Source organism: Panthera leo, chromosome E1, assembly GCF_018350215.1.
Source record: "Panthera leo isolate Ple1 chromosome E1, P.leo_Ple1_pat1.1, whole genome shotgun sequence".
In the NCBI taxonomy this organism is placed as follows: domain Eukaryota; kingdom Metazoa; phylum Chordata; class Mammalia; order Carnivora; family Felidae; genus Panthera; species Panthera leo.
The window spans coordinates 23319216-23389988 of NC_056692.1; the positions used below are offsets into that span (position 1 = coordinate 23319216).

Sequence of the window (70773 nt, forward strand, 5' to 3'; positions counted from 1 at the left end):
CCCTGCAGTGCAGAAAGTTCTCTAGGCTATGGACAGTGCTAATAGTAAGACCCTCCCCTGCTTCAGAGCAGGATAGAACAGTATTTATGTTTTACTCTAGAGAAGATTTCGTTTTGATGCCTTCTAGGGACTGCCAAATCAATGGGAGAGCCTTGGAGAGTGGAGTGGTAGGAGGTAGAGGACCAGGCTCTCTCTGCTATAAGCAAAGGAGGGTAGCCATGGAAAGTAGGGGGAAGATGGTGTGCCCAAGAGCAGAAAAGGAAAATCACTTATGCTATGAAGTCACAGGAGAGTTGAATCCACTGGAACTACGTTTGCCATCCTGTGAAATTTCCAACATGGTGCTCCAAAGGCCTTCATCCAGTAATGAGCCAATTGAATTTTAAATGACCTTACACCAGGGCCTGCACTTCCTATAGCAAATCTTGTGATTTAACCTGCAGGTGCATTTTTTCAGTAGAAGAACTTAGTATGATCTCTTTAAATACAGTGACTATTAAAAAAAAATAAGCTAGGAATGAATGATATCAAAGAGATCAGCTGCCTCACTTGTTTGCATGTTTTCATGACCTATATCTCTGCTTCTTTCTCAACGTGTGGGAGCCGGTCATCCTCTGGGAACTCACGATTACTAACTCATTTAACCCTCACACAAAAACCCAGTAGGGCGTATTATCATTTTTCACATAAGGAATCTGAGGGTCAGAGTGATGATGCACTATGCCGAAGTCACACCGCTGGTTAAGCAGATCTGAGACCCAAACTGAGGTCTGTTTGATTTCAACATCTACCCTCTATTTCTCTGCCGTGGATCCTTCACTTCTGCTGTTTCAACTTCCCATCTCCCAAAGCAGTAAAAACTGGAGACTTCCCTCTTTTAACCCTGCTCAAAAGTCCTGAGCCCCAATCCCAGCCCCTCATTTACTCCAAGAGCTGCAAGCCACCTCCTTTAAAGTCTTATGGTTTATTTTCCCACCTTTAAAAGGAGGCTAACTATATCAGTTCATCACCATTGTATCCCGTGTGAAGCATAAGTACAAAGTATTTCAACTGTACTCTTGTTTCCCCTATTTGGGGGAAGTTTCACCAAAGGGTTTTAAGAGATAACTCATTGAATTAGCATTTATGACCCACATCCTGAAGAACTATCTGAGATCATTACACTTTTCCTTTTAAATATCCATATGAAGAGGTAGGTGTTGGATCTGCTCACAGAGCTATAGTTGCTGTTACTTACTGAGCACCCATATTACACCAGGTATCGTATCCAAGGTAGGAATGAGCAAGAGGATTACAGGAAGTTGCTGGACATGAAGAGTCAGGTTGACTGAAAGGCATACCTGGACACTCATAGGAAGTTTCCCTCTGAAAGTGAAACTTCCCCTACGCTCACATCATTGGCCTGGGGTAGAGGGGAAAGAATGGGTTTGCTACCACCTGAATTTTGAGAGATAAGGAAACTTGAGTCAGACAGGGCACATGGTAGTTAGAACTACAAATCAAAGCTTTGTTGTTAAAAGGGAAGTGATTGCTGGTTTTTTAATGGGTTTTCCCAGCCGAACACAGAAACTGATCTTCAATTACACTTGACTGCTTCTATCATGATAGCAAGTGAGACACAGAGAAAAAGAGATTGTTCTCCAGGGACATTTACTCTGAACACTTCATTATCCTGGCTGAGGGGATCTCGGTAGGCAGAGAATGTTCTCCCATTGGGCCGAATTGGGAGGGGCAAGGACCTGCCATATGTCACAACAAACTAAAAGACAATAGGGTGAAATGAAGGACCCTCATTTCCATGAACTTATTAACCCTTTCTCAAGGGAAGAGCCTGAGACAGTGTAAACTTCCTGGAAGGCTCCATACACTCCATGCACACAATCACCCCCTTCCTTCTGGCTCCAGGCACATGTCCCAGGCATCCCCAGCAGAACCCGTGTTTAAGAGGCAGCCTCACTCTTAGCAGTCAAACTTGGATCAGTTGCCCCTGGAGCTTCAGCTCTAGCACACCTAAGAGATTTGATTCAGAATGAAGCAGATGAGAGCCGCTGATCCTTCCTCCCCCTTGCTGAAATTCCACATTTCCCAGAACTAGTCCCAACTTCCTCCTGCCTTTTAAAGGTGGGAATGGTAGGAGATTTTGATTAGAAGCCCCTTTGCAAATTCCCTGCTGATTCTGAATTTTTCTCCCTAATCTCCCAGTCCCTCCAACCCCAGTGCTGGATCTGCCCGATTCTGAGAACACTAAGTCCCCAAAGGGGTTAGATTTTCCTACTGGGAACTGGCTTCCTCCCCTTTCCAGGCTGAAAAGTGTGAACACCAATTATTAGACCAACGGGTTCACAGGTGGTCTCATTCAATGTATGCACCACCCCTCCCCCTGCACTGTCCGCTGCAGTATTTCTCGGATGAGGAACTGAGGCTTAGAGAGGGTCAGGGGGTGTCCTCTGCCTATGGGTCTGTGAACGGTGGATCCTAAAAAGCCCCTTGCCCTGTTCTTCTGCAGGTCAGAACCAGCCTGCACGTCCAGGTGCGCCCCAGGCCTCCTTCCTTTCCCTCCTCGGCGCCCTGGGGAGATGCAGGTGAAACTCTCGTAAAGCTGAACGGTTCCGGTTTCATTCCTGACCCGGACCCAGGTGGAAAAAAACTTCATTCCCTCAGCGGCTTGGTGGGCGTCTGCTCCCACCAGTGCTGTGGTGACCTCGCGGCCGCAGAGCGCCATCCTGGGAACTGCTGTGTCCTGGAGCTGCGAATAAACCAGCAGGCAGTGGCCCCGGGGACACCCGGCTCCCACCGTCTGCGCAGCTAGCTGCTGGCCACGCGTTGCTTTCACGGCTAGGAAGAAGGCCCAGCGATTCTAGTTTTGCCCGGAAAGCGGAGGCGCTTTGATATTCCGAGTTTAAACAGGAGAGCATGGCCCAGGCGGCCAGCTCCCGCGAGGCTTGGGCAGCCTAGGTGCAGCCTGGCTGCTTGCGGGGCTCACCTTTGGCTACTCCCCTGACCATAAATTAGTGGGCGCCTCCTCCCAAGGGTTCTCCGGGCCTCCTTCCCGCTCGCCTACGCTCTCCGGGCCAGCAGTTCTGCAGATCCAAACCTCCAGACCGTGTGGTAAGGGCCTGGGGTCTGCAGAACGGTAGGAGGGGTAGAGCTAAATGGGGTCGCAGCGATCCGCACTCACCCCGCCCGACACCCCCACTTCCCCCGGGTCTCCGCGTCCATTCCCAAGGAGTCAGTTTCTCCTCCCCAGGCTGTCTCTCCCTGCCGGCCACCTGCGTCTGTTGGGATGCCTCCGAAAGTCTCTACTCTTTGCATCCTCTTCCATCTCCTTCCAAGAGCACCCTAACTTCTTCCAGCTCTCATCTGAACCCCCAAAGGGCAGTTTCTTCTCTCCAGACTAAAACTGGACCCGCAGCGGGTGGAAAAGCCCCAAAGCCTCCCACACTAGGCTGCAAGCTACTTGCTTACCAAGTCCAAAGGTCAGCTAAAGTTTGGCTGATAAACAGAACCAGTACAAGAAGGTCTTCAGCCCCCCAGCGTGAGTACAATGGACCCTGGCAAGCCCTGCTCCCGGCCCGGGTCTCCAGCTCTCCACGTCTGCTCCTCATGCGCTCCCTCTCTCGCTTTTCCCCCCTCCCCACGACCATTTGCATCTTGCCGAAAGCCGGGCCCTCCCCACTAATTTGCATATCTTATATGGCCTAATGGTGGCGATCATGGCAAGTTAGAAGTTTTCTGACTCCTCTCGGAGGAGACTCCGGGACCCCGGGGAGTAACAGGTGTCTGAAGGGTGGGGGGGCTCCTGGACTTGGGGTTCGCTTGTGAAACTCCCCTCCACCCTCCTCTCTCGCGCCCACCCGCTCACCCCCTTCTTTTTCTGTCCTTGGAAAATGGTGTCCAAGCTCACGTCGCTCCAGCAAGAACTCCTGAGCGCCCTGCTGAGCTCCGGGGTCACCAAGGAGGTGCTGGTCCAGGCCTTAGAGGAGTTGCTGCCATCCCCGAGTTTCGGGGTGAAGCTGGAGACGCTGCCCCTGTCCCCCGGGAGTGGGGCCGACCCGGACACCAAGCCTGTCTTCCATACTCTCACGAACGGCCACGCCAAGGGCCGCCTGTCTGGGGACGAGGGTTCCGAGGACGGGGACGACTATGACACCCCTCCCATCCTCAAGGAGCTGCAGGCGCTCAACACCGAGGAGGCGGCCGAGCAACGGGCGGAGGTGGACCGGATGCTCAGGTAGGCGCGGACCGAGGTGGAGCCCCTAGAGCCCGGGCCTTGTGCCTGAGCTCCGCTGCTTCAGACCCCTCTCGCCAAGTCCGTTTCCCACCAAGGAAGTCCCCCGGGGGGCGCTCCGCTTCTCTCCCGACACCTGGACCCCTCCCAGTACCTCAGTCGGAGGGCCCTGAATCCCGAGCTCCCTCTCCCCCTGCCCAGGCCAGCGCCCCGGACCGCGGGGTCCTCCCGGCCTGGGAGAACCGCAGCGACGGAACCTTTTGCGGGAGGATTGCGCGCGCTACTGAAGGTGCGGGTGGGTGCAGTGAGACGGTGGCCACTTCCCAGGAGCAGAGACTCGGGCCGCACAAATCCCGGGCCGAGCATTTCTCCCGGGCCAGCCTCCTACCCGGTCCCGGGAAACGCAGGCCGGCCTCGGGCGCAGCGTACTGCTGTTCTTTGCAGAGGGCCTGGGGGCACCCGGGGCCGGCACTCGGGGGGCCAGTGCTCTGGAGGGCACTCCCATCTGCAGCGCCCATGCAAGGCCCCAGGATTATCCGGAATCCTCAAAGCCGGTTCAGATTTGCAAAAGGAAATGTTTGCGTGTCGCAGGGCCCGGCCTGACCCGCACGGGGCAAAAGAAGCACGTATCTAAGCAAGCGCGGGGGGCGCGGGGGGGGGGGGGGCAAATGCGGCTAAGACCACATTCGCAGAGGATTTGGTCGCCTACTGAGAAAGAAGGGCGTTTCCAGATCTCGCCCCCGACATCCCGGCGTCCTGGGGAATTCAGGCAGGCTGGCGGGTCCGGGATCCTTTGCAGGGCCTCTCCGACCGGCCGAGGGCTTTGACAGCTGGTTACTAATTATCCAAGGAGCCCAGCGGTACCCTTAGACCGCACGTCTCTCTCGGCCGCTTGGCTTGAGGACCGAGCCCCTCGCGTGGCCTCGGACACTTGAGCGCCGCGGTTTCAAGGCAGGGGCCAGGACCAAAGTTGCGCTCTGATTCAGGCAGCCTCGGTCGCACGGCCGCAGCAGCAGTTTGGAGTGGGATGTGACCTTGCATTTGAATTTGCGATCTGAGGGCCCAGCGGCTTAGTCTCTAGCAAAGACAATGGGGGGATTTCTAGTGCCCCCCCAAAGTATTTGGCCATTCGTAGGTTTGGGGTTCCTGCCTCGCAGTTTCCGCGAGCGGCGGAGGTTTCTCCCGCGCCGGGGTTCGGGCGCAGGAAGGCGAGGGGTCGGAAGAGAAGCAGCTGGGGCGACCGGGGCTAACCGAGCTCCCGCCGTCTGCCACGGGGAGCCAGCGGGGCCCAGGCCCATCCACCTGGCTGCAAGCGGCCGCTTGTAGCGGGGCTCGGAGAAGATTTGGGCAGCGCGAGGCGACCCAGGGCCCCCTCCGCACCCAGCCCCGCGCTGGGCTGGACGCAGCAGAGATGTAACATAAACGGCAGCACGTGGAGTTAGGGTGTTATTAATTTATTTCTATAAATCATCAACAGAAAGATACACAAAGAGTCGTGATTAGGTTGAAAAGAGAGGCGGGTTATTCATTGGTGAAGTTGTAAAGGCGGCTTAGAGGGGGAAGGAAATCCAAACGCCGACGCGGGTCGGCTAGCCGCTGCCCTCGCGCACGCCGGGCGCTGCGGGGCGCTCCCAGCCAAGCCCCCCGGCGCCGGACCTCGACTGCCCCGGCCGCCCCGGGTCGCGCGCACCTGCAGGCCCTGCCCGGGCCTCGGCCCTGTGCCCTCCGCCCAGCTCCTGGCTCCAGCGAGGCGGGGAGGAAGGCGAGGGGCCGAGCCCCTCACCCCGGTATAGACGCTGGACAGACCCAAGGTTCCCCCCCCCCCCCACCCCCGCTTTCCCCGGCGGGCGCCGCCTTCCCTCCCCCCACCTTCGGGAGTGCTCAGACTTTATTAAAGTAATTTTTCAAGAAATTGCTAGCGGTTCCCAGGTCATTGCACGGTCGGCTTCTGAGCACTCCCTTTTTTGCCCACCCTGTTCTAAAGCCGAGAGAACAGAACTAAATTCACTCTTTGGACTGCCTGGACGCTCTTTATACTTCCTAGAAGGGAAAGGCGACAGGGGAAGGTCCGGGACTGAGCGTCGCCCAGCCCCGGGACCCGGGCTCCGGGCTCGGAGCCTCCAGCGCCGGCCTCTGCCCTGGGGCGCCTGCAGCGTTTGCAAAGTGGGCTGCTCCCTGAGGAAGCCAGAGCTGAGGCTTCTTAAGGAACGCGGGGCGAGCCGTGCCGGGGTCCAGGGCTTTCCTGCTCGTGGGCAGCAAAGTCACTGTTGGAAAAGGAGCGTGCTGGGCCCACTCGGGGCGCTGGGGTCGGGCGTTTGACACCTGCGCCCCGAGCACGGTGGCGGCTCGTGCTTCTCCGAGTCCGTGTATTTTTGGGGGTCGGATCCCCACCCCCCCCCCCCCCCCCCCCCGCCCCATGTAAGCTGTATTTCCAATGAACAAACGTAAGCGGCTCTCAGGGCGCTTCCCGGTGAACCCAGGTGAATTCTGTGGTCAGACCTGGAAAGGTAGAAATAACTGCGCCATCTTACCCCTGACTCCTGTCCTCAGATGCGGGCTCAAAGGTTTGCTGCTTTGCAGGGTTTCCCTGGGCTTTTTTTTTTTTTTTTTTTTTTAACCTTCCAATTGTTAGGCTAATATTTCTTTCCACAGAACCCTTCGCTCTAAAGAACATTACACTATTTTGCTAGGTTTCTGAGACACACGAAATGAACACAGGTGAAGAAATTTGAACAAAACGGAAATAGTCAAAGAATCTGTTAAAGCGATATTAACTTTGAAAATCCAAACACTCTAACTTTTGAAGCAATTGTATTTGTTGGAAATGTTTTTCCGCCCTAAAAACCTCTGTGGAAATACTCGTCAGAAGTAAGCTTTAAAATGATCGTGGGTGTTTATACGGGTATGTGCATTCCACGGACCTGTTAACACTACTTTTAGTCAAGGTGAATTTTACATGTGTGAAACTGGAACGTGTTTTCACATTTTTTGTTTTTGTTGTTAGTTTATTATGTTTTGTTACTTGGATGTAGCTTTATAGATACTCGGGAAATGTACTAACATATATAATTAATCTTAAAAGTTTGTCTTTCCCAAAAACATCTCCACCAAAGCCTGTGATTTCACGAATTTAATACCAGACTTGTTAAAATAGCCACAATTATTCAAATGCTTACAAAATATGTTTAAATTACTAGGTTTTTAAATTCATCAAGCAAAAACTAATTTTATTTGACCTACGATAGGCACCATTTAGAAATGAATTGGCTATTTCATTTACAACACTATCCGTTTTGTCCTCTGCTTTACACGTTCTTTATTGTTTGGTATGAAACTAATTTTTTCCCTTCGTTTTTTGTTTTTGTTTTTTTTTTTTTTCATGTTCTATGAGGCTACTAGGCACATCAGCATACAGTAAAGGGGTGCTGGGTCTGTTTTAAAAGTTAAATATACAGCTGTATTAAACAAACAGTACATGTGATGTATTGCATTAATACTTTTGTTCTATACTTTGCCTCATTTTCTTAATTTCTTGTTTTAAATTATATCTCTCACTTTTAAGTTAATAAGCAATAAAACATACTAGCGAAGTTGAAAACACTTTAAGTGCAGTTCAAAGGCCCTAGTACATTGCTATAAAGAAGCTTATGCGTGCCTGTGTTTATGAGAAATGAAAAGCATACACAAGTTCTATCCCAAGCTTGAAATTTATGAAAGCCATTGCCTTCCAGAAACCCTTACCCTATATCAGGGAGGAACTTCAAGAATACAGGAGACCACGGCATTTGGAATGCTTAATATCTGATTCAGAAATTGAAAATATCCCCACTCTGTTTCATCTGAGAGGTGGGGCTCTGGTGACTTGTTTTTTGTTTTTGTTTTTGTTTTTTTTTATGTTTATTTATTCTTGTAAGAGAGAGAGACAGAACAAGAGCAGGGGAGGGGCAGAGAGAGAGGCAGACACAGAATTGGAAGCAGGCTCCAGGCTCTGAGCTGTCAGGACAGAGCCCGACATGGGGCTCGAACTCATGAGCCGTGAGATCATGACCTGAACTGAAGTCAGATGCTTAACTGACTGAGCCACCTAGATGCCCCTGTTTTTTTTTTTTTTTAAGTTGCCTCACCTCACTGGAACAATTCTTCACTCCAGGAGGAACATCATTGTAGTTCTTAAAACTTTTCTGAAACTCTGAAAACTGTTTAGCATTTGGCCAAGAAGTTCTCCTTGCTTCTCAGGAGATGGGCACGCGTTTCACTCCAATCGCATAAGCTAAGACACCGAGACACCCATTCGGAATGGAAATAAGGTAGAAGAGGTCTAGCATCAGAACTGATGCTGGCCCCCATCATTGCAGGATCAGCCAGCCCCGCCCTGAGCTAATGGCATCTCCACTTTCCAGAAGTGGAAAATTCTTGCCTTCAGGTCCCTCACTTTCCAGGAAAATGGAGGAAAGCAAAACAAAATGGGAACTTTTCTTTCTGCTTAATGAGAGAGAGCGTTGATGGTGCTGTCCCATCCCTGAAGACAGGAAGTCCTCCTCACCTTTACCCTCCTGATCTCATGTGAAAGGGACGGAGTGTACTGTATGGAAGATTTCATCTCCCTTTTTTCTAGGTTCTGTTTTGGCCTCCCCTCTCTCCCAAGGATGGAGAAGTGGGTGAAGATCAAAGTTTTGCAGAGAGTTTAGGTAAAACTCCTAAAAAGAGAATCTTTCTCCCCAGACATCTTCCACCAGAATCCTAACCATCTGCTTATCTGTCTAGTGAGGACCCCTGGAGGGCTGCCAAAATGATCAAGGGCTACATGCAGCAACACAACATCCCCCAGAGGGAAGTGGTCGATGTCACAGGTCTGAACCAGTCACACCTCTCTCAGCATCTCAACAAGGGCACCCCCATGAAGACCCAGAAGCGAGCAGCCCTCTACACCTGGTACGTCCGAAAGCAACGGGAGATCCTCCGACGTAAGTGCTTTAATCCCCCCTCGACCTCAACCTGTGGTGACCTTTGCCCTGATTCTGACCCCCGTGGGATGCCTCGTTTCCCCTTCATTGAGAAGGCCTACATAGCACTTGGCAAATATAAGGAAGCTGGCAGGTGGATTTGGTTTCCATAGTTATTGTACAATGGATTGGCTTCAATCATTTTCTTTTCCCATGGTCCTTACTACCCAGCCAGCTACTTTGACAAGTGCTTAGTGTATGTGGTATACCTTGAATTTTCTGGTCCCTGCTTCCAACACCCTTCTCTTTGAAGCCAAGTAAGTCACAGTGGAATATTGTCCCCCAAGTCAGCCAAGCAGCTCCCCCTTGATATATAACCACAGATCCGAGTTTCCAAGGAAGACATTTTGTAGCGATCAATAATATTGATCACTGTTCCTGTTCTCTTCCCTCCCCTCTGAAGAGAGCATACAAAATTGAAGATATTTTTATATATAGAGGTATTCAGAACTCGACCCTGATATTTGGGAGGGTGGGGGGAGGGTGCGCGCGCATCCCGAAGCAACTCAAGGTGATTACTCACATTTACCAAAATCCATAAAGCTTTGAGACTTGAGCCAGTGACACTGCCTGATGAAGAAGGTTCTCTGGCTAAATCAGGACACAGCACAAGTGTCTGCATTTGGAACTCTGACCGATCAATACTTGTCATTTCCATCCCCATCCCCAAATCTCCTTTCTGTCCCAACATCCCTTCCTCCTAGTAATACCAAGAGATTTTTGTTTTGAAGTGTCGGGAAGTTGGAACAGCATTTGAATGATATTCTCTGTTTATTTTAGGACAGCATACTTCCATTATCTTTTAATTATTTCCATCAGCCCCTTTCCTAGTAAAGTTTTGTATGAGCTTCTGCCCTTCCCGTTATACTATCCTCTGGGCCGTGGGCTTCTCTGTCTTTAAGATATCAGTTTCCACTGCCTTCTGGGTTGGAATTTCTCCCTTCTCACTGGATGGCCACTTTTTAAAATCATTCTTGTTTTCTGTCCTACACTGCTCTGAAGTGATTGTTTCAGTATTTATGGTCTCAATGTCTGTGGGCTGGAAAGGCCTTCATGGCAGAAGGAAAGGTTTTAGACCTCCATCTCCTATTGTGGCTGCTTGTCTGAAGCATTAAATGGATAGATTAGAAGAAGCAAAGCGGCATAGGAGAAGAGGCCCACTCTGGGTTGACTCACCATCCATGGTGACTAGGTCTTTAAGAATTTGTGTGTCTGACATGAAGCAACTCTCTGTAATTCCTGAAAAGGCCTAGAACATTCTCAGGAGACACAGTCTCCGAAGGCCAGGGAACCATTGGGCCTGCCCTCACTCCAATCCAAACCCCATGTGGTGTCTCCAGTTTGAGCTGCCTCTCTGTGTTCAATGAGAGTCCCCCCAGAAAGGAGAGGGAGACAGGAAAGGCCAGCTAGAAGCTTTGAAAAACACACAAGTCCTAGAAAGTTTCACCACATGCTTGAGAAGAAACATTTTACAAAAACATACGACAGGCTCTGCCAGGGATTTTTTGAGTTATTGTTATTACTGGTTTAAAGCCACGTGAGACCTAAACCTTAAGAAACATTCCTTCATTCTGTAAATACTGTATGAACATCTATTAGGTGCCAAACACTGTGTGGGGCTGTGAGATACAAAGGCCCTTTTCTCCAGGGACTTACAGCCCAGTGGGGGAGATGATATGTTTGAGTGGATCATGACAGCAGCTTTCTAAGAGCTGTTATAAAGGTGTACACAAGGGGCAGCAGAGGAACTGCTAAATTGCCTAGAGACCTCACAGAGGGCTTCCTAGAGGAGGTGATGTTGGAACTAATTCTTGAAGGATGAATATAAGACACGTAAACATGGGATAAAAATTAGGAAATGAGATGAATAAAAGAGAGACACAAGTGAATGGGGTGTCTGGAAGGAGAAAGAAATGGGAGAATTTAAAGATGATACATGGGTGCCTGGGTGGCTCAGTCAGTTACACGTCCAGCTCTTGATTTTTGGCTTAGGTCATGATCTCACGGTCATGAGATCAAGCCTTGAGTCAGGCTCTGTGCTGACCGTGCGGAGCCTGTTTGGAATTCTCTCTCCCTCTCTCTCTGTCCCTCCCCCGTTCTCAAATAAATAACCTGAAAAAGATTACATAAATTTTCTTGAGAAACTAAAACTAATAAGTGATAATATTCATGGGCCCATCTGCACATAGAGAACCTGCTTGTCCAAGCTGGCTCTGAGTCTGTAAAGAGGCTGTTGAAACCAGCTTCTCCAAGGTAATTTTTATGGGCAGTGAACATTTTCTGTCTCTCCGCTCCCCTCCCCCCACCCTGCATTAATCTAGAAGGAAGTGGAGGAGAGGTGGTAGAGACCAGAGTTTGCTTCTTCAAAAATTGAGAAGCTAGGGCCCTGAGGTGGGGAGAGCCTGGATGGTTCTGGGCCCCCACAGGCAACGTATCAAGGCTGATCCCGGCACACACATAGTTCTGAACACAGTGCCAGTGGCTGCCCCCTCAGAGGACAGCCCCGCGCTTCTGGGCGGCTGGGTGAGCCTCACACCTGCCACAGACAACAGTGGAGTCCATTGTATTACCTCCACCCAAGTCAGACTGGAAGGTTTGGGGCATGTATTGGTTGGGTTTTGTTTTTAGCAAGAGATGATGCATAGGCTGCCGATAAGGAACTTCGTGTCTTTAGGCTGGGTTATGTCCTGACTGATGCCCCACATTCATGCGACTTCGGGCAGGTCCTGTAACCAGTCTGAACCTCTGTTTCTTCAGTTACAAAGTGGAGATAATGATACTTCTTGCATGTAGAGGTTGTGAGAACTAGACGAAGGGATATACTTAGAGGACCTTGTACGATACCCCTCCAGGGGAGTGGTTCAATAGATATTCATGGTTATCACATCTCTTCATAGCACGTGAAGAGCCTCATGTTGATCCTGGGTCCTTGGGATTATCCATACTGGCTTTTGGCTCTTACTTATGGTGACTCCACAGGGTCACAGTGAGGAGAGAAGACCCTGAGTGGGGAACTTCTTTCTCTCCCTCTTATTGTCCCTGAGGTAAATGCACTAGTTGGCTGCCATGAAGCCAAATGACATAAGAGGTATGAAAGCACTTGGAGAGACATGGCATCCATAGGAATTCGGGTCCCCATCACCATCCTGACTAGAGGTAGATGTTCTGAGAGACTGTTGAGTGCCCCTTAGGTGTTCACCCAGTCCCATTCCACAGGCAGGGAAGCTGAGGGCAGGGGGGAATTAGGTGACTTGGCTGGGACCCGCCAGTATCCAACCGAGGCAGTGGCTTCCTGCCAGTAGATTTGGCAGAACTTTCTCTCAGGTATCTAAAGCAAGTGTTGGGAACCAGTGAAAACACCACTTTAAGTAGCCTGAGAATCATCCAAAGTGGGTGGGGCCCAAATCAAAGGCCCCAGTGACATGTTCGGTCCATCCACCAAGGAGTCTGCTTGTACCTTGGCCAATCGGCAACCGGTTCAAACAAAGCCCAACACCACCTATCGCTGAGTCCTGAGTCCAGGCTGGTTAGAGGCCCACTGCTTCTGAAGATGGAACCAAATGGAAATGGATCCTTAGATTGGTAGTAAGTTCCCTATTGCCGGAGGGAATAGACTGGAAAAACACATGGTAGGGCGTTGTCAAGGGGATTCAAGCATTAAATAGTAGTCCCGACTTTGAACCTTGGAGAATTTTGGAACGAGTTGCCTCTGAGACCTGCAGGAGGGACTCTAGGAACGAAGAAAGAAAAACATCAAGGTCCAGAACATGGGGACCAGGAGTTAGGAAATGAATCTGTTATGTGTCCTTGCTCAGCAGGGCGGTTGGCCTCTATGCTTATTCATCTGTAAAATGGAACTAATGACCCTGAACCCTGCTTCATGCAGATATGAGGAGGACAACAACAAAGTTCGCCCACAAGTAAATATCAAACCTCATTTAAACCATATAGGCTAGGGTGTCATCACTGGGTGAGCTGCCACCTTTCATTCATTCATTCAACCAAAAATGTATCGACGGTACCTGGACCCTGGGAATTGGGTGGACAGGGAGCATCATTTCACCTATATTTATCTTTCTCCAACTCATTAAATGCCATTACTAGAAAGATCCTTTGTCTGTAGACTTGTGCATTTGCCATCTTTTAAATGTGTAGGCAAGTCTGTGAGACATTTCCCTCTGGGGCTATTTCCCTCATAAATGGACCCCTGGACACACACATACACACCATCACCTTTGAAATGATCTGAAATCAGAGAGCTGCTTCTCTTTCTAATATAAAACTCCAGTTCTATTTATTTCAAAGTACCAGTCAACAGGTTTGGGTCCTGGGTTTTTCTAAGAACATAGCATCATAATGTGGACCCCTAGGATCTATGAGGAGAGAGGAGAGGTGGGGAAAGCTGTTTTTAGTCTCTGAATATTTTGTCTAAGTGCAAATTGTACCTTTGAGCCCTTTCCCTCTAGACCTGAGACTTGGTTGAGCTCATCCTCTTGGACACCAAAACACAAGATGTCAGGATTCAGAGGGTTGCTTCATTGTCTGAGAGCCAGTGATCCAATGAAAACACATTACCCCTAAAAACAATGGTTGGTCATATTTGAGCTCCTTTAAAGAAAGGAAAGGGGTGCCTTTGTGGGGCAGAGTGAGGTGGGCAGAGAGGAGCCTATCATGGGCTTCCCCTCTGTACCCCACACCCCACATGAAATAACGGCAGATGGCAAAGCTTTGGGAAGAAGAATAAAAGTGTTTTTGTCTGTCCGTCCGTCCGTCCGCCCGTCTGTCCGTCCGTCTGTCTGTCTGCCAAGTGAAGGCTACAGACCCTATCAAATCTACTCCTCTCTCTTTGCAGAATTCAACCAGACAGTCCAGAGTTCTGGAAATATGACAGACAAAAGCAGTCAGGATCAGCTGCTGTTTCTCTTTCCAGAGTTCAGTCAACAGAGCCAGGGGCCTGGGCAGTCCGATGACGCCTGCTCTGAGCCCCCCAACAAGAAGATGCGTCGCAACCGGTTCAAATGGGGGCCCGCATCCCAGCAAATCTTGTACCAGGCCTACGACCGGCAAAAGAACCCCAGCAAGGAAGAGAGGGAAGCATTAGTGGAGGAGTGCAACAGGTAACACGACCAGAAACTCGCTCGAGCAGGCAGGCAAGCACACGGACCTGAGATCCATCCCCTCAGTCCCAGGATATTGAAATACTGATTATCCAGCTAAGTGTGGCTAAATTGGGGTTTCCCAATGTGCATTCCACGGAACCCCAATTTCAAGTCAAATAAGACTTGAATAAGTCAAATAAGTCTCAAATAATTTGAGAAACATCAATCGGATGCATACTTCCTCTTGGGGAGTCATGGCATAAAGTAACATATTAAAGATTCCAAGAAGGCCTGGAGTCAAGAGACTTACTTGGCTTTGTTGAATTGATTGTTAGCTGTGGAATCTTTTTTTTTTTTTTCTGGGGGATATTTACACCATGAGCTATTATTGCAGGGAAGATACTCTGGAGAATCCTGGTCTAAAGTATGCCAGTGAAATGAGAATCATATGTCTGACCTCCATGCAGACTAGGGAAAAACCATTGGTCTAAAAGGAAACTTGGCAGAAAAGACCTGGTCAGATCTGTCCAATCCACTCTGCCTACACTGAATAGAGTTCTTTTGGTATCTTAACAACTACATGTAATTTTAAAGAAAACTATTAGAAATCCTTGGGATACCTTATTTATTTCCTTATTTATTCATTCATTCATTCCTGCCATCCTCCCTGACTCCAACATTGATTTTTTTTTAAGTTTATTTATTTATTTTGAGAGAGAGAGAGAGAGAGAGAGCACTCGCATAAGTGCGGGAGGGGCAGAGAGAGAGAATCCCAAGCAGGCTCCATGCTGTCAGCATGGAGCCCAATATAGGGCTGGAACTCATGAACCATGAGATTCAGACCTGAGCTGAAATCCAGAGTTGGACACTTAACTGATTGAGCTACCCCGGTGTCCCTCCAACACTGACTTTCTTAAAAGTCTGGTCTTTGCTCTGGCCAACACCTGTGGTCTCTCTGTTTCTGGGCTGGGCTGGCTCTAGCAATAACATATGGCTGGGGAGGTCAGGCCAGGAAGGGGGAGGCAAAGCAATCAGCTTGGACATGTCACAGCCTATACTCTGTCCCCCTGCTAATGAGAAGCCCCCTAGCATCCAATGGTGTCTAAAAGTCTCTGACACGTGGAATTGGGGTTTCATGGGCAATGATAAAGCTGGAGACCAGCCACCTGGGCATGTTCTTCTTGTACCTCACCCAGCCTGCCTTTTGGGGAGGATTCCTGTGGCACAAATGAGGAATTTGGTTTCCCTGGCACCCTTTGGGGGTATCCAAACCCCAAATGACCAGAAGTCCCTTTGAAGGGAACCAGAGCTAGTGAAGGATGTCACCTTTTGTAGGTCGGGAAGGGTAGCAACATAAGATGTCAAGAGGCCCAGTCTGGACCTTCTCCCTGAATTACCTGCCTCTCGACTACTCTCTTCTTGTAAGGAGCCACACCAGAGGCCTATGCCCCTCACTGACAGGGCCACAGAGCTTGTGCTGCACCTGTGTTTGGCCCTATTCCCAGCATGTCATCAGAGAACTACTACACAGGCTGGACTTTTCTCAGGACAGGCTTTTCCCCAGGATCTAGCTCTATCCTTGGCCTCTTCGTACTCCTAACCGAGACCACTGGGATTGTGTGTCTGGGGCCAAACACCGGCAAGCCTCCCCCTGGCTGTCCTTGCTCACCATCTCCCCCACTCTCCATCCTCAGGGCAGAATGTTTGCAGCGAGGCGTCTCCCCCTCCAAAGCCCACGGCCTGGGCTCCAACCTGGTCACTGAGGTCCGTGTCTACAACTGGTTTGCAAACCGCAGGAAGGAGGAGGCGTTCCGGCAGAAGCTGGCCATGGATGCCTACAGCTCCAACCAGACGCACAACCTGACCCCCCTGCTCTCCCACGGCTCTCCCCACCACCAGCCCAGCACCTCTCCTCCAAATAAGCTGTCAGGTAAGCCCAGCCCAGGCCTCACTGCCTCGGCAGCCCAACCATCCTGCTTCCCGCCATGGGTCTCATCTGGGTCAAGACTTTTCAGAGGAGGAAATGCTCTGGGATGGTGCTCAGGCTGGCCTCCCATTGCCAGAGTGTTCTTGTGAAAACAGTGTTTGGCTGTGGTCAGGTTTCCTCTGAGTCCTTGCTCAGCCTCCAAGAGTCCCTCTCCCCAGTCTTCTCTGGTCCCCTTTCTTCTCCCTGTGTGGCTGCTGACTCAGCAAGTCAGTGCGGCTGTCAGATTAGACGGAGAGGCTGCCTTATTGGCATGCCAGGTCCACACTGCAGGCAAAGGGGTCACCTCCTCCACCCCTGTCCATATCCTACCCCAGGGCTCTGTCCAGCTCCAGCAGGAGGAGCCCAGGGGCCTCTGGGGAAGGGCCACTCTGTTGACAGTCTCTGCTTGTTCTCTGCCAGAGTTTGGGTGGAAACAGCCACATAAAGTCTTTGCACTGATGAATCGGCCAAAACTCATTGAGTACCTACTGTGTGCCAGGTCCCGGCCTGAATTAGCATGCCTCTGCTGTGGGGTGTGGGTTTATCAGGGTGGAAGCCCTATATGCTGAGTGTTCCATCACGCATAGTCTGAAGGCACTTCTCCGCCTGGGGCTTAGTTCTTCCAGGAAAGCTGGCTTCCCAGAATTAGGATGCTTATTGAGGCCAGCGTGGTGCCCGTGTAGAAAGAGTATGGCATGGTCTCCCGCCTGCTCTGGGGAAGGGCTTGCAAAAGGAGAACCAAGCACCATTTCCAACTCAGGGTTGGTTCTGAAGTCTGTTGCTTCCTTGCCTGCTGGTTGCTCCACTGCTTGGAGAGCCCTGAGGTCTGGGGCTGGCCTAAGTATTGTGGGGCCCAAGCTTTTGTTCCACTCTGTGCTCCCACCAGGATCTCTGGGAGCCTGAAACTGTCCGGCATGAAGCCAGGGCCAGGGCTAGGGGCTTCTCTGGATCCAACTCCCATAGAAGGGGAGGCTCAGCCACACGGGGAGTAAGTTTTGGTTACCCTTGAGAGGCAGAGGAGCCCCTGATGGACACTGGTCCGATTGCAGAGTAACCCAGTGCCTTAATGGAAATTCAAACCAGGGTTCAGAGGGCAGTGGCAAACGGCATGTGGCCTGCACTGAGCAAGACTGGAGCACTTGCCGCCCGCAGTGATCCACGGAGCTGGCTCTGGAGCTGTGGGGGGCGTGGTTGGGGCAAGGGGCATTATTGAGGAGACAATGGCTATTGTGTTGGGACCTGTGATCTCCACACCAAAGTCAGGGAGCCTGCAAACCAAACAAAGGCCCAGCAGCTTTCTGACAAGCTGGGGTTGTGGTGAGGTCACCACAGGGTCGTTAGCTTAGGCCTTCTGTATATGGACAGGAGACAGAGAGGGGCTGGAGGGACAGGGACAGGTCCTGGAATCTGAGCAGGGTGGGTGGAAAATACAGTCCCAGAGCCCTCTGAGTGGAGTCCCAGAAGGCATGGCCCACTTGGAGTGGGTTCTCTGGGGTCTCCCTAGATGTTGGCCTTTGAAAAAAATCATGGAATGCTGGAACTGGGCAGAACGTCAAAGAAGGAAACTGAGGCTCAAAAGAAGCAGTGACTTGCCAAAGTTATACAGAGCGATGGTGGCAGATGGGACTGGAACTCAGGCCTGCTGATTCCCACTTGGTACAGCATAGATGCACACGTGTCCCTGCCCACAGGGGCATATTGTCTTCTTGGGAAGACATTGTGCTGGCATGGAGGGCCCAGAACCATCTAGGGACCAAGGCTGTCTTTCAGGGCTTTGTGTGTCTTTCTAGGGAGAGACTCCTATTTATGGAGCATTAATTATGGGACATTGTATATTTTCAGTGGCTGCCCTTCCCCTCTGCCTTAATTTTCACTCGGGGCTCGTCAGGATAGTCCTTTCCATGCCCAGAGAGTGGATGCTCTGGACTTAGTTTTGAAGCCCACATCTAGCCAGCCAGATTGATTCCCGTAACTGCAGCGTGACCCAGCCATGTAACTTCTCTGAGTCTGACTTTCCTGTCTGTAAAATCAAGAAGTCAGGCCTACCTCATCGGGTCCACGTGAGGATTAAATGAGAGAATGTATAAACACCATCTTTCCCAATAAACTGTAATTGCTATCATTATCACTCTTGTTACTACAGCGGTGGGAAGAAGGACAGGCAGCAGATCCATTTCCTTCTAAATTTCACACACTGGGGCATTATTCCTAAGAGGCAGTGACATGTGACCTGGCCCTGGGAGTGGAAGCAGAAGCGGCCACTGGGCTGGGGCCTGGGGTGCAGGATGCTGGCATGCGTGTCTGTTTCCCCCTCTCAGGTTGCCAGGGGGGGCACGTGAGGTGTAATGGGGCTGCTGGGGAACGCACCCAGGGCTAGGCCGACAGCAGGCTGGAGCCCAGCACTCAGGGAGGGCTACGGTCCATAGAGCCTCATGGTGCACTTCCTATCATGGGCTCCACGGCCAAGGTACACTCTCTAACCAAGCCCAGAATGTACGTGGGTGTAGAATACAAAACGAGCTCTGTGGAGGCCGAGGAGAGACCAACACCCAGAGTCAGCAGCAGCACCAAACACCCTCCAAGGCTAAGCTGGGGAGACAAGGCCCCGATCTCCCTCCCCCGCACTCCCTCCCCTCTGAACGCCAGCCTCTGAGCCAGGAGGACTGGAGGCACTTTAGAGACAAATCTTTCCCTTGAACCTTCTTCCTGGAGAGGAGAGCATCCCTTCCCTAACAAGCCGCCTTCTCTCCCAGCCACTCTGGGTGTGCTGTGGCCCACTTGCCCACGGTGACCACAGTGTGACCCTGGTCCTGGAATGTCCGGCACAATAGGAGTGGCAGGAGGAGCACTTTGCCTCTGTCAGCGGCTGATTGGTTACAAGGTGCCCTACAAACACGCTGTCAGCAGAATCAGCTGTTTTCGGCGTTGCCCCTCCCGGCTTTACAATCACACACCAGCATGCAGCCCAGGGTTGTCATGGCTTTGTCTCCCTTATGCATGCTTAATTGCCAATTAAGTTGGGGCTTTGAACCAGCCTGGCTGCCGCTGATGGGCCTTCATCTTTCCAGTGAGTGTCACAGGGGCACCCTTTGTTTGCTCTTCTTGGGGGCCTGAAGTTACTGTAGCAGGCTGCAGGCGGCCATTTATCTTCAGCCTGGAAGGCCTTTATCTGCACACACACCCCCCTCCCAGCCCTGCTCTCGCCAGCAGGAGCTGTCCCTGGTTATAGGCCCCATGACAGCCCATTCTGAGGCCATTGAGCAGGCCCGGAGTGATGGCCCCTACCTCCATTCTGGAGTGGAATCAAGAGAAAGGCCCCCAAAAGGTCAGAGAGCAGGGCTGTGGCGAGGAAGGGGACTGGTTGGAGACAGGTGCTTGTATTGATTGGCTCGAGGAGGAGGAGGAGGAGGAAGAGGAAGTTGGCATGGAATGGAAGCTGGGCTAGCCTTGGCCCAAGCCGTGGGGCCCAGCTGCATGATCTGTGGTGGCCTGGCTCACTGTACCCCTTGCTCCAGCCTGCAGCTGTCTGCGACAGCAAGGGGGGAGCAGAAGGTCTTCAGCTTTCATTCAGCCAACACATCATGTCCTCACTCTTCTATCATCTTTCGGGAAGGAGATTGAGGCTCATTCTCCCAGAGGTGAGAAGAAGCCCTTCCAGAAGAATCTTTGGGTACTTTAAGTGGAGACCTTTATTTCTGTGGCTGCTTACTCCTGCTGCTCTTGCCCTTTCTCCAAGCCTAGTGGATTTGATGGTCAGATCAGAGCTTGAAACCCAGAGAATCTTGCCTCCCACCTCCCCCTTGTGGCCTCTCGCATGCCCTACCAAGTCACCCACAAGAGTCCAAAGACTGAGTCTCAGACAAATCAAACTCTGGGCCAGGGTATCTGTGTGGTTGCTGCTGCTTTCCCTGATGCTGAAATCTGTAGGACCCAAGGAAATCTCAAAAGTGCCCAACGGAAGGGTTATGGCTAATGTGAATAATCATAACAGCTAGTGTTGATTAAATATTTCCTGGGTTCCAGGCCCTGCGCTGAGTGCCTCCATGCATCATCTTATCTAATTCTCATGACAACCTTGTAGGGTAGAAACTTTCTGTACCCATATCCCCATTTTACAATGAACGAAGGTAAGATGTTTGGAATGTAGATAATTTGCCCAAGTTCATATAGTTAGCAAGCAGTAGAGACAGGTTTTGAACTATTACACACTGACCATCTCTTCTGCTTTATGCAGATGCTAAGAACTTTTCAGGCATGGAAACCAACACACACACAATACCCCCACAGTCCCTTCTTTTCCCACATTCTTATTGCTCCCCTCTGAAAGACAAAAGGCTTTAGGAGAGCATGGCCAAGGATGGGGGTCTCCCAGTCTGGCTAGTTTACTGCTTCCCCTGCACCAACTGTTGCCCCTGACCAAGGTAGATTCTGCACTCTGCAGAAAGAGATGTGAGCCCCCTCTTCCACCACCCCATCCCCATCTGGGCAGGGATTTGAACTGCCCTTGCAGTCGGCACTGTCTGGGGCACTAAATGCCTTAACAACTTAATGGGGCTTCTGAGACAGCCCGGTCACCTCAGCTCACCTCTGAAGCTCCGCCCCCTCCCCGGGCAGCAGACAAGGGGCGGGGCGTTTATGAGGGTGGTCGTAAAAATATTCATCTCGGCAGCAAAGGTCCCCATAGTAAATAAGCCCTATTGTCCCAAAGTAGCAGCTTATTTCAGTTCAGAAAAGAAACAAATGCCACCTTGAAACATCTGGTGTTTTAGGAAACCCTTTTGTACTGACTGGGAGTCCAGGGGTGGACCTGGCTCCACGTTTCTCCTTCAGAAGGACTTTATCTGACGGCCATTTTATCTGCTGAATTTGAAGGTCATTTTATCTTGCGGTACCACCCTGTCGGCTGCCGCTAGATTGAGGAAGACAATCAGGATATTAATGAGATTAAGAGGCCCAGCCTTCAGAGATTCTGCTGGCAACCTCCTCCTGATAGTGGACCGAGCCTGGTCTGCATACAAAGAAACCTGGCTGCTGGGCTGGTGGGGCTCAGAGCTTGTGCACAAAGGAGCCAGGAGATACTGGAGTGCTATCACTGTAGGCAGCCCCGTGGGCCATGCCTAATCCCCCTGAAGGACCCTTAGATGATTCAAGGACTCCTTGTTGCCTCCAGTCAGCACTGAGGAGGAAGGAAGCTGCCAGTAAACACACAGCCCCTGCCTGCAGGTTATAGAAGTGCCCTTGGAATCTGTTTGTTGAAGGTTTGATGGGAACGGACAGGAACTTGGGGGGAATTAAGCACCAGAGGTACAGAGAGCGGCCAAAATCTGTGCAAGGGCCTTTGAAGCTAGCTGCTCGATGGGAAGGCACAAGATCTGGCATTTTGCCTCTACCCACTTTTCGATGAGAAGTACAAGCACAAATGGGGAAGCTATATATATATATATATATATATATATATATATATATATATATATACACACACACACACACACATACATACACACCCACATATATGAAAATTCATATATATATGAATGTAACATAGCCCCAATATAAGGTCAAATGAGGCATTCAGTTGTGGTTATCATCCTAGGAACTCTGGTATAGGGGTTGGCAAACTTTTTATGTAAATAATTTAGGCTTTTTGGGCTGTATAGTCTGTCTTCACAATTACTTGACTCTGCCTTTGTGGGATAAATGTGGCCATGAACCATATGTAAACAAACGAATATGGCTGTCTTCCAACAAAACGTTATGTACGGGACTGAGATTCGAATTTCCTATAATTTTCAAATATCACAAACTATTCTTCTTTGGATTTTTCCCCCAACCGTTTAAAAAGGTAAAAGCCAAGCTGAGCTCATGGGTCCCACAAACTGCTTTGGCCTGTTTGGACCACAGTTTGCGGACCCCCACTCTAGGATAATGGTTTCCAATACCTTGCCACACTTTAGAATCAACTAGGGAGCTTCTAAAATCCCAATGCCCAGGGGTGCCTGGGTGGCTCAGTTGGTCAAGCATCCGACTCTTGATTTCGGCTCAGGTCATGATTTCACGGTTTATCAGTTCGAGCCCCTCATTGGGCTCTGTGCTGTAAGGTATTCTGTGCTGCTTGGTATTCTGTCTCCCTCCTTCCGTGCCTCTCCCCTGCTTGCTCTCTATCACTCTCTCAAAATAAAAATAAATGTTAAAAAAAAATGTAAAAATCCCAGTGCCCAGGCTGTGCCATAGATGCCTGACCATCACCCTGACGTGTGATACAGATTGAAGATAATCTGGGGAAATGCTTTTCTAAATCCAGTGGGTGTAGCAACGAGTCATATACTATGCAGGCAGACCTGAATTCCAACCTCGACTTGGCCTGTGTGACAATGGGCAAATCTCTGGGATCACTAAGCCCCAGTTTTTCAATTTGTAAAACGGGACACCAACTCATGCAGAGGCTATGAGGATTAAATGAGCTGGTGTATGTAAAGCACCCTGGATGTAGCAGGTGCTCATGAATGGTAGCTATTGCCATTCCTTGCAGGGCCTTGTTTTGGGTTTTTATTCCCCCTCTTTCTCTCTGTTCCTCTTGGAGGTTTCTTTCAACCCTGACTTTTAGAGAACTTGAAGGGTTTCCAACTAGACACTCATCTTGGTGTTTGTGGCAGATTAAGTCTGGCTTCTTGTATAATGCAGTTTCTCATTCTTCCAAGAAGGACTGCTCTGTGACATCCATAACGCACGTCCAGTGCCATATTCAGTACCATAGGCATTTAGAGCAAAAAAACAGAGCTGGGAAGCGCCAAGGATTGTGGGGAGGGGCGGAGGCTCATGACCATGTAGCAGGAGGTCAGGTTCATAAGATGACCCTGAATTTCCTGTAGGGCATTTTTCTCCTTTAATTTATGGAGGCGAGAGCACCCTGCTTGTTAGTAATTAGCCCTGGGATCCTGCCAATTAGAGGGGGTGTGGTACTTTCTTGGTGGAAGCCCGATCAGAGAAGCTTAATGGCCTTTGTTCTTAGGAGGGAAGCTCCCCCAAATTTCAGGCACAAGAGCAGTAAGAAGGGGAGGGTGGACACAACTCCTGCAGTGAACACAGGAAACCTCAGAGGCTCCAGAGGGCTGATTCTCTGGAAGCTGCTTCCCTCAGCCTGTGAGCCTGCATCTGCCTAAGATACGCCTTCCTGTTGCCCTGTGCTCTGGCTTCAGCAGCCCGACAAAAGCACCACTGTGTGAGTTTAGTCACTGAGGAGTCAACCGATGAAGCCCAATCTCTAATGCTTTCAGGAAGTCAAGAACCATCTTTCTCAGAACACAGACTCACCTCCCTCCCAAGCTGGAAAAACACCATGCAGATATCTTTAGTGTTTAATGACTCTCCCAGGGAAGTCTCCATCCCCTGAGGCAAGCTGGCTACGGGCAGGCCCTTGCCTGGACTGCACTCAAGAAGGGTGTATCTGGGTAGCAAGGGGTAGCATCCCCAAACAGGCTTGGGCTTGATCTGTGGTTCCTTCACTCTCTGATGGTTACTTGGGCTCGTTGAACCTCAGTGTGTTCATCTATAAAATAGGGATCAGGGATTGTGATGTCTGTCTCCTCAGGGCTGATGTGAGGTTTAAGTATGATAAAGGGCCCAGCAACAAGGTGCCTGACAAGGTATTGTTGGGTTGGCTCAGGAGCCCTTAGGGCCTTGAGAGAGAAGAAGAGCTTTGGGTTTCCTTGGGTTCTTGACTAGGGTGTGGCTTGCAGTTTAACCCTGGAAGTTTCCTTTTCCACGAACCCTGCTTCTCATTTGAGACATCAGAAACCATGAAACCCAAGTATTGGCAAGACCTGTGCTTCTTACACCTCCATCCCAGCCCACATAAAAGGCATCTTGGGAGCTCATTAAAAACACCCACATCTCCCCCACCTACACCTTTTAGAATCAGAACTTGATGTTGGCGGGGGGGGGGGGGGGGGGGGGGGGGGCAGGTCAGGCGTGGAAAGTTTCAATAAACTCTCTTAAGAAATTTGGATATACAGTCAGGGCTGGACATCACAAGGCCAGATGGAGCAGGAGGGTCTGAAGGGGTTGATGATGATCCTGAAGGCCCTTTGCTAAACTAGGAGAGGTGAGGCAGCTGGGGGAAGGGCCCTGGACTAGGATTCAGGAGACCTGATCCGCGAATGAGAAGGGGTGACCTTGGGCCAATCACCTAACTTCTCAGGGATTCTGGCAAATGAGGGTGTCGGACCTTTCAGCTCTGACAGGTGAGTATTTGGAGATTGCATGTAGCATCAAGTGTTGGGGCCCAGGCCCCTGCTGCCTGAAGTAGCAGAGGGACGTTGGTCATTGTGATATCTTATTGTTAAGCTCATCATCTGTCTGTCTCTCGCTCCTTCCCCATTTCAGGAACTGTGTGCTGTTACAATCCTTCCACCTTTATTAGGGACCATTAGAGCTTTACAGCAGCGGCAGATTGGGTGGGGCCAGTCACAATAAACAGATTTATAATGGGTGTAAACGAGACACCTATCACTGCTGAAGGTTAACACTTTCAGGGCCTTTGAGTGGCAGCCTGCATGCCCATTGCCTTCTGGCCCTACCCAAGGCAGGGTGCCGCTTCCTGGTCAGCACCTCTTGGACTGGGTTGGTGATGAAGCCCAGGGAGTTCTTGTTCAGCGAGCGGGGAAAACCTCTGAATAACATCTCCCATTTGTGTCACATCAATTTGCATGGTGGGTACAAAATAGCTGCTTGATTTATCTCAAGATGTTTTACCAATGGAAACAGAAACAAGCCTTCTCCTCCTTCTTGAGAATCTTCCTGCTGGGTGAAGTATAAGGTTTGCATCCCTATATGTCAAAGAAAAAGAAAGAAATCCAGTAAGTCTCATTCTTCCTGTGAGGAAAAGTAGTTCCCGGAGTCTCTAAAACTGTGTATGTATGCTGAGTGGTGGAATTCCAGGCTGTACCCACATCGAAGCCCGAGTTGGCTTTCTTCACCACTATGTCTCCAGTCCATAACCTGTGCCTGGCACATGGTGGACATTCCATTATTTGTGCACTGACCATATCTATTATGAAGGGCTTCTTGTCCAAAACCCGAATACATAAATCCTCTATTTTGTAATCTGTTTTTCAGGTTTAGAGTTAAACTGACAAACTCCATAGTTTGTCTCGCTTTACGTAACATAGTACATATTATGATTTAAAGCATATTTTCCCTTTTCTAGAAACAATGACATCCAGCTCTACTTTCATTGATACTGCTTAACCAAAGTATACAGTGTATACACACACACACACACACACACACACACACGCACACACACATGCATAACCTCCAATATTTAATGTTACCAGGAAGTTTTCAAAGAACATATTTTTGGGGTGCCTGGGTGGCTCAGTCATTTGAGCATCAGACTCTGGATTTCAGCTCAGGTCATGATCCCCGGGTCGTGGGATGGAGCCCCATGTTGGGCTCTGTGCTAAGCATGGAGTCTGCTTAAGATTCTCTCTCTTTCCCTCTGCCCCTCTCCCCTGCTCACATGTGCTTGCTTGTTCTCTCTCTCTCTCTCAACATAAAAGAGAGCATATTATTATTCTTTTTCTCTTAATGTTCTACTGGTTTAGTTTACTAGCTTAGTCTACTAGTTTAATTTAGTTCTACTAGTCAGCTTAATGCTCTACTACATTAGTTCCTATTATAATTTCTTACCAGCATGTCTTGGACAAGAAAAGAGCTAGAATAGCTCTTCCTGAGTTTATGTTGAGTAAGCCAAGGTCTAGAAAAGGGCCTGGATTTTTTTTTGCAGATCAGAGTCATTTGGAGAGATGGCTCTAAGCAGCTGCCATCCTTGGGGGACTGCTCCCTGAGTGCTTTGCTGGTGCTCCTGTTCAGTGGAAGCCAGTAATCATCCAACCTCCAAAGCCTCACCCCGATGCCTGGTGCAGCCTGGGACCAGCGTCCATGAGCTGGTACCCAATGGCTATCTGTCATGCTGCTGCTGCTGCTGCTGCTGCTGCTGCTGCTGGGGGAGCTGCCTCCAACGGTGGTGATGAAGAGGCTGGGGTCTGGCCAGGCAAACTCCCGTAACGGGGCAGCTCTGACACTTGCCAGGCCTCAAAGGATCTTCTCCCCGGGTGTCACTTCCCAGCGGGGCCCTGCTTATGAATGGGTCGCAGTGGAAAACCTCTCCTTTCTAAGGCAATTTTATGAGCCTTTCAGTCACAATACAGATGTCTGTTTTTAGGACCTTACTTTTGTGTGGACACCCAGTGGCTCAGTCTGCTGATGGCTTTATAGCCTTCTTCGTTCCCCAGATCCACTAGAAGCGTCATCGTCCTCCTCGCCAGCCAAGCCCAGGGGCCTTTGTTACAGCTACATTACCCCTCCTTGCAAAGGCTGCCTCTGAGAAAAGAGACCCCAGGAGCCAGACTGCGGCAGGGCTCTGTCTGTCCTCACAGCCTTTAGGCCTAACGATGTCCGCTTTTAACCCTTCTAAGTTTTCACTCCAGCTTCCTTTGGAGAAAAAGGCATTTAAGTGACATTTAGTGTTGCCACAGTAAATTCCCATTAATTGATCCTTCCTCAAAATCAACCCGATGAGCCTCAAACTGGGTTCTAACAGAGTGAGTCCAAATTCGGGCTTCCCACCCGCAGCCCCAAACCTTTAGAAATGCTCAGCCTGTGCCCATGGAAGCACCCATTTCAACCCCCCACCCCCCACCTGCTTTAAGCATCCTAGGTAGTGAGACTTATGCTTAGGCCCCAAGAAGTCAGGAATGGGTAGGCCCCCTACAGGCACCCCCATTGGCCTTTTTCACACTAGGTAAAGCACTAACGAGATCCAGGCTGCTTCGTAAGTACTACTCCTCGGTGCACTCACCCTGCGCCTTCAAACACAAAATCACCCCAATGTGTCAGTGCTATTTCTATTTTGATTATATTTTACTCTCGCTTTCTCCTCCTCTATCACTCCCCCTTCCTCCTTCTTTAAGGGGCATGCCTCCCACTAACCTCAGCAAAATCAGGAGACCTAGAGGAGAAATGTATACCACTGTCGCTTTTGCACCGCTCAGCTCCACAGACCATGTGAAACCTGGTCATCAGTTGCTCATTCCACCAATATTTACCGAGCGCCTCTCACAGGCTAGGCTCTGTGCGAGGTGCTGAGGACACAGTGGAGACCGCAGGCAAGGTCTTGCCCTCGTTGGGCTTACATTCCAGTGACAGAGACAGTCAAGAAACGAGTAAACAAAATCATTTCAAACTCCTTGGGGGGTCACGATGGAGGCTCAACCTACCTGGAATCAATTTGGGGCTTACAGGGAAGAAGAAGAAGGGTCGGCTTCAGGACGCCGCTGACTTGCTGGGGGCCCCTTCACAAGAGGTAGTGAAAATAACCTCTTCCTCTTCGAACCTCAGCTTTCCATTCTGTCGAATGGGCATCCGTGACACATTGAGAGCAGGCTGCGTAAAAACACTCACAGATGTGAGGACTTCTCAAGTTCTCAAGTGCCGGCCTGGTTTCTTTCACTTGTAACAGTGGCCTCCGGGCTGAAGGGCTTGTTGCAAAGCATCTGATGTTTGCCTGCAGAAACGGGCTCTCCAGTAAGGACCAGGCATGGTGGCCAGTTTCTGTGGCCCTCCTACATGTGTGATTTTCTCAGGTGCACTGTGCAGGTCAACTTCTGTTCTTGGCCAAGACGCTTTTGATGGAAGACGATTTTTTTTCCCCCGTTGGTTACATTTGCTTTGATTTTTATAAGAAAACCAGTTTGTGGGCTTTCCTTAAGTATCACTCAACTTTTACTCCTTGAGTTCAAGAATGTTTACCGTCCCCGCAGGCCTGTCTGTATTTCTCCTCTTAGGAACTGGGCTCCTAACCCAGCCACCTCAGGTAGAAAGAGATGTGGAATTAAAACCCAGCCCAGTGTTTCAACTGCTTCCGCCTTGCATCAGCTTTTTTCCTCTCAGGCTTTCGGATTTTTAATCTGAACTCTTCACAAATGTTAATCTTTATCCCCAGAGGGGAGGAAATGAGAATAAGAGCTGGTGGTAGTCCCGTGTTACCAGTGAGGAAACTGAGGCAGCCGTGCTATCTCCTTTATTTAAAGCTTTTATTTCTGGACCTCCCAGTTCACAATCTTTTATCCCAGATGAGCCTCTCAGACAGTCACTAGACTGAATAATTTGCGTGTCTGCCTCTTTTCTCAAGAAAGTGACTCCTCTGTGGGGAGAGGGGAAATGGATTTCTGAGGATAGGTTCCCGGGCCTAATTCTGCCTGGCCCCCTCCCCGGCCGTATGTGTTGGCGTCATAGGAAAGACAGCTCTGTCTACCCATAACTGATGAGCAGAGTTGTTTCCTTTGGGAGGAGCTTTCTCTGTCGCACGCTCCTGCTTGCCTGGGTTTAAATTCCCAGGTTCTAGACCCAACAGGGTTGGGCTGTGCTCTGCATGAGGTTAGAAACACAGGGGAAGAATGCGTGTGACAGAGCTCTGGCCAGTTGAGTAATGTTTACTCTGTTGGTGGCTGGGACGCTCATTCGCGCTGGCAGAGGTCCATAGCCAGAGGAACATTCCTGCATTATCAGGGATGGGAGATTGGTTTTGAAATGTCAAGGGTGAAAGGCATCCCACCAGATCCTTGGGTGAGGCTCACAGACCCCAGTAAAAAGGACCCCTCGCTTCAGCACCAAAGGCCACATGGGGGCAAGCTGAACCTCACATGGCCCAGGAGGCCACACCTCCCACTTTTCTTCTTGTTAAAAAGAGCAATTCTGGTCATGTTTTCCTGGCTGACGTTGCTCTTTTCTTTGCCTGGCATTTTCTCTCTGAGCAAAACCCGGTGTTTCTCTTACCTTATTTAATTCATTCATCGTTATGGCTTCTGAGGAAGAAAGATCCATATGCCCATCTTGTAGATAAAAATACCAAGACCCAAAAGTTGATTGGTCCAGAATCATCAAGGCAGAGAGACAGAAAGAGGGTATTAGTTTCAAGTGTCTAATTGCTGGTGTCCTGTTGATTTCTGGAATTGTGGAATTGGGATCTCAGCTGCTTTTAGAAGCTCTAAGAGAGGGGTGCCTGGGTGGCCCTGTCAGTTAAGCATCTGACTTTGGCTCAGGTTATGATCTCGTGATTCGTGGGTTCGAGCCTGTGTTGGGCTCTGTGACAGCTCAGAACCTGGAACCTGCTTCAGATTCTGGATCTCCCTCTCTCTCTCTCTGCCCCTTCCCTGCTCACACTCTGTCTGTCTCTCTCCCCAAAATAAATAAAACATTTAAAAAATTTTTAGAAGCTCTAAGAGGGCTATAGTTCTAAGCCCCTGAAGCACAGGTTTCTGAAAAGTCCCCACGGTTGATTACTCCCTGAGCAGGTCCTCTCTGGGGTCCCTTCCACAAGGCAGTTGTGTCTGTCTTTGAAAACAGATACATGGTCAGTTCTATAGAACCCAACATTCACATCATAAAAACCACTGTGCTCTGTAAAGTAACCCAATAAAAACTATAGGGTTTATGGGGAACAAAATGGGGTTAAGGACACAATACTCAAAACTTCTTCAATGGCACCCCTTAGAAAGATAAGAATCTAACAAAAACATTAGCCAAGTTTTACACCTGTTACGTGGTTAGGAAATGCATAAATGCTGTAGAATGATAAATATGGCCCTTTACCTTGAAAACAGTCCTGCAGTTTGCCTTCGGAAGCAGGCATCAGAAGGGCTGTGGCTTGAGAGTTAATGTGAAGTAGGAGAAGGAGGGTTGTCGGAAATCGGAAGGAAAATTGTAACTCTAGCTGCGGATCAGTGTGGCTTATAGCACATGCAGTGAACTGTTGGTAGATGCTCAGAGTGTGTGTGCGTGTGCGCATGCGTGCACATGCATGTATGTACGGGCACACACACTAGTATGGTTAGTGCCCTTTGTGGCTCCATTCAGCTGGGTGCCGATTTCTGAATTCCTCAAGTGTGAAATTCATGTTACACTCAGATTATCCCATATTTGTCAGTAGAACTGGAACAGATCCACACTTTCAATACCAACATTCCCGCAGGACTGACAGCATTCTCTCCTTCTGCCAGAGGGATGCTCCTTGTTCTAGAGCATGAATGCTCAAAGCAGCTGAGGGCTCATTCCTTCATTCGGGAAATATTCACAGTCCCAAGGCCCTCTGTGAGGCTCCGAGGAAGCAACAATGAGTAAAAAGTCATCCCTTCCTTTAAGAGGGAACAAGAAGTATCCTATTATCAGAACATTATGGTGCAGGGTGTCCGACTCCTGCTGTAAGAGTCTTGACTGCATGTAAAATACCAAGGGCGAAGCAGTTAACTATCAGAATGAATCAAAGCGAGTTCCACAGAGGAGATGGCATTTAACCCTCTTAAAAGATGTGGCATGGAGAAGAAGGGAAGAGCTTTCCTGGCAGAGGGAACAGCAGAAGCAAAAGCACAGAGGCAGGAGATGGCAGGGCCAATGTGACGAACGGCAGGTGCTCCGACATGGCTGTATGGGATGTCGTGAGAGATGATACAAATAAGGCGAGCTGGAGTCACAAAGGCCCCATTCTGCTAGTCTTGGGTTGGGGGTTTTCCAGAAGGCAGCGAAGGGCCGTCATAGGTTTCCAAACAGGGCAGTGACGTGGTACAAGTTTGTTTGAGAAAGAAATCCCAAGCTCCAGCAGTGAGAAGAGTGCCTTGGAGGTGGTGCTGGTGCAGAAAGTGGAATGTGGAGACACTGGCTTCTGGAACCCACAAGCTTCTTTCATGTTTTGATGTGTTTGTCACTAGATTCTAGCTGGGATGACGTTTACTGCTTATGCCGTGGTTCATAGGACCAGCGATGGGGGCATGGCCAATTAGTGACTTGATCCAGGAAGAGAGTGGAAGGTACGGGGCCACGTCTAGTGTTGTCATATCTCCTGTGGGGCCTCTGGGGCTGTTAACCTGGCATCTTTGGCATCGTAACCCAGAGCCCTTGTGGTATATTCATTTTCAGAGCTTGCAATGGTGAAGGAGGAAGGGAATGTGCTCCATTCCCCGAGCACAGTACCTGCCACATGATGGGTACTCAATAAAGTTTTGTAACCTCAGCCTCCTGAAAATGTCTTTTAAACAAAGACAGTCCCAAAGTAGAAGGAATGAGGTATCTTGTGCCAAACACATTCTGGGGACTTTCACATCCACTGAGTCGTTCATCTTCCTCCCCGTGACCCTAAGGGGCAGATACTGTTAACAGCAGAGAAACTGAAGCTTGGGGTGGTTAAGTAACTTCCCCAAGGCCACACAGCTAATCTGTGGTAGAGCCAGGATTCAAACCCAGGTTGCCTGGCTCCAGAGCCTCCTCCACTTTGGTTCTCCTTTGAAGTACCCTTCTGAGTTTGTGAAATACACAAGGACCTGGCCTCTTTCCTTCCTCTGACAAGAACACCTATTTCTGGGGGATCGCCAGTGGATACTTTGTGATACACCTTCCATCCCCTTTAAGGTGGCTACCTGATTACAGCCACTTTCTCTGGGTCCAGAGTGACTGCCAAACTCCTTGGTGGGAGAAGCACCGGTGGGGAAGGTTACAGGTGAATCTGGAGCTGGCAAGCAGCCCCACCAGCTCCCACCACACTCTGCAGTGAGAACAGCACCCCCCCCCCACCCCCAACAGTGGGCAGACCTCTGGCTCAGAGATGAGGAAGCTGAGCTCACCCAGGACACTGATGGCCGAGCTGAGATCAAACAGGGATGATCCCCTGCCTGCCAACCCAAAGCTGTCCCTTAGCCAGAGGCCTAGGCCCCTGTCTTTCTTTTTTTTTTTAAGTTTATTTATTTATTTATTTATTTTGAGAGAGAGAGAAAGTACAAGTCGGGGGGGGGGGGGAGCAGAAAGTGAGAGAGAGAGAGAGAGAGAGAGAGAAAATCCCAAGCAAGCTCTACCCTGTTAGTGCAGAGCCAGATGCAGGGCTCGATCTCATGAACCTGAGCTGAAGTCCTATGCTTAACCACCTGAGCCACCCAGGCGCCCCAAGGCCCCTCTGTCTTTAAACAGAACAGCTCCACCCTTACATGAAGCTGTGCTGGGGGAGAAAACAAGGTTTGAAAACCACAGCAGCCTTGGGCTACCCTGGCTGGATTCTAACAAATGGCCCTTGACGCTCTTCTGCCAGGCTCCCTCCTAAAGAAGGCTTTGTTTCCTATGGGTATCCTTGGTTAATTATTTTTAAATACATAATTATGTAGCCTGCAGTAGGGGAGAAGCCTCCCTGTGACCCATATTTGATCACCAGAGGACGGGCCCTCTTCCTTTGGCCAAATTAAATAGGCTAAAACCAGAGTCTGTTTGACTTGAGGCTGAATCGATGATGGGGACAGGCTGGGAGGTGAACACACACCTGACTCCCAGCGTTATCACCACTCACTCAGGAGCAGAGCATCTTGGGGAGGTAAATAGCGGGCCGGGGAGTCAGAGAAAGCAAGAGAAAAACAAGGTGAAGTGCAGTCCCTCCAAAAGGAAAGAACGAGAAAACAGGAGCCAGGCTTGCCTCCCAAGTAGCTTCCAGGGCAAAACACATAAGTGGTTCTTCAGAGTAGGATTCTTGGGGAACTATGCTCCATGGACAGGTCATTCCATTCAGTACTTAGAATCTGCCCTAAGTTGCCTAGAATTCTAGAGTCTTAGGGCAAATATCCTGGGGTCCATCCCCATACTAGCTGCCTCCCGACCCATAGTTACCATTTCTTTAGCATCATGCTAGGAAACTTTTAGATATATTCTCTTATCCAGAAATTGCCCTGTGAAGGAAGTGTTCCCTCCATTTTATGAGAGGAGGTGAAGGCACAGAGAGAGAGAGAGAAGTAATTTTTCCAAGATCGAACATCTCCTAAGGGCAAAGTGGGATTTGAGCCTGAGTTTGTCTAGCTCCTGAGCCCACAGTCTTCCCACTGTCCCTCCTCAGAAAATTCTTCCTATTATTGCTTTGAAACCTGCCTCCCTCTTTTCTGTTGGATCTTCTCTGCCTCCTGAGCTCACAAGGCACAGATCTTTCTTCTTCTATGTCACAACACTGTGAGCTGTTGGATGTATCCTGCCAGGAGCCCAGTGGTAAATGTGAGTGGAGAAAAAAGACCCAGTGTGATCCAATGGGATGAATAGAGGGTAGGAGATAGGAGACGCAGGGACTGCAGATAGGTGTGGAGGACCGCGGGCAGGACTGGGGAGGGGGTGTTGGTTCAGAGGCAGGGGAGCCTTCCTCCTTTTAACCTCATGGCTCCTGTTCCCCCAAAAGTGTGGTGCCCCAGACCAATAACCACCAAATTCCAATTTGCCACCGTCACCCCCCACTGACAGCCCCTTGAATCAAAGGATGAGGACAGCAACCAATAGAGGAAGCCCATAGAGCATTCATCAAGCCACGCAGAGTCAAACACGTTGCTCTTGAAGGTTAGAACCCTGCCTTAGCATTTGTTTTCTTCCCAGCCCTCTTAAGCTCTAGGTCATATCAGCCTTGGGTAATGTCTTTTGGATGATGCCAGAAGACTGGTTTGGGTCTCCTCTTGGCAAGCTTCATCTTAGTGATTTGGAGGCTGCTGGTTATGGCAGCTTGCCTGGCCCCTGGGAAGGGGGGCTTTGTAGCCTCCTTGGGCAGGTGGGGCTCCAGGGGGAAGCAGGAAGCAGGACAGGGGGAAACAGACCAATAGAATCAGTATACTTTATACAGTAATGGTTTGTCTTGGGAAAGCTGGCAAAAGGAGAAGTGCAGCCAGATAGTTGGCCCACCCCTCCAAATAACTGCATGCCCAGAGCACTGGTCTCCCTCTCCTGCAGGTAGAAATAGGGTCCCCCAAACCTTTTTGTCAAGTCCAAAGTACAACACAAGAACACAGTCTTTGTAGGCTTTGAGCTTAGGGTGAGATGCCCCAGCTGCCCCCAGCTTTGTCTTTGTCTGTTTCACGGGCACATCTAGCAGGACTTGGACTCTGCAAACTGGGTCCAGGTTACTTGCACCCCTTCGGTCGCCTTCTCTGCCCAGTGCTTTTCCTTTCCTGAGCACAGACCTCTGTTTTGGTTCCTGAACCAGAGGGAGGGCCAGAGTAGTGAGGCTATAAACATGCTTGGTTCTCCCCTCCCTTGCAGACCTAACTGCAGTGGTTTACTAAAGCATCCACATCCTGCCTGTGTGTGCTGCCTGCCCCACCTCCCGGCAGACTCGCCTTCCCCTGGGCCCTGGAAGTCAGCCAAATGGGACCCCATCAAAGGAATGTGAGTTCCAGAGCCACAGACCCCCAGCTACAGCCCCATCCCTGACCTGTTCTGTCTGTGTGCAACACCCTCCCCACCCCCAGCCCCGGCCTCTTGTGCTCAGCCATAATAGTAGTGTGCAAAGACCGATGCCTTCCACTCTGGCTCTTACAGGGCTCCCTGGACAAGTGCCTCTTTGTAGGACGGGTCTACTCATGCTTTGCAGCCCCACGTTGCCAAGAGATGCCAGGGAAACATTTCTAGAAGACATTTTGAAGAATACAAGAAATACTCTAGTTAGGAAGAGAAGGCCAATCTCAGCCCCCAAATCCTGCAAGAAGTATGCTGAAGCAAGAATAAGCAGCATCCTTTTGTCCACTCGCTCGTTCGTTCGTTCATTCATTCATTCATTCATTCATTCCTCTGACAGATATTTATTGAGTGGTTACCAAGTGGCAAGGTACTGGGGATACAGCAATGAACAAAACAAAACAGATAAAAATGTCCTGCCCTCAAGGAGCTTACATTCCAAAATTAAGTAGAGTCCACTCTAGCCTTTACCGTGGAGAAAGCCAGCCAGTGTCTCTCATAGGAAACAGGGGAGGAAAAGGCAACTTTGGGTTCTTGTCATCTACTGTGTGAAAACAAGGGGAGTCAAATGTGTGTTCCAGGGCCCTGGGGGCACTCATGTCTGCTGTTGTGTCTGTCTTGTTTTGCAGGAGTCCGCTACAGCCAGCAGGGAAACAATGAGGTCACTTCCTCCTCAACAATCAGTCACCATGGCAACAATGCCATGGTGACCAGCCAGTCTGTTTTACAGCAAGTCTCTCCAGCCAGTCTGGACCCTGGCCACAATCTCCTCTCACCTGATGGTAAAATGGTGAGTACACCTGGGCCATTGTAGCTCTGGAGCTGATAAGATAAGAGGCAAAACAAACACAACTTCTCACAAGGCCTGCCTCAAACAATGAGCCATTGTAGCCCCGGAGGGGAAAACGGGGCTGTCCAGAGTTGGGACGGAAAGGTAGAGCTGGTGACCCAGCCTTTGGCGGGTGGAAGAGGTGTTCGGTTTGAACCTAGCCAATAAATCTGACAGAGTCCTGCTCTCATTTTATTGATTGAATGCCTCATAAAGGAGCAAGCCGGGTGGGACGCTGTTTGTTTTGGGGCAGGCAATGACATTTGTGTTGATAAAATGTTCATTCGTAACCCCCCCCCCCAAGGCCTCCAAAGCCAGTCTTTTAACCTTAGAGAGTATTTCACTTTGAAACAAGCCCCCTCTTTCTCTTCGCCACACCCTGGTGCCGGCAAGGAGAGAAATTAAGTCAGGATGTAGTGGGTGGCAGGAGATGGAGAGAGGCTTCTTGAACTGGGACATCAGGTGGTATGTCAGTGCAGAGCAGGGCACAAAATGGCGGTGGGGCGGGGCAGGGCGAGGTGAGGCTTACAAGGAAAGTGAGAAGCACCGACTTTGAAGTTCCAGTGACCCGGTTCAAATCCCAGCTCTAGCATTTAATAGCTGTGTAGCCTTGGGCAGGTTACTGAACCACTCTCCGTCTCTCAACTATAAAACGGGCATAATAACAGTGCGGTTGTGGGGGGGAACAACTGTGATAACAAGGGAAATACTCAGCACCGTGTTAAATATTCAAGAAGTGACTGGTGTTATTGTTAATGTCAGTGTTCCTCTCTTTAACTGAAGTTTTCTACAATCATAACCACAGCCCACACCCAGATGTAAGTTTAGCACACTTGGCGAGGAATAGACTCTTTTTGAATTTGAATTTTCAAGGCTCTCATTCTCTAACAGCACGAGTGCAGGGGAGCGCAGCCCCGGAGAGAAACAAGCATTACGACACGAGTAAGGGCAGGAAATGGAAAACTTTATTCTTTGGGTCATGCTCCATGTTTCAGTGGGGGGGTTGGGGGGAGGAGCTGCAGGTTCCTGGCTTCCACGCTCAAGGTGGAGCCGCACACATTCCCTCAAGGTGTCTGACCCAGGGGCAGGTGGGGGCCGGCGTGGGGGAAGGGGACGGGGAGCAGATGCCATTTTAGACCTTGACGTGTGTGCTGTGTAGGCAACACAGGAATGGTGAGTCACAGGTGATTGAGTCCCCAGCTCCCTGGAGGAAAAACAAAGTGTAGTTTCCAAGAGGAGTGCTGGCTCGGCCAACTCTCGTCTCGGGGACGCGAGCTGCTTTCCCTGGTAGTGGTCTGTGCAAACAAAAATGAAAAGGCGCTCCTGGGGGAGGCATTTTGTAGCCCCCTTTCCCTCCCCTCATCCCTTATGCCTTTTCTTCATGAAAAACCGTTTGTGTGGCTACTTTGTAAGAGGCACAGACAAGTCTTCATGAGTCACTTTGAGACCCAAACAGGTTAAGAGTAAGGATTGCCCAAGCTGCCCTGGGGAAGAGGGTCTTGTGGAAGAAGTCTTGACTTCTCAGTGCATGAAATCCTTCAAGTCTCTGCTTCTATTGCTTGAAGGTCCTTGGGGTTTCCCTTGCACCCTCCTGCTCTTTTTCCTAAGAGGCAAGTGGCCTCACCCCAAGCCGGGGCTGCTCCAAAGGCAGCCTGCAGACACACTTTCTGCTTCCTGTTCTGCTTAGCAGTGCCCTAATGGCCAGTATATTATTGGATTGATGATTGACCAAGAGAGCACACCTCAACGTTAGCAAACACCTGGAAGCTTGTTTGCAGGGACCAGCTTTTTACTAGTCTCCAACACCCTGGTTCATATGTTATGTCACTATTACTGGATGCCCAAATTCAAGAATCTGTTTTCTGTTAATATCTAACAGGTGCATCACAGATTGTGGTCCACCAAGGCAAGAGTGGAGTATGGTTAAAAATAACACGGGCAAGAGAACCAGTGTGTGTAAGCCTTGGGCTCAGCAATCAGATGGATATGTTGCTTAACTTTAGCTTCCTCATCTATAAAATGGGGGGTAATAATGCCTGTGTCATGGGGTTGGTGTGAGGGCTGCTTATAGCTCCGCTGTCGTTTGGGTAAGCCCCATGTGAGGAGTGACAATCTCTTGTGTACTAACTGTCAGTGGGACGTGAATTGGAAATCTTACCCCAGTAATTAGTTTGGGAAATGCTGCTGATCATTTGAGCTTTCTTTTGCACTATCTGTCCCCTCTCCCATACCCAAATGCATTGACAAAAAGCTGGCCAGATTTAGGGTTGCAGTTTGTGTATGTTGAACCTTGTTGTTGTTTTTTTCATAGATAATTTTTTCAATGTTTGTTTATTTTTGAGAGAGAGACAGAGCATGAAAGGGGAGGGGCAGAGGGAGAGGGAGACACAGAATCTGAAGCAGGCTCCAGGCTCTGAGCTGTCAGCATAGACACGGGGCTCGAACTCATGAATGTTGAGATCCTGAGCTGAATTCAGGTACTTAACCTACTGAGCCACCCAGGTGCCCCTCTCCTTTTTTTTTTTTTCAAAAGCACATACTGGGGTGCCTGGCTGGCTCCATCAGTGGAGCATGTGGCTTTTGATCTCAGGGTCGTGAGTTTGAGCCCCACACTGGGTGTAGAGTTTACTTAAAAAATAATAATAATAATTAAAAAGCACATTCTGGATTCTTTCACATTGAAGCAGTATAGCCTAACAGTGAAAAACCTTGGCAGCAAATGGCCTGCTTTCAATACCAACACCACTTCTTGTGCAAATTTCTTCACTTCTTCAGCTTCAGTTTCCTTGTCCACAATGTAGGGGCAATAACCCTAACCTCTTAGGCTGTAGGCAGTAAAGCACTTAATATAGGTGAAAGTTCTGCAAATGGCAGCATTCATGTAATTCAAACCCAGCTGCGTCCTTGGCAGCCCCGGGCTTCCTTCAGTCTTGGTGACAAATAGAAAAGAATGGTTGCATTTTAGTGGGAAGGCACTTGACCAAGGTTACCCCCAAACAGTAAGTATTTGAACTCTAGTAAAACTGAGTTTGAATTCTGGCTTCCTCACTCACTAGTCAAGGGACCTAGTGTTAGTCTTGCAACTCTTCGGGGGATCAGACTCTTAATCTGTAACACGGGGGCAGTGATAATAATGCCCTCCCTAGCTGTGTCGATACCTATTGAGGACAGTCAGTGGAAGCACATTACAGACTCTGAAGCCATGCACATTTAAGTTGTTTTTATCGTCGGCATCTGCGTTTGTCTTTCACCATTAAAATCAAACATTGAAACAGGAGAGATTACCGTCACTTCATTGACTTTCTCCAAAGGACTACATTACCCAAAGGAAGTCCGAAGGCAGGTTACTGATTTTTTTTTTTTAATGACTCTGACATTTTGAAAAACAAGTCCAGCAAACAGGCTGGTTCTCTCTTGTTTGATGTGGTCGGAATTCCTTCTTGGTCACGTGACCCCCCCAACTCCTTTCTCGATGCCCATTTTAAAAACACAAACAACCCTGTTTGGTTTTTTTCTTTCTTTCTTTTTCAAATTAACCTTGGAAGCTCTGTGGCTGACCAGGTCAAGGTGGGAGATAGTGTCTTACCTGGGTGCTGGTGTGTGACCTATAATTTGACAAGCTCTGGGAGGAAGGGCAACTGAGTTACTCAGACACTGAATGTTTGTATCCTAACCCTAAAACGTTTCCCAGTGGTCCTGATACCATCAAGAATGTCTGGAGCAGTTCACAATGATGGGAGACCTCTATTTTCCTTCCTTCCTTCTTTCTTTTCTTCCTCCTTTCTCCCTCCCTCCCTTCTTTCCTTCCTTCCTTCCTCACTCCCTTCCTTCCTTCCTTCCTTCCTCCCTCCCTCCCTCCCTCCTTTTCTTCCTTCCTTCCTGATTTTATTTTTAAGTAATCTCTACACCCAACGTGGGGCTTGAACTTACAACCCCGAGATCAAGAGTCATGTGCTCCACCAACAGAGCCAGCTAGGTGGCCTGAGACACCCTTTCTTAATAATTTTAGAAATTATTTTAAAACTGTAAGTATTAAAATGCTTCATCACCAAAAGTGGGTGTGGGTGTGTGTGAAAGTGATAGCTCCTTATAATTAATGGGGAAACACTGGAAGCATTTCTGAAAACATCAGAATCAAAGCAAGCACATCTATTACAGCTGTTACTGTTTGATACTATTTAGAAAGTTCTAACCAATGCAATAGACATGTACACATATGAGTACTAGCAAGGAAGAGACCCTATCAGCACATGTGCTTGTGATGTCATTATACGTTTGGAGAAATGAAGAAAATCAATAAGGAAAAGACACTATTAGGAATAAAAAGGATTCGATCCCCCCCCCCCAAAAGGATGTATGAAGTAAACACGTGAAAATCAGTAGCTTTCTCTTACTAACCTATCACTAAAATATAATGGTGAAACAGAATGGGGGCACCTGGGGCCGAGGGCTTATTGTTTAGTAGCTTTCTCATTACAACATCAGTTCCTTGACCAAAAAATAAAAAATAAAAATCTTTTAATGGATAGTGGAGATTTGGAAAAGGTAGAGAAGCCCAATGATGTCTGATCCCCCTGCAACCCTTGATAATAATTGCAGGGGTGGGGAAAGTTTCTCTCTAAAAGAAGTTCTCTAAAAGAACTCAAATTCTAGAGGCAGACAGACCTGTGTTTGAATACCAGATATACCATTTACTAGGTTATTGGATCTTAGGCATTATACATATCTACTCTGACCCTTGGTTTTTTTCATCAGGGAAACAGGGATGGCAGAAGTATCTGCCTTATGGAACTATCATGAAGTTTGTAAGTTAATGTACAAGTGGTACTTAATGGAGCCTGTAGTCCGTGAAAGCTTTCTTGCACTTCTGCCTGGTCCCCAGTCTGCTCTCCCAGAGCATTTCTTCAGTTATTATTTTTAGCAGCCACGTGTCTTTAGCACCAATAATATACAAGGTACAGAGCAGAACAGAGGATACTTCCAAATTAAGCAAGTGACAGTCCTCTAATACCCCATGGGCAGAAGAATGTCTAAGGCAGGCTAGGAACTCAGAGATAGTCAACCAATGAGGGGCACCTGGGTGGCTCAATCAGTTGAGCCTCCAACTTTGGCTCAGGTCATGATCTCATGGGTTGTGGATTCGAGCCCCACATTGGGCTGGCAGCTCAGAGCCTGGAGCCTGCTTCGTATTCTGTGTCTCCTCTCTCTGTCGTTCCCCTGCTTGCACTCTGTCTCTCAAAAATAAATAAATGTTAAAAATATTTTTTACTTAAAAGAAAAAAAGATAGTCAACCACTGGAAGCACCATAGGGAAGGGATTATTGGGTATTTTACTTCTCTATCTCCAGCATCTAGAAATGTGCCTCAGTGTATGCTTAATAATTTTTACTGAATGAATGAATGAATGAATGAGCTGTGCCAAGGAATTGCTCAGTCATGTCATTAAAAAAAAAATTTTTTTTTCTGTCAGCACAGAACCCAATGCGGGGCTCAAACCCACAGACCGCGAGATCATGACCTGAGCCAAAGTCAGTCGCTTAACCGACTGAGCCCCTAGGTGCCCTGAGTTATGTCAATTTGGACACTGCTTTTTGCAATCCCAGCTCCACTCATGGTGTTTTTGTTTTTTCTCTCCAGCAGATCTCAGTCTCAGGAGGTGGTCTGCCCCCCGTCAGCACCTTGACGAATATCCACAGCCTGTCCCACCATAATCCCCAACAATCTCAAAACCTCATCATGACCCCCCTCTCTGGAGTCATGGCCATTGCACAAAGTAAGTTCTGTTCTTGGTCAGAAAACTTCGGGGGTAGGTAAGGAGAAGTGTGGGAAGTAAGTCAACCTGAGTTTCAAAACAGTTCCTAGCAGACCCCCTTCAAACTCACCCACCACTTGTACGATTTGATTCCACTTGTTTAGTTCCTTTTCTCTCTCCTCAACCGTATTTGGATTGTTTAGCCTAAGGAAAGAGAAAATAACAGAATCAAGGTGAATCTTGGGCACAACTCACCAGCTGTGCATCCTGGGGCAAATCATTAACCTTAATGAGGTTCTGTTTCCTCATCTGTAAAATGGGTTGCTGAGGTGATTAAATAATAGTGTGTAGAAACATGCTTGCCAATCTATAAGGCGTGAGTATGTATAATATCATAGCTTATACTTTTGTCTAGTGTTCATTTCGACCACTAAGTTTACGGTGGATTTTCCACAAAGTTATGCTGATGTTTCTTTGTGTTGGCAAAGATGGAACAACAATGGGCTTCCTTCTAAACAGGGAATTTCATGTGGTCATGGGACGCCTGTTTGCCCAGTGGTGCAAGTCCAGTGAGAGGGAGCTCTGAGGGAAACTGGCGGAGCATCTCCGAGTCTTTAAGGAGAAACATGGCTGGAGACTGGTGAATGGATCAGGTCCTCCCAGGTCTAGGAGGCCCTCATTCCACATCCTCACAGATGGGCCAGTTCAGGGCATGGGAAGGCTGACTGGGGCCATGTCTGTGGATGGCTCTCTCAGAATCCTAATGTGGATGAGTGTTCAGTGTGTTCTCAGCTCAGTCGTGACAGCTAAGGCCAAGTCACCACTGTGACCCTGGGAAGCGCTCCCAAGAAGTCTCAGGAGGGATCGAAGGAAGGCGCATTGCTCATCTTTGTTTTAACTGACATTGTTCCTCTGCCCTTGTGGCTGCACCGACTCCTCTGTATTTTATCACCTTTTCCTGTTTCTCTCTTCTCTCTCTCTAAATCAGCCCCAGCAAAGTAGCAACTCATCCCTTCTGAGGAGACGGCTTATGTGTTCTTTGAGGGCAAAACAGGGCTGGGCCTACGGGAGGCACAGCTTTCCTGAGTATGTGTGGCTCTCACTGTATCCTCAACTGCTCAGAAATGGATGTACCCAGGGGCGCCTGGGTGGCTCAGTAGGTGAGCGTCCGACTTCAGCTCAGGTCATGATGTCACGGTCTGTGCGTTCGAGCCCCACATCGGACTCTGTGCTGACAGCTCAGAGCCTGGAGCCTGCTTCGGATTCTGTGTCTCTCTCTGCCCTCCCCCACCCCCCGCCCACTCTGTCTCTCTCTGCCTCTGAAAATTAAACCTTAAAAAAAATTTTTTTTTAAAGAAATGGTTGCACCCTGCATTTCTTTGCAGAGAGAAATGGGAGTAGAGAAGCATTTAGAGGGCTTACCAAATAAAAATTTATTTTGAACTTACTGCCTTTTCACAGGAATATGGTAACCAGACTAACACCAGGGTTTGAGAATGAGATAGGATATCTAAACCCAGCTTGCTCGCCTTCTAGAAGATTTGAGTAAAAGACCCATGAGTAAGATATGCCACCTCTTTATTTCCACGACCAAAATGATACATGAACCATCCCACTTGCCTCTTTTCTTCCCACATCAAGCTTTGGCCGACAGCTACACAATTACATATTTTCTTTTTTTTTTTTAATTTTTTTTTTAATGTTTTTATTTATCTTTGAGACAGAGAGAGACAGAGCATGAGCAGGGGAGGGGCAGAGAGAGGGGGAGACACAGAATCCGAAGCAGGCTCCAGGCTCTGAGCTGCCAGCACAGAGCCCGATGCAGGGCTTGAACTCACGGAGTGTGAGATCATGACCTGAGCTAAGTCAGACGGACGCTCAACCAACTGAACCACCCATGCGCCCCCACAATTACATATTTTCTTAGGCACTATCTGAACTAAAATTTTTCCTGGAGCTATCCCATATTTTTCAATCTCGTTCCTCCTAATCTCCTCACCCACACTTGTCTACCTTCTCACTGTAGTCCTAATCTACTGCAGGTGGGCAGCACCAGAGTGTAGGTGGCCCTTGGAAGGGTGTGCGTGTGCGTGCGTGCGTGTGCTTGGAGTGGAGGGAGCATGAACAATGGTGAGCGTCAACAGAAAACCCAGCTGAGACACATGGTCCTACCCTACAGAGTGTCAGGATGAATAATTACTGCAGGCACCTTCATGTGGCCAACTGTTGGGTTGAGTGTGTGGGTCCTGCCTGGGGACCACAGAGGCCCATGGAGAAGTGATAGCAAAGGCCCCAGCACTGCCGACTCCTCACACTCTCTTCATCCCCTGGGCTGCACAACATGCTTCTTGGGCAGGAACCAGTGCGCAGAAAGCAGGGGAAAAGGCCACGAGTCACACTTCGCGGGAGCTAGGATGACATCAGTGGCTCTGGATCCTGGAATTGAGGCACAGCAGCATCACAGACGGTGTTGAAAATAAGATTCCTGGGCCTCACCTCGGAAGGTTCTGACTCATTAAGTCTTGGGTGGGGCGGAGGAATGTGTATTTCTTAAAGAGCTCCCCCAGATGACTCTAAAGCACAGGCAGGTTTCAGAACTGTGCCCTCAAATGTCATCCACTCTAGGCAGGGTAATTTGCTTTTCTGGGCAGGGATTTCCCAAAAGAGCAGCTGTAATGGGCTCCCCGGGGGAACAGCAAGCATCTGGGGCCTCCCAGGAGACTGAGACCACAGTGGAAGGCAGGAGAGGGAAACAGGATGTCAGGGTATCAGGTGAGCCCCTGGGGAATGGGAGATAGTGCTGGTCTGAGGGCGATCAGAGGACCCGGCCCCATCCCCACCCAGGGAAGCCAGGAGGGGGCTTCTTCCTTCACTTCCGCTCAGGAGCCTTGCCTTTTAGGGTTCTGATAACAGTATCAGCTAAAGCCCTGAGTAAGCAGCAGCTGAGGTCTTTGTGCTATCTCCCTGGAGGACTTCCCACAAACCCACTTCTGGAACCCTCTCTGTTTCAGGAAAGGCTCTCGAGTTGTCCCTTCTACACTTGCCTAGACACCTTTTTCTGGATTTTCTTCTTCCCTCCCATCCTGCCCCCCATTTCACAGAAAGCACGGTCAAAGGAACATTGACAGCCCCAGGAAAGAGGTCAGGGTGTCTTGCCCCTGATCCCCTCATCCCTACTCATACTCTGCCTCAGCTGTCTCCCCCACACTCCTGCCCAGAGATGTGGGACCAGGGACCCAGTCTCTGTAGTGCCGGCCCTGGTTCTGAAGAGGCTTCAGGACACAGGCATGGAGCAGTACCACAGAAGCCTCCCACCCCCAGAACAGAAAGATGGCAAGAACCACTGTAAACTGTCAACCTTTCACTTACGACTCAGTAAGTGAGTCGTACCTCCTCCCAGTACCTGGACCTCTGGATGCCACAAACCCCGTGCCACTGGATGAGTTACGTCCACTTCATAGAACTGGCTGAGGTCTGCTGTTTTTCCTGCTCTCTGCTATCGGCAAGAGAATGAGCACCTGACCTCTGTCGGGGTCTTTGCACAAGTCCACTAAATGAGGGTGTTCTGGCTTCGTACTCCTAGGACTGTGGAGGTGGTTTTGTTGTTTTGTCGAAATGTGAGTTCCTGATCACTCCTGCCCTCTGCTGGACAGACAGGCCTGGGCACTAATCTGCCTCCTTTAAGTGCCCTGAGGGCACCGGGCAGCCCTCTCAGGGAGTCGGGCCTGGAGGGAGTGGGCAAGTAGAGGCAGCTTTCCCAGGGCCCTGGCAACCTCAAGTTTGGGAGGTGCTGGGTGACTTTGGGAGACTCTCACACCTCAGATCTGTGTAAGCCCATTTCCATCTACAACTCACTGTGGAATGTCAGCAGGTCGATCTCTCCAAGCCTCAGTTTCTTTGTCTGTATAACGGATCTAGAAAGTCGTTTCCTGTGCAATCTCTCAAGCAAAGCTCAGCCTTGCCTGGCTCACAGCAGGGGCTCGGTGGGTGACCTCATCCATGCACTCAACCCTCCCCTTCCCGGAAGCCACCTCTGATCTTTCCTTCTTGCTCCCACAGGCCTCAACACCTCCCAAGCACAGAGCGTCCCTGTCATCAACAGTGTGGCTGGCAGCCTGGCCGCCCTGCAGCCTGTCCAGTTCTCCCAGCAGCTACACAGCCCTCACCAGCAGCCCCTCATGCAGCAAAGCCCCGGCAGCCACATGACTCAGCAGCCCTTCATGGCGGCCGTGACTCAGCTACAGAACTCCCACAGTAAGGATGCAGGCGGGTTGGGGGGGTGGGGCGGAGGTACCAGCAAGGGCCCTACGCAACCCACCTCTGCCCTCTCTGGATCTGTACTTGCTTGGAAGTATACTGATTTGGTCACTTTTCTCTACCTGTTATCAACCCAGACAGTGTCTCAGCATGACCTTCCTGTGGTCTGTGCCTTTCCTAGATGCCCCCTGCCCAATTCCTGGGGGGTGGGCAGGTTTGAAGAGGACAGTTGAGGGCCCACTTTACACAAGTGGAGTTGGAGAAAGAAAGCAGGGTGTAACACATGTGTGGGACACATGCCACCGTTGCCCACTTTGGTACCCATGGAAGATATCACCGATCAGTCACAGTACCTTTTCCTGATGAGCCTCAACTTAGCCTTTTCAATCTGAAAGTCTGAGCAGCCATTACCAGATGGCAAGAGTGGGAATGCAATTTGCATCCCATGTGCCCTCCCTGAAATTGAAGAATCTTCTAGAATCCCCGTGCTCTCCAATTTACACACCCCGAACATCTCGAATTGAGAATCATGAGCACAGGTGGAAAATGCCATCTGCATGCCATCCTGGATAAGGAATATTAGCACTTCTCCCCTCCCCCATCCCCCCTCCCCCGCCAGTTCTCATATCCTATTTCTATACCTACTCTCAGTCCTGTCTTTCAGCCACTTATTTCCCACCCACAGCCAGCCACTAGATCTCTGCCCTCCACCCTGAGCCCCAGGCCCCCAGCCCTCTGGCCATGTCAGGATACAGCCCCTGGCCTACAAGTCTGGGGAGAAATCATGGCAGGCACCATCCCACAGGAACACCAGAGAAGTCTCTGTAATAGAGTGATCATCTCTTGGAGTCAGACACACCTAGACTTAAATCCTGGTCCTGAGACTTACCAGTTGTGTAGCCATTGGTAAGTTACTTAGCCACTCTCTGGGCCTCAATTTTCCTCATCTGTAAAATGGAAATAATAATGTAGAGTGATAATGGAGATGAAGTAAGACTTGGTATGAACCGTGTTTGGTGAGCATAAGAGTGAAAGAAATGCAAGTCATTGTTTATTAAGGGAGTTTTTAATAAGAGGAGGCAGGAATGGGGAAGGGGAGTTTTGTTTCTCCCCAGCTGCCTCAATCGGAACCATGGGTCTAAGGAAGAGCAACCAAGTTCGGCCTTCTATCCTCAGGCTCTGTCCCCGCCTCAGGCCTGTGGAGCTTGTTTCTATGCACCATCTCACATTCCAATCACATTTTTTTTTTTTTTTTTTTTGTGGCTTTAAAAAAAAATCTGCATAGCCTGTAGCAGAGTCTGGGACCATATGTCATACCCCACTTTCTGTCTTTTCAGGGCCTGGCAATATGCCCCCAATTGTCCCTGCCCCCTCACCTGGGCAGGATTCCTCAGTGGCCAGGCCTAGGTGGGACAGCCAGACACTGGTCACCAGTGACCTGTGGACCACCAAGGCCCAGCTAGGGGCCCCCGGACCAGGAAATAACTGGCCTCCCTCCACAGGAAGGACAAGCTGGGCTGGCAAGTGGTGACATTTACCCCATTCCCTACTAGAGGATGCTTTGGTAGAGAATAAACTGCTCCCTCCCTCATGGCCCAACAGCCACATGCTTCTGTTAGGTCATGTGACCTGGAGTTTATATGAATCTAATGGTCAGTTACAGAACTCAAAAGGTTCTAGACTTGGTGAACAAGTACTGTTAAAGCTAAAAACCGAGTCACATGCTCCTGGAGGTTTTATTTGAATCTTGTCTCCCTTCGTCATCCTTCCTATTTCTGCGATGGCATGATGTGACATACGATGTCATTTTAGTGCAGTCTGGAACAACCCAGATTTATATAATTATTTATAATTGTATAATTGTTGATTATACAATTAACTATATCCATGTCTAATTATCATTGTTAATTCATTTATAATTGCTTGCATGAGGCCAGGTGCTTGAGTCATGGCAGATACAACAAGCATGCGCTGGCCAGCTCGTTTATGTTTGCTAACTGCTTAGAACTTTTTTTTTTTTTTTTGTCTTAAAATCTCTGATGCGTCACATATGCCTGAGGGGGCCACTTGTTGATGTCTGGGCACCTAACATTTTATTGAAAGTCAGGAGAACACGGGGCGCCTGGGTGGCTCCGTCGGTTGGGTGTCCGACTTCGGCTCGGGTCATGATCTCACGGTCCGTGAGTTCGGGCCCCGTGTCGGGCTCTGTGCTGACAGCTCAGAGCCTGGAGCCTGCTTCAGATTCTGTGTCTCCCTCTCTCTCTGCCCCTCCCCCGTTCATGCTCTGTCTCGCTCTGTCTCAAAAATAAATAAACACTTGAAAGTCAGGAGAACAGAAGTGCTGTCCACTACTACATGAAAGACACTGTGCAAAGCTCTTTGGTACAAAGTACTTTCCACATGATGTTTTCTAACCCTACATTCCTATTTTACAGATGAGGAAATTGAGGTTAAGTAATTGAGCGGGGATTTAAACACATGGCTAGTGTTTTCACCCCATCACACTGCCTTCCAAAACATCGCCGCCACCACCACTGCCCTTCCGTCTGCCTGGGGACACAGGAGTGATGGGATGGGATGGGGTATCTGTAGCTGTACATGTGCTTGTGTGATCTCAGCTTGACTCTGTCTTCACTCTGTCTCTCCAGTGTACACACACAAGCAGGAACCCCCCCAGTATTCGCACACATCCCGGTTTCCGTCTGCGATGGTGGTCACGGATACAAGCAGCATCAGTACGCTTACCAACATGTCTTCCAGTAAACAGGTAATGCCGGCAGGAAGTCAGGAGAGGGCAATGGCTGGGGCTACTGACGTGCAGAGAGCGTGGTGCATGTGGACTGAGCTGTAAGCCTGGTCCTTCCCAGGCTCCTGGTTACTTGCTAGAGGAATCCCTGAGGTCACAGGGCAAAGAAGATGGGCCACAGCCTAAAGGGACTGACTGCTCCCCTAGCTTTGCCAACAAGAGCAAAAAATGACTACAGCTTGATAAATCACTGGAGACTGGGTGACACAGAGCCTTCAGGTAGTGAGACTGAGTATTCCCCAGGAGATTAATCAGTGAGCCATAGAAAAGGTGTTTCCAAGGGAGACTCAGGAAAGTCACACCCTCTAAAGAGTTTCATGCTTTGCAAGAGGGACCCCTTTGAGGATTTTCCACAAGTTAATCAATGGAAAAAGGGAGTAAGCAGTCAGGGTCCTGAGGCCAATTCCCCCAGTCCAAGACCCATGCTGGACCCAGAACGCTGTAAGCTCCAGAGAATGACCCAATTCAACCAACCCATGGAGATGCCCCAGTAGACAACCTGGCCTTAGAGGGGACCTGCATTTACTTGGTCTGCTGTCAAGAAGCTTGGAATTGACTTCCTGGTGCATGAAAAGTGGGAAATCCAGAGGGTTAGTCACTCTTTCAGTGGATGGCTGGTTCCCACCTCCACGCAGGGTTGACGAAGTAGCAAAGACAACCAAAGGTGCGGCTCATCATTGCCGCTTGGACAGCTGGACTGTCACGGGACACCGAGAGTTAGGAAATAGGACAAGATGTCTGAGCATGCATGACAATTCCAGAATAATACAATAGGACCTTTTAGGAGCTGGGATCTGTGCAGTGTGGGAACTGTTTGGCCTTTATTGATTACTAGATAAGTAGGCAACAACCTTGAACTTCATGTCAGTGGCTCTCAGCAGGGTTTGGTCTTGTTGATGGTCTTTTATCCACCTGAGCCCTGTGAATCACACCTCCTCCACTGCCACATGCTGCCGAGCAAGTTCTTTCATGGGCTCAGGTTCTCTGTTTTTCCCTTTGCCCACATCTCCTGGTCCTGCAGTGTTGTGGAGCAGTAGCTTCTGTTCCTGGTTTGCCACTTGTTTGGTTACCTTGACCTCTCTGAGCCCTTGTTTCTTCAGCTTTAAAATGAGAGTTGTAACATCTCCTTATTCTGGAGATTCAATGAGGTCATGTAGATTAAGGGCCTGGCATGTCCTGGGTGTGTGCATGTGCGTTCATGAAATGCGTGCACGTGCGCACGTGCGCACACACACACACACACACACACACACACACACACAGCCTAGGTAGCTGGGCTCTGGAGTTGGGGAGAGAGGGAGCGTTGTGTGGGACCGGCTCTGCCACTCTTCTCTCACCCAATGGAAGATGAAAGGACACCCCCTGTTGCCCTGCCCTTCGACTCCCGTGTGATTTCCCACTCTTTGTAGTGAGCAGGGAAAACATTTATCTGTGCTCACAGATCTCAATCAGGGGGGCAGCCAGGCGCAGCAGCCCTGCTTGGGAATACCTTCCCCTTTGAAAGGTTTATCAATCCATCTGCCGCTTGGTCAGCCCTAGACAGGGCTGTGATTAATTATTCCTGTCTTCCCCAAGTTGACTTTGATGCTTGCTTGTTGAAACAGGCCCTCTGAATTCAGGAAATTGTCTCTTAATCAAAATACTTGGAGATGCTCTCTGAGCATCTGGCCCCCAAATGGCGTCTCCCCTCCACTGGACAGAGTGGCCAGCCAACCTTGAAGCTGCATGAACAGCCCTCTAGAACCACCGTGAAGTTGTCCCTAAGTCCCTGGATATTCCAGGAGTCTGGTAGTAGACTCATTTCTGGGATGATAAGAAGGATGATTACACTTGGGATAAAACTATTCACATAGCATTTTATGTTTACACTTCTCATGAACAGGATCTCATCATTTCTTTTTACTGAAACTTCCTTAGTACAAAGGAATGAACTGAGGCTCAGAGGTGGAGAGTGACCTTCCCAAGGTCCAACAGGTGATCACTTCTAGAGCTGGACCTTTAGACTCTGGGCTTTGGCTCTAAATCCTAGACTCCTTCCACCTAAACGATATTTATCTTCCAATATCCATCTCTAAAATACCCATGGTATTTGCTGCTGTTGTGGAGTTAACGGTCAGGAACAAGGGTAAAATCTAGCCCACATAGGTGTTCCAATCAGGAAACTTCCTTCCTACAAACTGAAGAAGAGGAAGCGGGGGGAAGGGCAGAACAAAGTCAAGTGAGGGTACAGGTGCTGCCTCCTGACAGCAGAAAGAACCAAGGTGAAGAAAATTTGCACTAACTCTGTTCCCAAGGCAAAGGGTCAGAAATGAGTTCCGGTGGCAATTCTGCTTTCTCTTTGTTTTAAAGTATTATTTTCCAAAAGGAGTTTTAAGACCATTGCTGGGAGTTGGGGGCACATGGTGTGAGGAGGGGAAGATCCCTTGATTATAAGTATTGGGTGAACGGCTGGGTTAAAGTTAGACACCACAAGGCGGGGCTTCTCCGAATCTTTCACATGCTGCTGTGTGCCTCGAATGGGGCCATTAGTGTGCACAGAAGCTCCGGGCAGAGGGACACAACCTGGGCAGTGCTACTGTAGAAGCACCCCAGAGTTCTAGGAAAGCCCAGCAGCCTTGCATTAATCCTGGTTCCTTCCCTACTCGCCATGTGACCTTGGGCAGTTGATTCACCCTGCGAGACCACTTCTGCGTCTCTCGTGGAGAAAATCCTACCCACCCCCCACCACAGGATCTTCAAAGTGTAGGAGACAGTGTCTGGTACATGGTCAAGTACTCAGAGTGCTAACCCCCTGTTTCTCCTTGCCACCTGTGATCCTTTAGGAGATACTTTCTATCGACTTCTTCAAAATGTAACTCACTGAACTACATGGGGTCAAAGGAGGTTCACTCCCAGGATAAAAGCAAATAGAGCAGGGACTGCCTTTGTGCTTAGCCAAATGCCTGGGCTATAGTAGACATTCAGTAAATATGAGTGAGTGAGTGAGTGAGTGAGTGAATGAATGAATGAATTCAGAACTAACATTTTTTGAGTGCCTCCCATTTCCATAGCAGCACTCCGGGTGCTTTTCCATTCTTACCTTTCGTGGCCAACCTTCCCCACCCATTCTGCGAGGCCGACTTACAGAGCAAAACACTGAGCTTCGGAGGTGGGATCTGGCCAAATTCACACAGATGATGAACCTGGAACTCAACTTCCAGACTACTGGTCTTCTCACTCCAAATCCATTAGGCAATGCTCTCCTTCTAATATCCATTTTTAAGCACTCATAAAAATGACCCAAGGTTATGTAGGTAGAAGGCTAAAACCAGGATTTGAACTGGTATCTGATCCCAGTATTTTCCATTGTCAGGACAGACGTGCCCCAGGGCCTTGTGGATCACATTTCAGGAATCTCAGGGTGGGACTGTCTCACCTGCAGCTCCTGCCCTCCGTCCTTTCCAGAGCTTATGCCTCCCCCTCCTCCTCAACCTTGGGTGCTGGCGAGTTACCATACGAGTGGGTCTGTGCCTGAGCTCCTGCAAAACAATGCCCCGCCAGTCTGGAAACCAGACCGCAGCAAGCACCGACCTTGGTTAGAACAAGTGTGGGCAGGCTGAGAGCCGAATCCTGTTTCCACAACCTCTGTGCCTACAGCTCCACTTCCTAGTTTATAGAGAGGTCAGGAGAGGGCCCCTAGAGCAGCCACCAGTCAGGGGTGCTGACAGGGAGGTGGACAGCCTTGCCATAAATCCCTGGCAACTATTCCACAGCTTCCAACCATCTCTGCTGGTGGTCAGCCAGTATGGTGTGATGATTAAGAGCACTGACTTGGGAGTTAGGCAGACCCAGGCCCAAGATTCTACCACCTTCTACCCGGGTGACCTCAGGCAAAAGTCCTAGCCTCTCTGAGCTTCGGTTTCCTCATTTGTAACATGAAAATAATGATTCCTCTTCTGGGCGGTCATTAAAAAGACTGAATGCTATAAATCTTGTAAAATACCTAGCTTGGTGCTTGGCCTAGAACACCCAGCCCATGGCGGCTGGGGTGAACTTGGCCTCCCCTGCTGGCAACCCTGAGGAAGGAAGACTGTAAGTAGCATTTATTTCTCCGTGGCCTCCCTGTGACCACACTCAGAAGGTAGAAGGAAATAACCTTCCTTGTGTTTAAGAGCATAGACTTTTCTGTTGTGAGACCCTGGGCAAGTTATTTATAATCTTTCTAGGCCTCAATTTCCTTGAAGTATAATCATTACTTCTAATTAATGGAGCCATAATTAATCTAACTTAATAACAGCAGGAAGTTATCTGTACTCACGGTCTCTACTTCCTCACCCCCAATTCTGTCTTAGGGCTATTCCTGATGGGCATTTGTCCTGACACCGCATTAGAACCTCTCCGGTCTAGCTCACAAGTACCGCCATATTGTCAAACCCAATGGGGACTTTCCGACCTCCACCTCTGACACAGCTGATCCTCCCTCCTTTTTTCACTTGGTTTCTGGAACGATACCCATTCCTGGTTCTCCCCCACTGTGGCACTCCTCATTTCCATAGCTGGCAGCTTGTTTCCCCAACATTTAGTTGTTGGAGGGCCCTATCACTCATTCTCTTTTGTGTTCACTCCTGGGTGATCCCCAATCCCATGGCTCTGGATCAAGCATACACACTGATGAATCGTGTACTTCTGTCTCCAGTACAGACCTCTCCCTTGAGTGGCCTATTCACAAAGCCGGTGCAGCTCGGGCATGTACATGCAAATGCCCGGTGTATCTGATAAGCCTCACCAAAATAGGAACTCTTCATTTTGCCCATTTCTCCCTACTCGCACTGCTTCGTCCTGGGGCTTCTCCGTTTCCAGAAATGGTAACCAGTTATTCAGGTGAGGTACCTGGGAGTCTCCTTGATTCTTCTCTGCGCGCCCTACAACCAGTCCATGGATAAGCTCTGCATCCCACATCTGAGCACTTCTCACTCCCCACCAGTCCAGCCCCTGCTCTCACTGATGCTCTTCACTGGCCCCAGCTTCCCACTCCTACGTCCACTCCTGCCCCACGATGGTGGTTACTGTCTGTTCACTACGCAGCAGCCAGAATGATCTCTTGAGAGGGGAAACCAATCATGTCACCCCCACCCGTGTCAAAACTCTCCAATAGTGTTCCATTGCAGCCAAGCTGAAATGGAGGCTTCCAAGGCCTCCTGCCGTGTAATCAGCCCCCTGCCGGCCCTGCCCTTCTCACTTCCTTCCTCTCCTCCCTCTTTCACCCGGCTTCAGCTGAACCAGAATTGAAGTGATCTCGCTTCAGGACTTCTGCATTTGTGGTCTCTTCTGCCCCCCAAATTCCATAATGCACATCTTTTCATGCTTGCTCCCTCATTTCATTCAGCTCAAATGTCACCACCTCCAGGAGGCCCCTCCTGATTCCTCTCTATAATTTATTCCCTTTGCCTTCAAATCACCCTAACCTGTCATCATGCTTATATTTCTACAGAGCATTCATCTCCATCTGAAATTGTATTTTGTGTACATATGTACAATATATGTAGACATGTGTGTACACATACATATATATTCATTCACTTTATTGTTCAGATCTCTCTCTAGAATATAAACTCTGTGAGGGTATGGACAGGGTCTTATTTGTGGCTGCATCCCCTGTGCCTAAAAAAGTGCTAAGTATATAGACAGCCTTCAAAAATGTATTAAATGAATGAATATAATTACCTGCTTCAAAGGGTTGATGTGTGAATCCAATACAATGATGTGAGTAAAGTCCTTCCTTAGCACAGTGCCTGGTACACAGTGGGACCTCGATAAATGTTAGCTCTTACCATACGTAATCACCACAGCTACCACCCCCTTCAGAGGGAGGTTCCCTCAGATCCTCTGGGCAAGGCCCCCGAGGGGCTGTGTGTGCCAGGCCTTGGTTCTGAGGGACCACAGCGCACCCCTTATCAGCTGTTTGTGTTTAGACTCTGAAGGGGACAAATAACTCTAGTTCCTTTGACAACATTTAGGGCTCTGCCACCATTTTATTATGTGAGCAAACATTTGATAGCTGGGAAGCCCATCCCTAATGACAGGTCATAGAATCTCGCTGGCGTCTCCTTATCTGCCCTTCTTGTTTGCTCTTCTATTGAAACCTGCAAGGTCACAAGCCATTTTCTCTCTCCTTCCCTGAAATCTGAAAATTGGAAAAGGGCTGATAGTGGGAAGTAAAGAGACTCAAAAGTGGGGGCGGGCGACGGGAGGAAGAGGAGGCAAAGGGTATCAGAGGACCCTGACAAGGGCCTCAAGAATTTAAAAGGGTCAGAACCGGTCCCTTCAAATGAATGTACAGCTCAGTCGCATTCTGAAGAGGGCTCGAGGGCAGCATGGACTAGGGCGCCCTGTGTAGCCCAGTGTTAATTCTGAACACTTCCCATGCATCGGCTCACCCGATCCCTCTACAACTTCCATTTTACAGATGAAAAAACTGAGGCACAAAGAGAATACCTTGACCAAGAACACAAAGCCAGTAGAAGACTCTTAACCTCAGAGCATAATAGAAAGAACATGTGCCAGGAGGGTACCCAGAACCAGTTTGAATTTCTGTCTCTATGCTGTCCTAGTTCTAAAACCCTGGACAATTCATTTTGTTTGAACTCGTCTTCCTAATCTGTAAAATGGGCATAATGGCAACCTCATACAGGATTATGGCTGGGAGCACTGATTTATGAGATGATAATGGGATAATAGGCCTTTCGTAGTAACGGTAGGGGGGGGCTGTGCGTGTGGGTGTGTGTGCGCACGCACACTTATGTGTGCTCCTAAGTGTTTAGGGAAGAGTCTTTAGAGAAAGAGCCATTAACTCAAAAGGCAGAACTTTCCCCTTAGATGCCCAAACAAGTGAAAGGGAAAGAAGAGACAGAGGGAAGCAAAAAGGGCCTCCCTGGAGGGAAAAGGACGGGAATGGTGTGCCATGACGGTTGAAATGAATGAGGCCGAGGGCTCTGGAAGGGGTAACTCCTCTCAGGGGGTTTCTCCATCTGTTCTGGGGTCTCCTGCCCTCATCTGGGCATCAGAGGCCTTCAGCCCAGGTTTCTTGTCCTATTAGGAGCAAGCCTACAGAGAGCACTTTCCCATACTCCTTCCCTGATGGGTCGTTTGAGCAAGTGGCCATTTTCTCATGTGCTCAAGTAGATCGGCAGCATTGGCACAATCTGGGAACTGATTAGAAATGCAGGTTCTTAGGTCCACCACAAGCCCACTCCATCAGAATACACATTTTCACGGGATGTCTGGTATTCTTAGGTCCATTGAAGTTTGGGGATCAATGGTCTAGGGGACCCCAGCCCTTAGAGGTCTTAGGAACAGAACCCTGACTTCCATGAGAGGCAAAAAGCTCCTGTCCAGATGCCATTGCACCCACACCGAGCACATCGTAAAACCCACTCTCAGGGCACCTGGGTAGAAGCTTCCAGCTTCGGCTCAGGTCATGATCTTGCGGTTTGTGACTTCGAGCCCCACGTCGGGCTTTGTACTGACAGCTCACAGCCTGGAGCCTGCTCAGATTCTGTGTCTCCCTCTCTCTCTGCCCCTCCCCCCTCTCAAAAACAAATAAACATTAAAATAAAAACCCACTCTCAAAGAAAGAGGAGCTTGACTCCAGAATAAAGGTCAGTGAGTTATGATTAATTTAAGGTCCCCAGCAATTCACTTCTCTCTTCTGGAGTGGCCAGAAGATCTGGCTCCCAAGTGTTCCTAAAGGGAGTGTGCTTCAGGACCAACACTGTGGCATCGAGCAGGCACTAGGTCCTTGGCCCTTTGCCGGCTGACTTGGGTCTCAGCTCCCCTGGAGAAGACAAACCAAGGGCCATTGTCCCTGCTAACTGCACACAGCTGAGCTCTCTCTGCTCTCTCTGCAGTGCCCTCTCCAAGCCTGGTGATGACCACACATCACTTGCTTTGTGCACAGCAACAAGGACCCTATTTTCCACACCATCACCCTCCGGGCAGCTGTCACAGAAAAGCCCAGTGACCTGACAAGCACCTTCGAGAGGTCTCTGCTTACCTGACATCTTGCTGACGCTTCAGACAGCCGCTCCGAGGTGCAGCCCTTCCCTTCTATGCAGTATTGTTGCCATGCCTCTCCCAAGACGTCAAGTACTCCCATCCCGCCCACAGGCGGGAGACAAGAAACCGCAGAAGAGGAAGAGAGAACGCTGTCGTGCCTGCATTATGCTCCTTCATCGAACAAACTGATGTGAAAACTTGAATCTGTTACTGACAGGAGGAGGACACGTGCTGTTGAACTGAGCCAAACACACTGTAAATATCTGCAGACCCCCCTCCCCCAACCCCTCCCAGCTGATCTCGAGATTTCTTTTGAAGAAGCAAATTTGTCCAATGGGTGTAAACTATAACCTACTGTAATTAAGTGCAATTTCCCCTCCACTCCCTTTCGCCCCTACCCTGTATATAATACTAAAGTGTCTATTAGTTTTCTTTGTAAAGGTCAGAGTTGAATTTTCAAAGTGATTTGCCCCCTTTTTTCTCCCCCCACGGAGACATATCCTGAGTCGGAAGTGAAGCCTCTGCCCCTTTCCCTCAGGCCTGGACACACACAGGGACTGTACGTTTGGGACTGACTGCCAGCTGACTCCAATCTCCTGATGTTAAGACACACCTCTGGATCCTGGAGGGGCTAAACATAGTGTCAGACTAACATCCAGCTCCCGGTGGGGCTAGGGGTTCAGTCAGGACACCACCCAAGAAACCCCCAAGGCAAGGAAACTGGCTGCTTCATAGCACAAGAAAAAGTTACCCTTTCGGAAAGCCTCCCATTAAAACGATTTATTTTATCACCGCCCAGAGTCTCATATTTCTGTCTCTGACATTTCCCCTGCCCCGGTTCCACCAAGAGCCCCTGGTTCCTGTTCTCCTTGGAGTTTTCCACTTAGTCCATTGGATTCATGGCTACACGTCCTAGTGTCTTCACACCAGCTGTACTGCTAAGGTAAGAAGAGTTAATTCCCCTCGCCAGACTCCACAACCCCCCACCCCCACCACCAGGGGATCTGGCCACAGTGGGAGCCCACACCTTTGTCTTCCCTGCAACTCATAGGAACAAAGGAATAGAGCCAGCTCTTGGTGACTCTTGGTCATAGGGACAGATTAAAAGCGGAAAGAATGGAAACCCTGTGGGTAACTTTCTTGGCCTCGTTTCAAGCATTAATCCCAGTCTTCCTTCTATGGAGCTGTTAGTCACTAGGAGAATGGGAAACTCTTGTGGTTGCCACCTCCTGTCCAGCTTTGCCCCTCCGGCCAGGATGCTGACGAATAAAAGCCAAAGGCCTGGACACTCCACCAGCAAGGACATTGCCGCAAACAATCCAGTGCTGACTTCAGGAAAGAGGATGTACCTGTCTTCTTTGCCATCTCCTCTTGTACAGCAGAGACCTACCAGCATGTGGTTTCTTGCTTCAAGTCAGAGCATTTGCCAGGAGCGGTGTGAACAAGGGAATTGTACTGAGCAGGTCGCAGGCAATAGGTGCAGTGGAAGACGCACTTCGCGGTGATCTGGGCAGATTTACTGAGTACGTATCCTACTATGTGCCCAGGACAGGGATGGGTAGATAAGGAAATGCCGACCTCCTTTGGTTCCCGGCTCCCCTGGACGATGTCACGTGAGCTGAAGTGGTCAAGAGAACATTCCTAGTTCGGTTGAGAGGAGCTGGGGCCACTGCCAAGCACCACGTGTCAAGAGAGGCCAAGATCCCCTGTCACTAGTTGAGATGTCCTATTGGGTAGCTCCTGTGAGTTCCAGGATGAGGAAGGGAATACAGGCCTCAAGCCCGAGCCTCAGTTGGAACCCCATATCTGGACTCACGTTGTTTCTGGAACAAGTATCTTAATTGGGTACATTTTAGATCTTGCATTATTGCAATAGCCCCGAGAATGCAGAAGGTCTTTTCATCCAAGCAGTCATGTGGGCAGAACTGGAGGCTGAGGGGAGTGAGGATAGGTAGGCTGGGGAAGGTTCTAGGGACTTTTCCTAACCAAACCCTATATAAACCAAGACATGTAGAAGACAACCCTGGCAAGGTTAGCACCTCCCTTCTGCATCAAGCAGGGACCTTCTATACTGGCTCTACAAGGGACAAGGAGGCCACCATGTAGGGTTCAGGTGGAATTACCCCCTCTGAAGATTTACCTGTAACTAAAAACTCTCATTCTTCCCCCAGAGCTATATGGACTGACATTTCCAGGGCCTCTCTTTACACCTGGAGCCCAGACTGACAGACAGATGGCTCTGTTTTCCCATGACCTACTGTCATTTTCTGGGAAAAGCTCTGGGGAAGCAGATTTCATTTTAACACTCATGGAAATGAAATCAGTAATGAAGACCTGCCTTCAAATGCATTAACCTTTTCCATGCCAAACAGTGGACTCTTCCCCCAACTAAGGCAGAGATAACTGGGGGGTTAGCCGCTAGATTCAGGGGGATAAGAACACAATGTAGACACCCAGGGAATCTGAGCTCTTGGCCCACGGCTGGAGGCAGGTCTTTGGTATTCATTTGGGAGCCATAATGCCCTGATTAGAATCTCCAACTCCAGCACTTAACCCCATCCTCTGTGTCCTCCATTAAATTGAGTAATGATAATAGTACCTCCTGTATAAGGTTGTTTGAGGAGTGAATGAGTTGAGACACTTGGAAGTGTAGCTGGTATGTTGTGTTATCAGTACTCTCTCATCCCACGGTGACATCTTGCATGGTCTTCCAGGCTTTGTTGCTATTTCCAGATAACCTCACCACAAATCTGATGCTTGATAAAACAGCTGGTAAAGTGGTTTTCTTCATTTCTATGGTGTATGGAAAATCCAGCCAGGGACCAAGGATGAGTCAGGGAGGGGGCATCTGAGGAAAGGAGAAAGGCCTGACCGAAGAGTCTTTGTCTCCTAAAGGGAAAGAAGGAGGTGAAATGTGGTGACCATTGCAGGAAGTATGAGAGCCAGGAGGCTGAGACTACAGCTGGTAGTGGTCCTAAGGGTCGGTGGGGGGCATGCCAGAGGAGTGCCCAGAGCAAGCAATGGTGTGGGTCAGGAAGAAGCAGGAGCAAACTTCTTCCCAAGGAAAATCAGGGCTGATGTGTTCCCTTCGAATTAGGAATTAACTCAAACAAACACCGTCAAAATCTGCTCTGGAATGTGAGATTGCTGATAGGGGCCCATGCAGTGATATATGACATATCCATGTTATAATACTTCAAACATATCCTGATTGCATCCTATAGGCTGAATACTCATGAGAAGCTGCAGTCCACTAAACCAAATGGCTATAAAGCCTGCCCCTCCCTCCCTCTCCCCCTCTCCTCCTCCCCTCTCTCCCTCCCCACTCCCTCTCCCTCTCCTTCTCCTCCCTCTCTTCCTCCCTCTCTCTGCCCCCAGTTCTGGTGCAGAGGTCATTCTGGCTAGGCAAATACTAGATTGTCAGCCAAGATTTATAACATGCCTGTATTTTTTAAATGAATCTTTGGGGTGTGCAGGACTTGACACACGCCTGAATGACCATTTTTTCCTGGGTGTCTGTACGGAGATGTGTGCATGTATAGGGAGGAAATGTGTTCTAAGGGACAGCAGAGCAGAGCAAACAAAGTGAGGGGGGTGGGGGTAACATCAAAAGCGGGACTCATCAAAGCAATTTTCACACAGTCCGTGTATGTATGTTTACGCCAACAAATCGTACAACACAAACTACATATTTCTTTATAGTTTCCACATAATTAATTTTCTTACATACTGTCATATTCCCAAAAGGCAGGTTTCTTTTCTCTGCCCTATTGTCCAGAGAGCCTTACTAAGCCAATCACATCAAATTATTCTCAATTACGAAAGGGATAAAAAGAGAAAGCTAATTTTTTTAAAAAACAAAAACAAAAAAATCCTAGTATAAGGAAAGTGTGCCTGGTTTCCTGAGCTTTATAAGTCCTCCCATGTATCCTTTGCTTTTGGAAACAAAATTAGTTTTTCCAAAATTATGTTTCTCATTTATTTATTCAAGAAATATTTACTGACACCTATTATGTGCCAGGCACCATTGTTCTAGACACTGAGGATACATCAATGAACCAAATAAATAAAAATCCTTCCCCTCTTGGGGCGCCTGGTTGGCTCAGTCAGTGCAGCGCGCGACTCTTGATCTCAAGGTCATGAGTTCGAGCCCCACTTTGGCTGTAGAGATTACTTAAAATCAAAATCTTGAAATCCTTCCCCTCTTGAAGTTCATTCTAGTGGGGGAAACAAGCAGTAACTGAATGCGTGTGTGTGATGACAAAAACTTCTACGGAAGCAGGGAGGTTAGAGGAGCTTGAGCTGAGTGACAGAATGGTGTGTCAGGGATGTGGGATATGACAACAAATGACAGAGGGCAGTTGTCACTGCCATCTGTAGGCGCTGCTGTGAGGACTTGGCTTTTCCTCTGAGGGATCTAGGAGCCATCAGAGTCATGAACGAAGCAGAGACAAGATGTAACTATGTTTTCAGAGGATCCCTCTGGCTGCTGAGTTATACGGAGGGGCCAAGAGTGACGGCAAAAAACCACCAGAAGCCATTGCTGTCATCGGCCTGAGACCAGGAGTGGCAGAGGGGCAATGGAAGTGAAGAGAGGCAGTGGGATTGTGGGTGTCCCCTTGAAGGAAGAGAATTTGAAGGCACCAAGATTTCCCGGTGGTTTGGACATAGAGTGTGGGAAGGAGAGACTCTGAAGGCCATTGCAAGGTTTGGGGCCTGAATGAAGTAGGAAACAGAAATTGATGCAGAAATGAAAAACAGGGTTGCCTGAGACTAGACTCTATCTCAGATTTTTTTTTTTTTTTTGGAAAGAGAGAGTCGGGGAGGGGTGGGGGTGGGGAGAGAGAATGAATCTTAAGCAGGCTCCATGCTCAGTGCAGAGCCCAACACAGGGCTCGATCTCACAAACTGTGAGATCATGACTCTTGAGCTGAAATCAAGAGTAAGATGCTTAACTGACTGAGCCATGCAGGCGCCCCTCAGATATCTTTTAAAGTGGCACTTTAAAAGTGGTAGGTCATGCTGTGATGTCTGCTACTATATCCCTGATGTGATCTCTGAGCTCTACAGGTGGCAATAACATGACATTCAATCATGTATCCAACCAATATTTATTGAGTACTTACTATGCGCCTACTCTTCTAGGCATGGGGAGAAAAGCTGTTAAAAAAATGTCACTTTTCCTGTGGCGCTTATGTTCAAGTGGGAGGAGCCTACAATAATACACAAACATACATCATGCCAAGAATTGATAGGTACTAGAAAGAAACACAAATAGCCAAGAAAGGGGCTGGAGGCAGGGAAGGAGGTGAATTCATTTGTAGGGGGATCTCTGTGGGAGACTGTATTCATTTCCTGTGGCTGCTCTAACAAATTACCAGAAATATGTTCTCTCACAGTTCTAGAGGCCAGAAGTCCACAACCAGTATCATGGGGCCAAAACCAAGGTGACAGCAGGTCATACTCCCACTGGAGGCTATAGAGGAGTCTCTCTTGCTTACTTCTTCCAACTTCTGGTGGCCCCATCACCAGTCCCCACCTCCATGGTCATTTTACCTTCTCTTCAGTGCCAGATCTCCCCCTTCACCTTCTCATGAGGATACATATGTTTGTGTTGCATTTAGGGCCCACTGGATTATGTAAAGTATTCTTCTTTGGAGCACCTGGCTGTCTCATTTGGTAGAATGTGCGAATTTAGATCTTGGAGTTGTGAGTTCAAGCCCCATGTTGAGATTACTTAAAAATAAGATCTTAAACAAATAAAGTTTATTTATTTATTCTGAGAGAGAACAAGAGAGCACGCATGTGCATGCATGTGAGTAGGGGAGGGGCAGAGAGAGAGAGAGAGAGAGAGAGAGAATCCCAAGTAGGCTCCATACTGTCAGTGCAGAGCCCAGCAGGGGGCTCAAACTCACAAACCATGAGATCATGACCTGAGCTGAAATCAAGAGTTGGATGCTTAACTGACTGAGCCACCCAGGGCTCCCCCGCAAAAGCAATAAAATAAAATAATCTTCTTTAATCATATCTGCCCAGACTTTTTCCTTTTAAGGTAACATTTACAGCTTCCAGGGATTAGGACCTAATATATTTGGGGGTCATTATATAGTCTAATACAGAGACTTTATGACAAACCCAGAATAGAACTTAGAGTGATAGTTTCTTTTGCACAATTTTTGAATTAAAATATGATTACTTCACAATAGATATAAATCAAACTATCATGCTGCATGCCTTAAACGTATACAGTGATATATGTCAGTTATTTTTCAATAAAACTGGGGTGGGGGCAGGAGGGAAATCATCATTATATTTGTAAAACAGATTGTCTTGCCCATGAAACATGAATGACAATGAGGCTTCTTAATCTTTAGGAAATCTACTTTCAACAGAATCCATACTTTGGAGAAGCTTAAATTAATAAGTAAATGAAAAACCTAAACATGTTGCTCATGTTTGTATCATGGAAGCCAAACACCAAGTTACCACTATAGTTAGGGTTAACCATTCATCCACTTCTTTGTTCATCTAGTAAATATTTGCTGCTGCTGTAGAGAGTTGTGGTTAAGAGCTCAGGCTGGAGAGCAATAAAAAATCTGGATTCAAATCCTGGCTCTGCCACTCACTAGGTGTGTGATCTTGGGAAGTCTACTTGGTCTGTTTCCTTATCTGAAAATAAGGTTGGCATAGGATTAAATGAGAGACAAGGTGCATCAAGCCCTTTGCCTGGTACATAGAAAGTGTTCAGTAAGTGTTAATTATTGGCATCCAGTCCCTCCAGGATTACAACATGAGAAAACATGATGGGCCCCAACTTCATTGTCACTGAATGTTTTTCCCCAACTAGGATGTAAGTTCTATGAGAACAGGGGGTTGGTGTTTTGTTCACTGTTTTGGGCCCCATCTTTTGGTACCTGGAACATATTAGGTACTCAGTAAATACACTTTTTTAATGTTTATTTATTTGAGAGGGAGAAAGAGAAAGAGAGAGAGAGAGAGGGGGAGACACAGAATCTGAAGCAGGCTCCAGGCTCCAAGCTGTCAGCGGGGAGCCCGATGCAGGGCTCGAACCCATGAACTGTGAGATCATGACCTGAGCTGAAGTCAGATGCATAACCAACTGAGACACCCGGGCACCCCCTCATTAAATATTTTTTGAATGAATGAATGTGCATATGTATGTCATGGAGTTTACTAGTTAAATGTCTGGAAAATGACCCAATGAATACCTACCACCACCATGTCAAACTCGTCAAACTTCAAAGGAAGGAGCAAGTCATTATTATTGCTTTTATAAATGGAGATAAGAAGAAAGGAAATAGATAATAGATAAAAATGGAGCTCCTACATGCAGAAAAATGAACCTGGACCACTTTCTTACACCATATACAAAAGTAAACCCAAAATGGATGGAAGACCTAAACATAAGACAGCAAGCCATCAAAATTCTAAATAAGAAAGGGAGTAAAAACCTCTTTGACCTTGGCTGCAGCAACTTCTTACTCAACAGGTCTCCAGAGGCAAGGGAAACAAAAGCAAAAATGAACTACTTGAGGGCGCCTGGGTGGCTCAGTCGGTTGAGCGTCCTACTTCAGCTCAGGTCACGATCTCACGGTTCGTGAGTTCGAGCCCCGCGTCAGGCTCTGGGCTGATGGCTCAGAGGCTGGAGCCTGCTTCGGATTCTGTGTCTCCCTCTCTCTCTGCCCCTCCCCTATTCATGCTCTGTCTCTCTCTGTCTCAAAAATAAATAAACATTAAAAAAAAATTAAAAAAAAATTTAAAAAAATGAACTACTGGGACCTCATCAAAACAAAAAGCTTCTGCACAACAAAAGAAACAATCAGCAAAACTAAAAGGCAACCAACGGAATGGGAGAAGATATTTGCAAATGACATAACAGATAAAGGGTTAGTATCCAAAATCTATAGAGAACTTATCAAACTCAACACCCAAAAAACAAATAATCCAGTGAAGAAATGGGCAAAAGACATGAATAGACACTTCTCCAAAGAAGATATCCAGATGCCAACCAACACATGAAAAAATGCTCAACATCACTCATCATCAGGGAAATACAAATCAAAACCACAATGAGATACCACCTGACACCTGTCAGAATGGCTAACATTAACAACTCAGGCAACAACAGATGTTGGTGAGGATGTGGAGAAAGAAGATATCTTTTGCACTGCTGGTGGGAATACAAACTGGTGCAGCCACTCTGGAAAACAGTATGGAGGTTCCTCAAAAAATTAAAAATAGAACTACCCTATGACCCAGCAATTGCACTAGTAGGTATTTATCCAAGGGATACAGGTGTGCTGTTTCGAAGGGGCACATGCACCCCAATGTTTATAGCAGCACTGTCAACAATAGCCAAAGTATGGAAAGAGCCCAAATGTCCATGGAGTATTACTTGGCAATCAAAAGAATGAAATCTTGCCATTTGCAATAACATGGATAGAACTAGAGGGTATTATGCTAAATGAAATTAGTCAGAGAAAGACAAATATCATATGACTTCACTCATATGAGGAATTTAAGATGCAATACAGGTGAACATAAGGGAAGGGAAACAAAAATAATATAAAAAGGGGGAGGAGGACAAAACATAAGAGACTCTTAAATATAGAGAACAGAGGGTTGCTGGGAGGGTTGTGGGAGGGGGGATGGGCTAAATGGGTAAGGGGTATTAAGGAATCTACTCCTGAAATCATTGTTGCACCACATGCTAACTAAGTTAGGTGTAAATTAAAAGAGAAATTATTTTTAAAAATGGAGGTCCTAGGTAATGTCTTATGGCTAGTGTAATACTAAGGTCAGTTAGATTGGCTTGGAACCCGTTCTGGCTCCTGAGCTCGCACTCAAAAAGGAAAACCAACAACAAACCACTTCTATCTACCCATGGGCCCAACCTCTATACCTCATCTGCAAATATTCCTATAATCTGCAGGAATATGCCAGATTGCACCCTTCTCAAGTACAGAACCCCTTGACTATGCCTTCTTTACTAGCCTAACCCAGGTCTTCATTCCTTTAACCATGTCCTTTGTATATTTTCATTACACAGAACATCTAAGTATGGTGGAGAGGCATGTTAACAGGTTCCCATTCACTCATTCATTCAACAAACCTCTTTTGCACACTGACTTTGAGCCGGTGTAGTGTGGTGGGTACTGAGGGCTCCAAGATGCCCTGAGGGAGTTCCCAACCTGGCTGGGGAGACAAATTAACAAGTGATTGTAATGCAGTATGTAGGTGTCAGAAGGTAGAGTGGTAGGACAGTGGAAGCAATTCTGTTTAGATAGAAATCAGAGAAGGTCCTTTGAAAGACACTTGACATCATAAAGAATGAGTGACAGTTCACCAGGCAGATGGGGGTGGGAAAGACATTTCACGTTGAGGGACCACAACATGCAAAATGAATGTCCAAATCAATGAGTTCCAGTGTTGTTTCAGCCCAAACCTTCTGTCTTCTGCATGCCTGGGACCCCTGCCTGAACTTCTCTTGCCCTGGTTCTGTAAATCATGATCTGACAGGCTGCAGGGTCCTCAGGTCAAGGTAATGGGTCACTAGCCAGCTGGTGCCTCTGAGGAGTGGACCAGAGTCTGAGAATCAAATATGTGGGCCCCACATCTCAGATGAGCAGAGGTAAGGCGTGGGGTAAGGCATGTGATGTTTACGTTCAGAAACTGCAAAGCCACTAGCCTTGCAAAGTGTCATTATGTCCGCAGGTGGAGGGTAATTTTCTTGTTACTCAAGGACTCTTGATCGGGTGCAAATTGGTGTCTGGGGAATTGCTTTATGACCCAGAGCCAGGCAGCGATAGATAGGAGATGTGGTTTGCTGGGCAGAAGTTTACAAGGCAGGAAATTGCTTCACTGGGTACAACCATTCATAAGAAACACCTCTGGGAAAAGGGAGACTGGGCTCCTGGCAGGTCTGCCCCTGGCCATTTGTTTACATCAGCAACAACCCATGTTCCTGGTTACACAATGTGGCAGCGTCACGTTGAGTGGGGGATCTTTGCCCCATGGAAGAATAAACACATTCCTTACTCGCAATGGAATTAGCAGACCTCACAGGCTTTTCAGTGACTCTCCTGGAGGCCTTAATGTCACAGGAAGGTGACTCTAAACATGATTAGCTATACAACCAAACTTAGTCCAAATTTGGTTGAATTCCGCTTTAAATGTCAGTGCATGTTTAGTGAAGATGCCCCAAAGGTGAAGGGTGGAAAAGTGTGACAATCTTTTGTCAGTCAGTAGCCAAAGCCACACAAGGTTTCTTAGAAACAATTCAGTCACTGGTGTAGGGGTCATTGGTCAATCTTTGGGGAGGAGAGGACAGGGCTGTGGGTTGTTTGGGTATATTTCAAAGCCCATGTTTTCATTGTCCCACCAACTCTTAGCTGAGTTCTAGAGTCCAGAGTTTTTCTGCATTAGAGCCATCAGATCTGCACATGTCATGGGGAGGAAAGATAAGGAGCAGTGGCCAGTGTCTCCAGAACCATGGGGTAGGGGGTCTGTCTGGCAAGTTACTGGAGGCCTCCAACCCAGCACTGCTCATTAGAGGCAAGAATCATGGGGCACCTGGGTGGCTCAGTCAGTTGAGTGTCTGACTCTTGATTTCGGCTCAGGTCATGATCTTGTGAGTCAGGAGTTCAAGCCTCGCACTAGGCTCTGTGCTGATAGCACGGAGCCTGCTTGGGATTGTCTGTCTCCTCTCTCTCTCTCTCTCAAAATACATAAACTTTAAGAAAATGAAGCAAGAGTCACGCCCTGGGCCCTACTCTTCCCCACCGCCTTAGTCACCCCATCTTGGTCCCATCCTGGCCAGGTGAGTTTCAACGGGCTGCTTCGCTTCTCTGAGGCCTCGGGTTCCGTATCTGTGAAATGGGGGACTTAATGTCAATGTGCCACTTAGGGTCACAGCTCTGAAATGAGAATCCGGTGAGACTCTGAATGTCGTCCTCTCAAGTGTGTTCACACACCATTGTCCTAGGGCACTTGGGCATGTGAGGGGACGTGGATGGAGATTTTGTTTTATGTTTCTTACCTTTCTAAGAGGAGCTTCAGATGGTAAACCCGCCATTACCTCTGACTTAGTCCAGAACCTGTTATTTGTGTACCTATGCTTTTGGACAGAACATTCCAGAGCAGGAGCAGTCAAAGGCAGAAGGACCTGGGCCTGCCCCATCTGTGTTTCTTTCAATCACTTCCTTGGAGATTATTCATGTAAATCTGTTTCCCATTTGCAAGTTCTTTTTTTTTTTTTGGTAGTTTTATGGTTTTATTAACACAAATATTACATGCACATAAGCTGTCTGTCTCTTCAATTTCTTTGCTGCGCAGGCTGGCATTGGGATTGGTGGCTCTGATGGCCAGCTAGGCTGCTCTTTCTACAGTAGCTTTGTGGTTCTTGGAGGAGATACTGTGAGCAATCTCTGTACAGTAAGATTTGCTACACATCAGCAGCACTTCAACGTCCTTGACATTGTGAACTAGGAACTTCTGGAAGCCACTGGACAGCCTGTGCTTTGTTTTCTTATTGGTCCTGTAACCAGTGTTGGGCATTAAGATCTGACCCTTGAATCTTCTGCATACCATGTTGTCAATGCCTCTGGGTTTCCACCGGTTGCACTGAATTTTGACATATCAGTCTGAAAGGCACCAGATGAACTTCTTGGCCCTCTGTTGCACAATCTTGGACTTCACTAGAGGTCCGAGAGTGGCCATGATGCCAAGTAGGAGCTGGCTGCCCACCTCCGCAGGTAGCTGAGGAAGAGAGGAGAAAGTGGCATGTGGGGGCTTCGCATTTGCAAGTTCTACAGGGGCCAGACCATGTCCTTCTTGGTCACCATTATACCTCCAGTACCTCATAGGGTGCCTGGTGCATAGTAGGTTCTCTATAAAGACATGTTGAGTGGATAAAAGTTCATCAATGCATGGATGAATAGATAAACGGGTTGCATTTTTTTTTTTTTTATTTAAAAACCATTGGTATACTGAATCCACAACAAACCTACGATGGACTTCGGATCGCCCAGTTTCTACCTCATCAGATAAGCAGTCTGGATTCCTAGTTTCCTTGTATAGATGGAGCAGCTGTGTCAGGGAAAGCAAGGTGGGGCATAGTGCTAAAGCCCACCAAGGGAGTCACAAGGATAGTCATTAGCCCTTTGGGTAATTAGTTCCTTAAGTATCCATGTTACTAGTTGTTTTCCAGCCACCTCAGGATCTCATGCTTCTGTTGCCCGGCCCTGCCCATTCCCTGTGAAGGAGACTGCAAAAAGGTTTAGAGCCACTGTCCCTAGACATTTGGGGAATAGTGTTACAGGCACTCTATCTCCAAATCCTGCTAGAGGAACCAGGACGAACCCAGAGGAGAAAGGATGATCCTATGGGTCAGTCTGGATCAGTGTGTGGCCAGCACAGCATAGGACAAACCCAGGGGAGTGTTTTGGTATCAAGGGTGTGGCAATGCAAGCATGTTAGAGACTCGCTTCAGGATGGCACCCCTGAATGTGGTGCCTGTGTATGGGTCTGATGTCCTAAAAAGCATGCTTCTCACCCCCAGGGTACAGGGCAGTGGGTCAGGGAGTACAAGAAGCTGCAGTAAAAATAGTTCATTTTCCCAGAGCATTGATTTTATTCAGAGATAAGTAAATTGTTTGAGTTTATTTGTTTAAATTCAAGTTAGTTAACATACAGTGTAGTGTTGGTTTCAGGAGTAGAACTCAGTGATTCATCACTTACATACAATACCCAGCATTCCTCCCAACAGGTGTCCCCCTTAGTGCTCATCACCCATTTAGCCCATCCCCCCCCCATGTCCCCTCCAGCAACCCTCAGAACCCTTTGTTCTCTGTATTTAAGAGTCTCTTATGGTTGTCTGCCTCTCTATTTTTATCTTATTTTTCCTTTCCTTCCCCTATGTTCATCTGCTTTGTTTCTTAAATTCCACGGATGAGTGAAATCATATGATAGTTGTCTTTCTCTGACTTATTTCCTTTAGCATAATACACTCTAGTTCCAACCACATTGTTGAAAATGGCAAGATTTCATTCTTTTTGATGGCTGAGTGAATATTCCATTGTGTGTGTGTGTGTGTGTGTGTGTGTGTGTGTGTGTATCACATCTTCTTTGTCCATTCATCAGTTGATGAACATTTGGGCTGTTTCCATACTATGGCTATCATTGATAATACTGCTTATAAACATTGGGGTGTCTGGGCCCATTCAAATCGGTATTTTCATATCCTTCAAGTAAATACTTAGTAGTGCAATTGCTGGGTCATAGGGTAGTTCTATTTTTAATTTTTTGAGGAACCTCCACACTGTTTTCCAGAGCGGCTGCACCAGTTTGCATTCACACCAATAATGCAAAAGTGTTCCCTTTTCTCTGCATCTTTGCCAACACTTGTTGTTTCCTGAGTTGTTCATTTTAGCCATTCTGACAGGTGTGAGGTGGTACAGAGATAAGTAATTTTAACTGCATTTTTATATAAAAGCAAATGCATGAACATGATAGAAAATACAAAATTTACACACATTTTTAAAATAAAATACGGGGCTTCAGAGAAATCTCCCATTTGCAGTGATCTAAAACCACAGGCCCCTTGAGAAACACAAATTCAATCTTCTCTGGCATTAATGGTACTTCAGTAGAAAAGTTTCAGAAGCACCGGCCTGAAAGAGCCATGCAGAAAATACCACCCATTGACAGTGTCCCCACCTTCCATGCATGATGCTAGACCCTTACTCCATGCAGGGAAGGTCCCCTTGATGAGACAAAGGCATCGGTACAGCAACAGCTTCTCACTTCATCTGGGCTGACCCTTGGATCCCAAGAGATCAACTTGCTGTCCTTCTTCTCCCAGGTTGTCTGAGACATAAGTTTGAGAGGAGAGGAGTTACATTCCTTTTGTCATTTGCTGTATTTCCCGTGGCTAGTACAGCGCTCAGCACAGACGAAGCACTCAGTTAAGGTGGGTTAGGATGAACTCAACTCCAGACACCTGCACCTCCTCCTTCCTTCCTCCTGAGGGCAGTGGCAGCTCTGGTCTCCGATCCCTAGGGAGCCCAAAGCAAACAGCACGGGGCCCATCTAACAGCAAGTGCAGCTCTAGCTGGGACGTGGTGAGGAGGGTTGGGGGAGGGGGGGCAACTTACACTTCCTTTGTTCCCAGGCTAACAGCTTAAGAAATTCTTTCCAGAGACACTAGTTTTTTACTTTTATTCACATTTTTGAGCCGAGGACGCTGAGATGACAAAGGAAAAAGGCTAGACAGGCAGATAGTGAGTTAGCAGCTCTGCTCTGAGTATGCAGAGATCCATAGTGAATGGGATCTGAGTCTGGGGTTACCAGCAGTAAGTTTACTCTTTGGCAAACTATGGCTGCCCAAGCAGATTCCCTGGGGGCCCCCAGCTCTAGCTCCTTCCTGAGACCTCCTGCCTAGTGAAGTTCCTCTGGGTCTCCCTGGCATAAGTCCCCCCTGAAAGT

The 70773-nt window shown here is 48.5% G+C and overlaps 1 protein-coding gene, 1 long non-coding RNA gene and 1 pseudogene across 6 annotated transcripts; 1 reads left to right on the plus strand and 2 right to left on the minus strand.

Annotated features, from left to right (window-relative positions):
• The first annotated feature begins 3644 nt into the window (after positions 1-3644).
• HNF1B (HNF1 homeobox B) lies at positions 3645-57056 on the plus strand. 5 transcript variants are annotated; one of them, XM_042916060.1, is made up of 9 exons: positions 3695-4231; positions 8993-9192; positions 14084-14348; positions 16025-16260; positions 35220-35380; positions 41057-41192; positions 45231-45425; positions 48077-48195; positions 56121-57056. In XM_042916060.1, the coding sequence occupies exons 1-9, from the start codon at positions 3888-3890 to the stop codon at positions 56139-56141; spliced, it is 1677 nt and encodes a 558-aa protein (XP_042771994.1). In that variant the 5' UTR covers positions 3695-3887; the 3' UTR covers positions 56142-57056. The 5 variants fall into 5 exon arrangements, with proteins under 5 accessions (XP_042771998.1, XP_042771994.1, XP_042771995.1 ...); XM_042916061.1 differs by having other exon boundaries at positions 41060-41192; XM_042916062.1 differs by having other exon boundaries at positions 14162-14348.
• On the minus strand, positions 24697-29377 carry LOC122206663. The gene is made up of 3 exons (XR_006196545.1): positions 29134-29377; positions 27576-28166; positions 24697-25121 (listed from the first exon to the last, which is right to left on the minus strand). It is a non-coding gene; the product is annotated as an uncharacterized LOC122206663 (long non-coding RNA).
• Positions 57057-67023: 9967 nt separating the features above from the next.
• Positions 67024-68007, minus strand: LOC122205852 (annotated as a pseudogene).
• Positions 68008-70773: the final 2766 nt, after the last annotated feature.

Coding starts and splice junctions, on each gene's coding strand:
- HNF1B (XM_042916060.1), top strand. CDS start 3,888: ATGGTGTCCAAGCTCACGTCGCTCCAGCAAGAACTCCTGAGCGCCCTG. Junction 4,232..8,992: donor GAGGTGGACCGGATGCTCAG/GTAGGCGCGGAC, acceptor TTATCTGTCTAG/TGAGGACCCCTGGAGGGCTG. Junction 45,426..48,076: donor TCAGCTACAGAACTCCCACA/GTAAGGATGCAG, acceptor CTGTCTCTCCAG/TGTACACACACAAGCAGGAA.